General features: G+C 49.4%; 6 protein-coding genes across 7 annotated transcripts in view; 3 read left to right on the top strand and 3 right to left on the bottom strand.

Annotated features, from left to right (window-relative positions):
- Nucleotides 1–24,350: 24,350 nt before the first annotated feature.
- On the bottom strand, nt 24,351–26,740 carry LOC128275545 (inositol oxygenase). Its single transcript, XM_053014087.1, has 5 exons — nt 26,526–26,740; nt 26,166–26,337; nt 25,213–25,558; nt 24,919–25,149; nt 24,351–24,856 (listed from the first exon to the last, which is right to left on the bottom strand). The coding sequence occupies exons 1-5, from the start codon at nt 26,544–26,546 to the stop codon at nt 24,748–24,750; spliced, it is 879 nt and encodes a 292-aa protein (XP_052870047.1). The 5' UTR covers nt 26,547–26,740; the 3' UTR covers nt 24,351–24,747.
- Nucleotides 26,741–28,040: 1,300 nt separating this feature from the next.
- On the bottom strand, nt 28,041–32,503 carry LOC128275450 (protein suppressor of white apricot). Of its 2 annotated transcripts, none has more exons than XM_053013947.1 (3): nt 32,045–32,503; nt 30,755–30,927; nt 28,041–30,677 (listed from the first exon to the last, which is right to left on the bottom strand). In XM_053013947.1, the coding sequence occupies exons 1-3, from the start codon at nt 32,416–32,418 to the stop codon at nt 28,204–28,206; spliced, it is 3,021 nt and encodes a 1,006-aa protein (XP_052869907.1). In that variant the 5' UTR covers nt 32,419–32,503; the 3' UTR covers nt 28,041–28,203. The 2 variants fall into 2 exon arrangements, with proteins under 2 accessions (XP_052869907.1, XP_052869908.1); XM_053013948.1 differs by lacking the exon at nt 32,045–32,503 and adding an exon at nt 31,493–31,892.
- A 2,118-nt stretch (nt 32,504–34,621) lies between these two features.
- LOC128271901 (uncharacterized protein CG7065-like) lies at nt 34,622–39,033 on the top strand. Its single transcript, XM_053009582.1, has 2 exons — nt 34,622–34,678; nt 35,171–39,033. The coding sequence occupies exons 1-2, from the start codon at nt 34,622–34,624 to the stop codon at nt 38,933–38,935; spliced, it is 3,822 nt and encodes a 1,273-aa protein (XP_052865542.1). The 3' UTR covers nt 38,936–39,033.
- A 395-nt stretch (nt 39,034–39,428) lies between these two features.
- LOC128269807 (U3 small nucleolar RNA-associated protein 14 homolog A) lies at nt 39,429–41,925 on the top strand. Its single transcript, XM_053007211.1, has one exon. The coding sequence runs from the start codon at nt 39,429–39,431 to the stop codon at nt 41,883–41,885; it is 2,457 nt and encodes an 818-aa protein (XP_052863171.1). The 3' UTR covers nt 41,886–41,925.
- A 20,281-nt stretch (nt 41,926–62,206) lies between these two features.
- On the top strand, nt 62,207–68,458 carry LOC128269806 (neuropeptide CCHamide-2 receptor-like). Its single transcript, XM_053007210.1, has 5 exons — nt 62,207–62,655; nt 64,822–65,041; nt 65,121–65,287; nt 65,372–65,686; nt 68,230–68,458. The coding sequence occupies exons 1-5, from the start codon at nt 62,207–62,209 to the stop codon at nt 68,456–68,458; spliced, it is 1,380 nt and encodes a 459-aa protein (XP_052863170.1).
- A 1,682-nt stretch (nt 68,459–70,140) lies between these two features.
- LOC128269805 (uncharacterized) overlaps nt 70,141–70,285 on the bottom strand; it is a 579-nt gene continuing 434 nt past the window's right edge. The window contains exon 1 of the mRNA XM_053007208.1: nt 70,141–70,285. This exon is cut by the window's right edge and continues 434 nt beyond it. Coding sequence (XP_052863168.1) covers nt 70,141–70,285 — 145 coding nt within the window.

Here is a 70,285-nt window from a genome sequence, read left to right as displayed (position 1 = left end):
GTTTATCACACGCGTGCGAGAACGAAAGCAAGATTGATGTCCCCCGGACGTCCCACGCTGTCGGCGGCAAGCAGGAAATTTAAATTAAAACCCACCGCATTTTTCCTCCGAACGTCCTTCGGAATCTTCAGCTTCAGCTCCGGGGACCGTGAGTGCGGCGGCCGTGATTTAGTGCGGAACCCGTCTCCCGCGGCCACCGCTTCTCGTCTGGCGGGGCCGTCGCTTCAAGGAACACCTGCAACTGGTCCCTGTCTTTTACGGAATGCCGCCACGGCACGCTGCACTCCTACGCATCCGGTTAAAAATTTGAATAATTCAACTCCATCCTAGAGCCGTGGCGGCGGCGGCGACGGCCACGGTGCCCGGGCTGGCTGATTCTGATTTTATTCACCACCACGACCACCACTCTGGCAGGCTGCAGCGCCGAGGGCGCATAATAGACACTCGCGGGAGAGGAATACCAATTCGGAGCCGGTTCCCGCGGGCGGCAGGCGTCGTTCGACGGCGAAACCCACCGAGAATTGTCACGAGAGCAACCTGAACCGCTGTTGAAATTTAGCCCCCGGGCGGCACACCGAAACCCGGCTGGCTGGGCAACCGAGGCATTAGTTGCGATGCCCGGAGGCCCACAAGGCCTTGGTGGCGCGCCGACCGCCAAGGTCCCTATGGCGTCGTTGGTGCAATTGGTGATCAAATTCTCAATCCCGAACTGTACTGCATTCCCGCGTCAGATCGGATACCGATGGGGGTGTTTTGGGTTTTATGAGCGTTTTATTTTTCGGTTCCGAGAGGCTTTAAATTCTATATACAGAGTGCGGCCGCACAGCTGAGGCGACTTTCAATTATTCGGTATCCTTGAAAACATGCATTACACACTACGTTGGCACCACCTTTCGAACGAGCGACATGCACATTGCAACGAACTGATCAGAGTGGTTAACAAAAAATGAAATTGAGCCAAATCAGGTTAGACTCCACCGATCCGACGGTGGCGCTCTTGACCGTGCCCGTTCTGTTATCCTCCTGCGCCGTGCCGTGCCGTGCCGTGCCGAGCATTAGAGCTTAGCGAGCGATCCGGAATCACACATCGTATCGTTCAATTAAACCCAAGGTCCATCGTAAACATTCTGCGAAACACGCTCCCGGCCGAGCTGCTTAGGTTTAGTAATGGTAACCGTTCCCTTTGGGTACTTAGAGAGTGTCTTAAGACATGCGCCAGCCAGCCAGCCATGGTGGCTTTAACGGTCCACCGGACGGGAAATGGCGTCCAGCGGCGCACATAATATGTTTCAACTTGCGCAACGAAATCAATTAAACCGATCGACATACAGGACATAGCCAACAAGCCAAACATTACGCGCCACGTCTAGGTCAAAAAAGGTGCACGATGAAACGCCAGAAACGCTGCGTGACGGTAAAAGATGGCATTAAAACGGTAGTCCGGTTGGTTAAAGACAAACGTCGGTCAGCATCTTAGCCTCGATCGAAAGTCCCAACCGATCGGCGACTTGACGTCAGTGGGTTCGTGGTTCGCGTTTTTCGGGCGTACGGAAAACAAGATCGATCGCTCCCGAGCGATCGGTAGCGAATGAAATGCGAGCCGCTTCACGCTTATCACCGAAAATCAGACCCGTGCATCCGGCGGAACCCGGCGTTGGCATCGGGCTCAAAACAAGATCCCCGACCGGGGCACGGGACGAATTGATCACCTCACCGGCACCGTCACAAGGAAGCATCCAAAAGTAGGGTTACTGATTTTCATTCACCCTACAGCAGGTTTTCGATATTTTTCACATCGCTCACGGTTGGCCTTGGGGTGATTTTCTCATTCACAACGCTTATGCTGTGTCTTCTGCTCGTGATCGTGTCGTTTTTTTCCAAAACTTGGACGATGTAAATCCGCTTGCTATATGGGTTGTTTTAATGGAATCAATGGGTCTGGGAGCTACTTGAGCTATCGAACATTTAATTGTCAACTTTGCCTTTGGAAGGGTTTACTTGGCGGTGCACGTTCTCTCCACAATGGCTTCTATCGATCAATCACCCCAAAGGAACGGTTCCCCTACGAAGCGCAGTGGCCCAAGAAGCGGGGACTAGTGAGACGCGAGTTGTGATCACCCAATTTCAACGCATGGTTGAAGGCACACACAAACACACCCTTCGATTACCGTCTTGGGCGACGAGCGTAATCAATCAATCGGCAGGCACGAATCTGTTACCGATACCGTCGGCCAAATGGCAGCGTCATGCATGTTTTGTACCCATCATTTGCCTTGCAGTCGATTCCTATCGCGACGTAACAGTCCGACACCGTCCGCCCCAGTCCCAAATCGAAACCGAACGAAAGTATGTCCAATCGTCGTCGTCAGGGCAGCAATGCGTCATACATGCGCCCTTTGGGCTGTTTTGCAGACGCATCGATACGATACGAGGCGCGATCAGCTGCGGAGCCACCGGTGGGTAATGCCACTTTCGGTTACGATTATCGATTCGCCACTCGCACGGGGCCACGGGGCTATCGTCGGGGCTTTCCCGGAGCAGCGCACTCGGTTGGATCACCACCAGCGGTCCCCGGCGCGTCCGTCCGTTACTTAAGCCACCTTCGCCTACGGGCGCCCGTGCGTTCCACGGCGCTCCATTACGCCACTCTCGGCTGTGCTGCGACCGAGAGCAGCAGCTCAGGAATCCTATTTCCAGGGCTCGGGTGTAGCTTTACACCAATTGCGTGGCAGTACCGGGTGGGGTGGCAGGTGTGTGTGTGTGTGTGTAGGTTAATCCCCTGAGGGTTGTAAGTTCTCCATCGGGGTGGGTTCAACTGCAGGTTAGCGCCCTAAAATAACGAAACCCGATATTTAACATGTTTCATGCTGGCAAAAAATAGGAATCGGCATTCTAATATTTACGACCCTTTATGTATTTAGATTTGTCTATTTATTCATGTGTTTGTATTCTGGAACTTGCCACATGCCTACCACTAATCGATCGATATTTCAAACGCTAAACAACTGGGCTAGTCAGAAGCCGTCACACGACCAAACACTGACCGAATCGTGTATGAGACTTGGGAAAAGACCCCCCTGAGGCAGAGTTGACCTTAGTGGTGAACCGTTGTGGAGCCATTGGTTCGTCGGAAGCAGCACCAAAAAGGTAGGTCATGAAGGCGAACAAATTCCTGCAGGCCAGCTAATCCTTATCCTGTTGCTGCCGGGCTCTACAACGCTTTGGGTCTGACATTTTACATGGCACGGAATTTGAAGCATGCTGCCCCCATGATCTGGACCAGCTGGTCGCGCCGGGCGCAAAAACGGAGGTCCGAAGTCCGGACCTTCGCTCCGGGTTGCCCCCCCCTCTCAATTGGAACATAATCGGATCAGCGACTTCCTAAAAGCGGCTTAAATTGCGGCACTAATTGATTTATTTCGCACCGAAAGGACGACCTTCTTCACGACTTTCGTCGACGTGCTTCACCTGTAACCACGACGCTCACGTTGCTCGCGAATTCGAGCCCACGAAAGGTCGGAATCTGTGGTCTGGAATTCGATGCCGATGCCGGGAATCGGCGACCACCATCGGGCCGCGCGGAACCAGATAGCCCTCGAAGAGAGTGGTTGACCTACTTCGCGGCCTTGCGCCCACCCGCCCGGGCTGTTTCTGCACGTCGTCCCGTCCGCCGGTTTATGAAATGGGGGGGGAGAGCCTCGGAGCGATTTCGGAGCGTGCTGGAAAACGGTTTTGCACCGTCGTCGTCGTCGTCGTCGTGGAGGAATATGAGGGATCTGGGGCCAGCTGTTGGTACGACAGTGGGGCCTCGCACGAGATCGTCGACCGTCGAACGTTGAACCTGTTTAGCAGTCCCATCTAAGGGGCGCGATCCAAATCGGAGTTGCGCGCGGCTGGCTGGGCTGGCTGGGAGATAGCACTGCGCGCGTCCTCCATTTTCGAGAGCGAAAGGCGCACGGCGACGGTGCTGCTGCTGCTGGGATGGATGCTGCGTCAACTAAAATCAGTCGCCCGGTTGTTCCAGTCCGGAGAGAAATGGGGCCTCGGTAATGTGCATTTCCAACTCTTCTTTTCCACAGCACAGCAAGTAGACCACTTACCAGCACCCTCCTATCGGTGAGAGCGACGGCGTAATAATTCGTTTTTTTATGGGACAATTTGCATGCGGATGATGGCAATGGTAGGCCGCTAAGAGCCAGTAGTGCCTCGCCATGCGCCATGCGTTCGCAGTGCATGTTGATGTGGTTTTACTTTCATGCGGAGCAAACACTGCTACGAACTCGCTTGGGTTATGGGAAAAAATAAAACCCACAACCGAGAGCGCACGGGAATCGAGCTCGGGCACTCCGGTGGGAAGCAAAACAGTGGTCACCAGAGAAATATGAAACATTATGTCACGCAACGGACAAAATGCAATGAACGATAAAAAACAGAACAAAATACAATCACCATAATTTAAAGAATCATACAACGAAGGCATCGAATCGAATATTGATCGATGAAATCATGCTTGCCTCAAACGGCATTCAAACGACGTTGACCCCGGAAGGCCCATTACCGACGGATGTTTGCAAATTACCCAACGACTTCCCGAAACCGCCGACGCCGACCACCATCAAACGAGCGCACCGAAAATCAATTAAGAAGCATCCGTTCCTGACCGCCTCACATCCTTTCGTGACCGGGTGGCGGACGGGCGGAATAAATTATGCACCGCACAGTGTCCATTCAGTGGCGTGGCGTGTGTACCGGCGTCATCACACGTGCCGTGCCGCGCAATCGTTAACGAGCAATAGATTCATATCTCCGGCCGGCCGCAGGACGGAATGCCGCCCGGGGAAACCTACAAAAAACAAAGCGCTGCTGCAACGCCGACCAAGGTGGATCGATCGACAGTCAATTGGATGGCAACCTGTTGGTGGTGCCAATGGCCACCACCGAACGGCGGGTGGATTTCCTTTCCGAGAGCACCACACACCACCTTCCGCGACCCGTGACGTGCAACAAACGGAGAAAATAGTGATGAGAACCCGCACTTCAAGCCACACCCGCGAGGGAAGGTTCATCGCCTGGCCAGCCGTTGAAGTCTTTCGTCGCTCGACCATCGTCGTGTGTGTTTGATTCGAACGCTAACCACGTCTCGCGCGCCACGATCGCACCAAAGAAGCGTTAAATTGCTGTCCGAAGCGAACAATGGGCCGGAGGAGGAAAGTGCCGCGGCCGCAGAGAGAACAAGAATTTACCATCAGCCCAGGGGCGGCCCACGGCGCCACCGGTTTTCCCGCCGCACGTTTCCGATCGATTGCGGATCGTATCACGGCACCGGATCGGGCGGCACCGCGGCGCGTCATCGTGAAGGCTCTCTCCGTGAACCGGCCCCGGCCTCGAGGCGGAGGGACTCACCGCAGAACCAGAACCAAGAACGGTCAGCCCAACCAACCCTCAACACATCAGCTGACACATCGCGCGTGGGGTGCTCACCGACAAAAAAGAGAGACCGCAATAGAAAGTAAACTAATAGAAAAAGGATAAAAAGGGGAGAGAGAAAGAGAGCGTAAAAGAGGGTAAACATTGAAGAAACAAAATATGTCTTCAACAAGTCCAAGTCCGGACCGGGCGGGCGCCCGGGACAAAACAATGCCAAACCCCCCCAGGAAAGGCTTGGAGAAGGCGCGGTGCGGTGGCAGATGGAGGGGCCTCCATGGCGGAGGAATGCTACCCACCCGGCGGCCAGCCAGCAGCCGGCAGGTCCGCGTCCGGGCGACTGGAAATGCGCTGGAACCACGACGAAGTCATTAACCTTCACGCGGTCCTCGGCAGCAGCAGCAACGGCGTACATTCACTTAGGAGCGAGCGCTGGCCGCGTTCTGACTGCGAAAGGAACGGAAGGAGGGCCAAACAACAAAAGGCCCCCCCCACAGGAACACACACAAACACTCATCGCGGTTTTGTGGCTGTTGGTGAGTCTCTGCTGAACGATTTTGGCCAATTGACCGCAACCAGAACGGCCACGACACGTGGATCAGCCTGCCTGAGTGAATAACCTGAGTCCGCCAGGGGTCTCTCTGAAATGACGTAAGATCACGGAGCGAGCAGCCTTGGCGAAAAATATTAAGCCGTCTCGTATATTTATAATCAACCAAATGTTGCGGAGGTTCCAAAGGGTTGCTCGTAACTCTCCGGCTAATGTCGCTGGGGCTGGCCGGGCGCACCTGTTACATAAATAACGGTTTGTTTATGTGTGAACCGATTGATTGGAAAATCGGCTCTTCACGCACGACACACGGCCAAAGCGAACGCGGGCCGTCGTTGTTGTTGGCGCCTATTCTCCCAGCAATCTTTACGACCCGGCAAAGAACGGCCCACCGTTCCGTTGGCCGATATGTGGCCAGTTCGCAAATCGGTTGCAAATCGCCCGATGGTACACAGCAACTTGATCGGAGCGACCGATAGTGAAGGCCTTGCTCTTCATCGATGTCCGACCCGACCCGCGACCGGACAAGAATTGCTCGCCAAACAGGTCCAGTGGGCCGGCGGCTAGCGAACAGGTTTTTCGCTTCTCGCCATCGCGATACGGCAGAACATCACGCATCGCCCATTGAGACAAAACTTTCATGTACCATTCGCGCCACATGAAGGCAAATTGAAGTTCTTTGCTAGACTATTTGAGGGTAAATTGGGATATAATTTGAGGTTTCTGCACGAACGCTAGAAGCCAACGTGCACGCGTGTGACATTCACAAGACGGCACACACCACCTCGTGCGGACGACTCGGTCTCTCGGCTTGAGTGGTCGTCCTTGTCGCAAGGACGTTAAATTGCGTAGCAAGAAACCCCCATCGCCCGTGGAACGAACGCGCACGGAATGGCGTAAAAAATCGCGAACGGAAAGAATCTTCGGCGAGGCTCGCGGGAAGAATTAATGCAGCGGCCCGCTCGTGGCACCGGATTAAGTGGGATAAAGTGGAAAGAGAGATTGGTGGAGAGAAAAAAAAATAACGAAGACGACGACAACCGGATTGACATCGGGGGGAGAAGATAAAACCGAGTGGACACCGCGCGCGACAAAACGAGCGTGACGAGAGCGCGCGGTAATTTGTTAAGAGTCTCCGCAAGAGATCCACACCTTTGCCAGTCGGCGACTTCTTGCACCGGGGAAACCGGGTCGGCGGCAGCAGGTCCCAATTTATGGTGTCCCCATTTGGAATGATTTCTACCGACTCGCCGACAGCCTCCGTCAGCCACAAGTATTAGTTTTCGTTGGCCGATTAGCGGGTTGCCGAAGAACTCTTGCACACCTGCGTTGCTTGCGTGGCCGTTAATGAGGCACCCCAAATTTGAAATTCCACTCACCAAAAACCACGAACCTCACTCGCGACTGGGATGGGGTGTGTCACGCGAGAAACCAGAACGGACCTAATAAAATTCGAAATCAATCCCCGGATCCCCGGGCCGGGAGCGGACCGATCAACAACGAGTTCCACCGGGCCAACGCACAGGGATTCATTAGTTACCACGTATTTTGTCCCCAACCCGCCATTCCGCCATCCTTGGAAGCGTCAATTTATTCATCAACCCAATCAATACGAGCGCGGGCTAATAAAATTGCCCACTCCGGGGGACTTCAGCTCGATGGCAATTGAGAAATGGCCAGCGTTTAAAATTCGAACAGAAACAAAACTGAATTTCAAACACCCGAACAAAAAAAACCGGGAATTTTATGCACCACGATCAGCGGCGAAATCCCGAGTCCCGAAGTGTTCCCGAAAAACCTGTTGGGAAACTCGACTCTCGCGGACATGGGGATCCAGCTTTTCCTCCTCCAGCGTCTGGTCCCCGTTTGCAGATCTCCCTCGCGCTCTCTCGGTCGTGATCGGTGCACGTGTATGCTTTTCGGTCACTGCATCCCGGAGGACACACATTCAGATGGTGCTGGACGTGGACTTGGAACCTGAAACGCAATTCCGAATTTTATTAATTGTCCCACGAGAAATTCAAGGCCAGTCAGGAGTGCCAATTTCTAATTTGTGGTCCCCGATCGAAACACGATCAGCACCACAGTCCAAAGCGCGACTCCCAGACCTGACTCCCAGTTACAGACCGACCTCCTGAGCGCTGGCTTTCGTCCGTTAGCCTCCGATCGGATGTGTACGAATCGAACTATTGGCTATTACTCCTCAGTCACTTCTCGGCAGCGAATTTTAACTCTTCTTTGGTCAAACAGCACGTGTCGGGCTCCACCGAGAGTGGCCCAGTCTTCCCGTCAATGGCGCCCTCAATTCCCAGTTTGTTCGCCGTTTCGACGATGCTCGAGAGCCCGCGGCAACCTGTGTCAACAACTCGGCGACGGCGATGGTGTAAATCTGCCCGTGTATGCGGGTTCACCGCTCAAACTACAAGCCCCTTCGCCGCCACCCGGTGTGACACGAGCGGGAGGACCAGAGTCAAGTGTTCCACTTGGCAACTGCGGGCGCTATAGACACAGCTGTCCCGCTTCTCGCGACAAAACACCCGCCCTGTGTCGGGATGGCAAAAATGAAAGTTCTCAGTTTGTGTGACGTTCGGGAGGCGCCGTGTCGTGCGTGGGACAACCGAACGATTCCTTAACACAGGAAGTGCACCTTCTTTTGGACAAACCGAGTTCCTAGGCGGGCGACTCCCAACTCTCAGATCCATCGTAATCTCCGTCAACGAAATGCCCACCACACATGTCGCGCGCGTGCTTTGAAATGCATTTTAGCTTGAGCTTCGCTGTGGGTTAATTGCAGCCCTATGCAAATTGCCCCGGTCGCGCTCTGCACTGCATCACCTGACCTTGGCCAGTGCAGTGGCGTGGCCGACACGGAGCGTGTTCCTCGAAGCGAAGGTAAACTCAGTTGGCACACACAACAAGGGCCGCGGCGCTGTTGCGAAACGGACGGTTGCAGGTGGCAACCCTGGTGGCTGCCGGAATTGGCACTGGCCAGCACTTATCTGGCTGGAAGCATTTGGCCGAAGTGGGCTGTTCTTTTTTTGCCGAGGCTGGCTGGACAAGAATTCAGCATCAAACCTCCTACTGCTACTGTTGCTGAGAGGTTGTACACTTGCCATACGAGACACATAACCGGAATTGTTCCGCGATGGCGGACGGATGGTCTCGAAATGGACGGCGCCTTTAAACACAGCAGGAAATGGGAAACGATCCAACGATGCCGGAATCGTTCCACTGTGCCATTAGTTAAGTTTCGACACGCGAAGGATTCTCGCGAGTCGTTTCTCAGTCCAATTAAAGATGAAGAACTGATTAAAATCAGTCGGTTAACGCTCTCAAATAAATCCTTCACCGCACCTCAAATAAAAAGAATGCATTTTCTGACACAACCAGACATCTACCAAAAGGAGGAACCCGCCTCGCTGTCACGCTTTCGGGGGTTTGTGTTTACGTTTCACTCCCCAACAGCGCGCCAAACATCAGATTTAAGGCACATAGCATCACCGCAAATTAAAACTAACCTCCCGCAGTGAGGAAGCCAAGAGCCCCCGAGGAGATGCTCGATTCCTGGTGGACTTCAGCCAAAATCGCCGTAGTTCCGGAGCGGGGTGTGGCGATGGGTCCTTCATTTTGCGTCGCATGCCATGTAAAAACCCAAGACCCCAAGAAGCCAAAGACGACGATACGCTTGGTCACGACGAACGCCACGCCAGTCGCGCGAGTTCTTGCCCGTCGGCAAGGTGGTGCCAACCCCCGCCAGGGGGCTTTCTCCACGAAAACTTGAGTGCGCGTGCGCGAACGCGCCAATCCGTGCCAAGAGGTCACCGAGTGGTCAACCGTACGTAACCGTTCTCTGGACCCTCTCTCTCTCTCTTTCTCTCTGTGGCAGCGCTAAAAGAAGCGAAAGAATGAATTACGAGCCACCGGACGATTGCTGAAGCGTCAAATTAGCACGGGAACGAAATCTAACGGGATAACAACGACGGAGGAATATACTGGCCTCCGTCAGCCAGTCCAAGTGATTCACGTGGCCACGGCAGAACCGCAACCCGACGGCTGTCAAGTGGAAAAAATCGCGATAAACGATGATCTACACTCACCCGGAGCGCGTTCCGCGTCAAAAGCAGCGCCACGCGTTAATGCAATTAAAAACTTCCAAAATTAGCTCAAAATTAGCCCGAAACGAAGCCTCCCGCTGGCTGGGCACTAAACTGAAGTATTGACATTAAGCTGGCGTTCGTAGCAATATTTATGGCACGGGGCCTTTCTTTGCCACAACACCGAGCTTTAGCTGTTTGGCTTCACTTTATAGTTTAAAACATTTGATGCGACGGTACCATAACCATTGACGACCAGCACTGCCGCCGCCGCCGCCGTATCGTAAAGTTCAACAATCACGCCAAAAGCGCTGTTTGCGTTGCCCGCACGGCCAGCGACGGCCGATGGCCAGCATTACAAACTCTTTGAGCCCAAAGCCCAAAAACATTCAATGACACCAAAGTACGAAAACACCGTAAAAAATAACGTTCACCCAAAACGCAATACGAAGACGACGTGGTGGTGAAGGAGCAAAAACATTAACAAATTTTACTTGCGCCACCGCGGCCCGCAATTGTCTAAAAAACGGCGCTACACCTTCAGACGTTTACTGTTAGAAGAGAGGGCCAACAAAAAAAAGCCCAACCGACACCAACCGAAGCGCGCAAAGGAAGCACCAGATACATTTGTAATGCCTCTCGGTGTGGCCCCTCGAGATGATGCGACCCCGCGAATTCCGCCGTGGCCGGAAGAGAGGCTGATTTAAAATTCAAAATCTCCGTCGAACAGGGGGTTCAAGCTGTGACCGGGTTTGGCCTGCACGCCACTGCACCAAAACTGAACCTGGAGTCCACGTTTCGTGCTTCGATTGGCAAACTCTGGCCAGCAGGGAGCAAAGGGTTCATCACTGCCAAGTGCCCGGGCACAGGTGGCCGTTTAATAAGTTTCAAAACTGACTCCGTAACTCAACACCTCGAGTCGGGTCGGGTCGGGACGGCACGGCCGGATGTCGGCACTCGGCAGAACAATGGATCAATAAAAACTCAACCCCGGAGTCGCTTTTCGTCATGCAGCGATCGCACGGAAGACACTCCGCGAGGTTAATGGTGATGGCCAGAAGTTCGGTACGCGAGTAGCGATCCCTGGCCACCAAGCGTCCAGGTTGAGAATGATGGGTTGCCCAGTGGCGAACGACTTTGCCACCGTTCCGTCGTCGCCACAGATCACCAGTTCACCTGGGCCTGAGGATGAATGTAGAGCTACCTTCGCACCGCCTGCGACTCATTAGGACACGGCCACACCGCATTATGCAATCGGTTGCCACCATCTTCAGCCAAGTGCCATCACCACGCAACGCTGGGCGCACCGCACCACCCACCCAGGGGCCGCCGTGAGTCATAAAGTTTTGATTTTAATTTCACGCCTCGCCACCGGAGGACACACCGGGGGCCCCCGGGGCCGGACATACTTGCCATTCCGGACCGGTTCGCGGTGACCTCCGCGCGTTGGGTCGCACACGCATCGTCTGCTCGCTCTTTCTCTCTCTCTCTCTCTGTCTCTCGCGCGCAGAAATTAAGATTCAAGTCACTGGCACACGGCCACGGCTCTTGACCGTGTTGGTAATCACCTCTCACAGGCCAACTCCTTCACTCCGCACGTCAGTGATAAACCCTCTTTACGCTTCGCCGAGCACCATCTGATAGCGCGATTTGGGGAGCGTTTATCTCAGGACACACCCGTCAAGGCAATCGGTCCACCGTGGGGTCAAGTTGAGCTTGAATGTGTGTGTGTGTGTCCTTTCAAGGCCGTGGTGAAAACGTTACAAGACCCTCACGGGCCGGCGATGCAAGGTCTGCTCTGCCGCGCGCCAAGGGCCCGGCCTGTCGACCGTCGACTTAAGCCAAGTGCTTCGCAGTAGCAAAAAAAAACCAAACCGCATCGGTCCGAATATCAATCAAGGAAGTCACCGGGGGGAGGTTATTGTTGCGCGTGGTTGATTGATGACAGCCCCGGTGACCAGTTCATTGGACCCGCGGAAAGTGAGCGATCGCGTTGTCTAGGAATTTCCAATGCCCCATTTGGGGCAGGCGTTGGTTTTTTCTTTCCTCTGTTGCCACGTGAACTAGCGGCTAATGGTCGTGGTCGCAAATTATCAAAATGTGTCACCAACTTCACCGGCCTCAGAACAACAACATGAAGCCATTGCACAAAACGTACGCGGGTTCTCTTTGGCCGCGCGGCCGCGTGAAAAAAAAGCATTAAACACAAAACAGTAATCAAATGCTGGCTGACGCATGGTAAATAGGAAGGCCAGTTGTACACACTGAACGCGGAAGCGCCCGTTCTATGCTGGTCCGAGTCTAAGCGGCGAAAAGCCACAAGAAATTATTCTATTTGGCAAGGATTAACCTGCGCGCCATGCAAATGAACACGCCGGGGTTTTTGTGGCTCATCCTCCATTTAATTGGCTCCGTCGTCTGTAACTTCAATCAAACGCGCTACCTATTGCGTCATCTCCGGTGAGAATTTCGGTGAGGGGACTGACTGGGCGTTTCTGGATTTTCTGGCCCTTTTTTGCTTTCTCCCATCCGCCAACACAACCGCCAATGACCTTCAGAAAGACTTAGACGCCCTTCCGAAAGCGTGAATCCCAGGTTTCTTTCCAGTCCACAGTCTACAAGTTTCCTTCTTTTCGGCAAGGATGATCTGGTGATGGGTCACTATAATGAATAGAAAAAAAACAATGGTGAACCAGACAAACCGGTTGTTAATCTGACTCTTGTTTTTGGCTGGTTTGACTTTTTATGTTTTCGCGAATCACGAAAAAAGCTTCTTCGGCATTTTTGCCCATCAATTTAGTGACGAGTATCCTTCGAGTTATCACCATAAGTTGTTCCACCAACGACAACGGCAACGATCACTTGGCCACCGCCTGGCGCGTGAGCAATAAAACTTCCTAAAATAACATCGACCACACAGAAAAGATTGTTTGGTTATTTATTCACACATTATGTGTTTAAAATTCAAATTCGCGCCATTCGAGGAGGTCGCGAGTGCAAACGCGAGTTGGGAGCGCAGTTGAAATTAATATTCGCGATCCGAAGTATGTTTTTGCCATTTTTATCCGACCCCGATCGACCTCGACTCCGTTGTTGATGATCGAATCTGATGCCCAGATATGGGCGTAACAGTGTCCGGCCGAGCCCGGCAAACAAACCAACATTCGGGGCCCCGAAAGCATCGGATCGTCGATCGCTGCTGTTGCTTTCATATTTCGTATTCACAGTCTTGCTGCGGCCGCCCCGAAACCACCGGACTCATATCACCGGACGGGGAAACATATCCTGTTTCCAGCCGGTGCAGCATGCCACATAAAATGGGCCGTTCGAATAGGAAAAGATCCCCGACGACACATGGCCACGACTCGGGGAGCGCGTCAATTGTCCAATCGAACACAATCGGCTCGGCGGCGGACTCCCGGCGAAGGGAATGTTTCGAGCACCATCGGCCGGGGCTGACCGGTTCAGTTGTCATAACGGGGATTTCTTTCGCGATATTAATTTTTACCCATGTTTGGCCGGTTTCAACATGAGTCTTTCGGGGCGAATCAAACCAAAAAAAAAAAACAACAACCCAAACAACGGGTCTGGAGTCTCCACTCACTCTCTCAAGGACTCGCCGGTCAGGCGAGAGGCGTTCGAAAGTTTTCGGCACAGGCTGTGTGCGGCGAGGCTTAATGATCGGCGAAATGCTTCGCTAAATGAAGAATGTTTAACTTATGCTTGTTTTCGGGCTCCGGGCCTCTCCGGCCGCTCGGGTTCCTTCTCTCTCGCCCGTTGCGCAGGTGGAATCCAGCTTTCGTGCGGCGAAAAAGAATTTGCCACCTTTCTTGCGCCTGTTTTGTTGATCCTCGAACACGCTACAAGCGCAAATGATACCGAGGGAGGTGAACATGAAAATTGTAGCGCTGGTCCAAAAGACAACAGAGCAATCCGTATCAAAGCTGCGATTTGCGACTGCGACTTTCGGGGGGTCCGTGAAGAGTTAAGTAACTTGTGCTAAAAATAGTCATTTTGAGACACCGCTGGAACCTGTTCGATTCAGTAAGGTCGCTATGTAACGCATGTAAAGCTCCGCTGTTTAACCAGTTTCCGTGCGAGAGGCTCAAAAATTGTAGCATAACAAAGTCCAGCATCATCGTCACCCCACAACAAAGTCACCGTGCCGCGTGTGTTGCCGGCGGTGAAGAGAATATTAATGATTGTGGCGGCTTCCAGAAATCTGCTCCATCGCTGGAATGGCGGAAAAAATGTTTATTCATGCAAATTAATTTGATACGATTCGCAAACCATTTTCGGCCAACTAGACTATAATGTGATGTGTTACTTTTTCAACCATCCTATCCCAGTCGGCCACCGTGGCGCAAAATTATGCAACGATCCTCTGCCAAAACGCTAACCCATAAACGGATTGGGCGAAAAAAAGCACAACGGGAACGAGCATAACAAGACATAAATTCAAACCTTTCCCACCAAAGCTGGGCCCCGGCGACTGGAGTAGCAGATTCGTCACCGCATTTTATGATCGCGCGGTGAAATTGATAATCAAATTAGGCACCATCGTCCCGGGGATGCCAACCAAACGAATGCCGTTCCCTTTTCGGGCCCGGGCTCTGCGTTGAGGAATCCACCGTCTCCACCCCGGTGGAAGATGATGCCAAACGATTACTGTTACTGATGGCTCTCTTCATGGGGGCTCCACGGCGAGCAGTTCACCTCGACGCAACCCAAGCCACCCCGGGGTGGGGAACAGTTAAATATGAAAGAAAACAATACTCCCAACAATGGGGCGGCTACTACGCGGCGTTTCGCGTCTTTTACCGCGGCCATGCACCATGAAATTCAGTTACGGAAAATTCAACAACATTCGCCGTGAGGACCCTCCTCGCCGTGAAGACCTCATCAAGCAATGGCTCATCCGGGCGGCCACTTACTATATTAGTCAGCCACCCGACCCGGTACAAACTCGCCGTGGCCGGCTGGTCCAAGGGCAGCATCGTGCCAGCAGAGACACCGACCGCCGACAGAAGTAAAACAAATCTAAAGGCCAAACCACCGACCCGGTGGGGTGGGTACGAGGCCCGAAATCAAGCTTAAGGTTGTTGCCTTGTACCGAAAACAGCAGCAGTAGTTGGTGCGTGCTTGAGCCGTCCAAGTCCAGCCGAGGATTAAAAAAAAGAAACCATAAAAATGGAAGAACGGCGGAGAACAAGCAGCTGATTGTGAAATCAACAACAGCATACACGAATTAAATTGTAATTTTATCACGCTTTATAGTTTTGAATATTTTACACCTTTACAATAAACCGTAACTTATTCCTGGTTGTGAGAAAAGAATGATTTTTATAAAATCATCAACATTAAAATACTAAACTTGCAAACATTTTATAGAAAAAGAAATCATTGCTCAATTAAACAGAACATCCATCACAAGGAATGGACTGCGCATCAGCAAATTGTGTTCGTCTTTTTCGGTAGCCATGTGAAATCTGCAGCTGAGGTTTGGCCAACTTCGGACCCTTTCTTCGCATCATTCGACCTTCTGAAGGTTCCCTTTGAAAGCGCTACCGGCGGTGGGTCGTCGTCTTACGTTCCGTCCGAAAGGGAGCCACCGTTCAAGGTCAAGTGACGATAAAAATTTGCATAAACCCCTCCGAGAGCTCGTGCAAAGGGACCGTTCGCATACTCTCCTTAGCGAGGCGTTCAAAAAATGCTGCGACCAAGAGGGCATGTGTCGCAACAGGCGAACATAGTAATTCCTGACGCGAACCCTGTGATTAACGTACCTGCGATCTTCGTTTGCTCGAGAGACGAAGAAAATTGAGCGATTTTTGTGAAGCGCATGAAGTGCTCAAACGGTGCCGCGTTTTTAATTTGACAAACGCTCTCAAACGTGCGGTACAAAAACCATTTTTTGTGTGTAACGAAAACTGGGGACAATCAGTCATTTCTAGTAGCTTCTTTAGGAGGGATCGAGCAATCGATCGAACTACTACGAACTACAAATTACCGATCATCAGATGTAACCGAGGGATCGTGAGACGAGCTGCACGAGTTGCCGGCCGAGTAGCGGACGCAATCTGCTTCTGGCGCTAAGCGAGCGATGACGTGATTTATGCAACTGCAACTTTGCATCCGGCTACAGGCGAGCTTTGAGAACGGAACTGCTGACTGCACTCCACGGACGACGGGGTCAACAGCAGCATCTACGCGTGCCCCCCCGGGGGAGCGGGTTGCGATTGCGTCAGTTGCGGATTCAGCGGATTTGGCAACACGTTTCTTAACCGATGCCCTGCAGGGCTGTCGGGGTGGTTTTTTGCCTCCTCGGTTCCTTCCAACCATACACATGACGCAAACGTCAACGAAGCAATGCACTAATGACGGAAAATCATTCGCCGACTGCTGACGACGACGATTCTACTCAATGCCACGGTGGTGGGCCTCTGGGGCCACCATCGGGCACACAATCGGGCACATAAATTAGTCTTAATGAAGCCGGAGTTGTGAAGCGGCATTTACGGTCCACTGTTGATCGGACCGGATGGCAAAAAAGTGTTCTAGTTTTTTGCCTCAACTTTGCGGCCCTTTTTTGGGGGCAAGACTTTAAACCCAAAAAAAACCGGAACGAAGTATGTTTTTTTATCACCGTATGGAGTACATTTTATTTATTGCTCTTTTAGTAAGGAGCAACCATACGATGTCTGGGTCAACGTATTGATGTCGGTCGATTGAATGGTGACGAGGACGCTGACTTCATCCTGTTCTGCTGTTTGTTTGATAAGCAAAAGACTGTGTTTCCTTGCGACGGTTTGGTGTTGTGCGATGCAATATGAGTTCATCGATTAAACCGGTAGCAGCGAAAGATTGAATCATTCAGATGCGCCCCGAGGGAAGGCTGATGTCATTGCATCGTCATGTGCGTTTATGGTTTTAACTCGTTGAGCACATAAACGGACTTTCTACTAAAATGACTGTAAAACGAACTTTTTACGTCGCGTTTAATTGATGCGGACCCCGCAAAGGCCTTTGGCCAGCATGCCATGCCAGTGTATGAATCATCACCTCGAGCAGCACCGAGTGTTGTCGGGAAGGCGTCAAACGGAAACATAGAACCAACGGTGGATTGCCGTACAAGGGAAGCCATTGTGCGGAAATGCGACCGTTGCGCTGTCGCCAGGAAGGAAATCGTTCTGATGGTCCTACCGCCTATCATTAGCCGACAAACAGGGCGTAAGCAATGAGTGTGTTCACGCACTTGCTCTGAGCAGAACGAGGAGAAACGATACATGAAGTGACCGAGTAATTTTTTTATCTGCTAAGAAGCTCCATCATTAGAGGTGGCTGAATTAAGCGCAAGGCATTCATACCTTCCAAAGGCACAACCTTGCCTAATTACAGTGGTGCTTGTTTCATGCACATATCATAAAAACCCTCAAATGCAAGCACCGCACTGACAGGCCCTGTTGGAAGACTTTAGGCAGAAGAGTTGCAGAATAATGATGTCCTCTCCCCGGCATGCGAATAATTGTGCGCCATTGTGCGCCGTTAGCTAACGGGTTCTCGGTTACGTGACAACGATGGCACGTTGCACACCGTACGCATCGGATAATTTCTGTAGGCATGCAATCATCAAACCGCCTTGAGAAGCGCCTTCGCAGAGATTCATTGACAAAAGAAAGCCCCCAGATAGTGACAAAGATCAGCTGTTTAACACTTACGGTGCCTTCTGCTTCTTGCCGGCGTCGGGAGAAACTCGGTGCTTTCGGGGTGCTGGGAAATCGGTGGCCCGGCAGAGGTGTGTTTTTCGCTTTATCAGGGCTTAATGTCGAAATGTTCGCCACCGCTTAATTGTGCTCCGTAAACCCAAATTCACGATCACACGGGGCGAGCAGCAGCCCGCCATACGCAGCACAAGTGCAAACAACACTTTCTCTCATACGGCGGTGCCCCGATCGACCGACGGCGGGGCTTGTTACTTTCTTCAACCTTTGGGTTGCGCGCGCGGCTCGCCTTACTTGGCCGCAACATTCGCACTCATGCCGTTGCACTCACGATGATGCACCAGATTTAGCAAAGATTGCGCACCACGGCCTTGTAACAAGAAATGGGATCATTCACTCACTTGCCGCAAACCATTCATCACAAAAATACAATTTAAAAAACCATTCACAAACAACACCCAAAGATCACTGTTGGTGCCGAATCCGTTCCCGGTTCGCGATAGTGAAGTGCGTTCAGTTGGAACTTCGGATGCTGAAAGTGGTACGAAAGATGATTGCGATTATTTGACTGACTGACCGACGAGATGAATTATTCTTGGGTTCTCTCTTTTCCTATGTGTGTTGTGCCTACGATCAGCTGACCGGTGCGAGGAAACGATCGTTGTTGCTCCGAAACGATTCAATATTAATGCCCGATCGTTAAAAAATCAAAACACTTCAAGTAATTCTGTTACTGTAAAAACTAAACATGTATTAACATGATAACTTCCAAAAAATGGAATGGCGGTGCCAGAATCTGGAGCATCGGTTGGTTGTCAAAAGTTTGTTTGTATTGCACGAGGTCAAATGACATCACGGTTCATCGATTCGGTCGGTCAATCCGTTCTTTCTCGCTCGTCGTTTCTCTCGAAGATCATTGCGTCGCACACCGGATCCGGATTCAACGGAACCAAATCGGGCTACCGTTACCAGCCAAACGCTATGCTTGCTGGGGCAACGCACAATCAGACCGCGCCTACAGACAACGGTCACCGGTCAATTGATGCAAAAGTGTCGTCTACCTTTACGGTTGCGTTGCACTTCACTCGATACGGCATAGAACACCCGGGAGCGCAAAGAATTCAACCGGAACGCCGCGAAATACGATAACGAAAGTCGCGAATCAGACACATAAAAATAAACAAACGGGGAACCGAACGCACAAAAGAAACGCGTCCAACACACAACCACTTTCGAAGCGGTACCAATTTCCTAAGGATCCTAAGGATTTTTTCCAATACGAACACTCGGTTTCGAGCGAAAACGTGATAGGTGATCGCGACTTAGCGATCGTGCGTTTTGAGTTTTGAACTGTTTTAACTTTTAACCCTTCGCACGCACTCTGATCTATCTCTGTTTACACTGCGTTCAACCGGAAAACGCGCGCACGCAAAAAACGCGTCCGATTGTAGCAAACATTGGAAATTTTTTAATTTTTGTCCGGCTGTTTTGAGAATCCAACCGATTTTCGATCCTAACTTTGACACTTCGAACCTGACTCCCGAATGAAATTACTCTATTTTCTTGCGTTCCCGAACTTTTCGAGAATTTCCTTCCTAACTTCCCGAACGTCACTCGCAACGGCGCTGCACTATGGGAAATTTGAATTCAACAGTCGGACATATTTTTTTCTACGAAGAATCTACGGATCTTTTTTCAACTTTTTTGTCTTCTTTGCATGTGTTTTGATTAAATTCAACATTTTTTGTGTAATACACGCGTTCGAGTAGCTTTGTTTTCGTTATTTTAAGATTAAAAGCTATCGCAATTATTGCTAAAAGAAAACCGTTGGAACTGGACTTGATCATTCAAACGCAATCGGCTTGCGCGGCTCGATGAAACGTTTCATCGAAAATCTACCCTTGCGGTAGAAGAACGATTTAAACTTAAACTGATTTTTTACGCACCAAACAGCTTTATTCTTAATGGTAAAGAGAACAACAACCATATTTATCCATTGTTTATATGTTTATAGTTTTTTCGTTCTGTTGAAAATTGCGTTCCTGCAATGTAGTAGTTCCGGCAGCACTGCCAGTCGGCAGTACAGCCAGTCGGCAGCACTGCCAGTCGGCAGCACTGCCTCTCTCTTTCATAGTCACATAAGTCAGTCGCGCTAGAACTCTAGACAAATATAGTCCTATTAATCACCGACCACGCGAAACCTGCTGTCTGCAATTATTCAACAGGTTATGGGCCCAGACCCACGTGGAGAGAAAAGTGTGAAAAGCGTAGTATCAGTATCAGTACCAAAAGTAAAAGTGTTAAGTGAGTTGTTATAAACCCAGAATGGGAAGCGACATAACATTCGCCAAGTTGAATGGCCGGGGTAATTTCCCAGAATGGGAAAAGAATATGCTGGCGTTTTTGCGGACGCGCGATCTATATCTGTGCGTGCAACCAGCCCCCGCTACAGAAACAGACGCTGGCAAGCTCTCGCGAGCTGTCGGGTGGCTGTTCCTGGCTTGCGAAAGTCACATTACGCATCACTTTGGTAAAGACGATACGGCACTGCAGATCTGGCAAGGATTGCGAAAAGTCTTCGCAGAATCAGGCCAGAGCTTGCATCTGCAAGCAGTGATGACGCTTTCGCACACTTATCGCGAGGAATGTGAATCGAACGAGGAGTATATCGGCAAAATGTTGGAAGCGTGGAGACGCTGTACTGAGGTCGGTATACATTTCGAGGACAATATTGTGGCACTATTCATCATCGGTAATCTGGGAACTCAGTATGAGGCATTCCGTCAAAGTTTGATTGGAAGCGGCCAGAAGATTACAGTTGAAAGAGTCAACGCAGGACTCCTTGAGATGACAACGCCGGTTAAAAAGGAAAGTAACGCGGCATTCTCAAGTTTGCACAGTATGAAGGGACATAGAAAACCCAGTGTGGCTAACAATCAGAAGAAAGATCTTAGCCGGGTAAAATGCTTCATGTGCGGCCAGAATGGTCATTATAGAAACCAGTGCACCAATTCCAGCGAACAGAGAGACAAAGCCCTGCCAATATTCCCGGAAGCCAAAACAGCGATAGCGTTCAAGGCTGCAGTTGGGGATAGCAAGACAATAGAATGGCACCTGGATAGCGGCGCGTCGCGGCACATGACTTCCGAGCTGGAAATTCTGAGAAACGTTCAGCGCACCGACGGATTGACAGTCACAATTGCCGATAACCGAATTATAAACGCCAAATGCATGGGTACAGCCAATTTAAGTTTCGCAGGAAGACAACTTACGCTGAAAAATGTGTTGTATGTTCCGGATCTTAACTTTTCGCTCATTTCGCTCGACCAGGTATCTCGCTCAGGCTATAGAGTGGTGATAGAAAATGGCATTTGCCGATTTCTCGGAAAGCAAAATGAAGCAATCATCGATGCGACATCAACAGGAGGCATTTTTTAAAATTGTAACGGGCTACGAGAAATGTTTGTTTGCCAGAGACTCAGAGTTAATGGAGCGGCATAGACAATTGAGACCCAATAAGGCCGAGAGTGACGAATTAAAAACATGTGGCAACACATTGTTCGCGTTAACGGCAGCAACGGGCAGAAACGATTATTTGGGGAAGCAGAGTAAAGTCGACCACGACCAGAACTATCGGGAAAGGCTGAAGCATGTACATTCCTGCCAGAGCATTCTCGAGTACGAGAAAGGAGCAAATAGTGACAGGGCGAAGCAGGGAGGCTCATTGAGATCGATGGATAGTCCCTCGAAGGAAGATATGAGCGAGGTCATCGAGTCAGCGAGGTCGAGGAAGAGGTCATTCATCGATCATCGATCGGACGATCTGAAAGGTGTCAACCAGAAACCCTTTGTACAGATTGGTACAAGCGACGACCTTACGAAGAAGGATCGAAGGGAGGATGAATCTTCATCATCGTCACGCAGGCGCAGAGAACGGAAGCGGCGCGATCGTAAGAAGCTTCGAGCATCGATAGCGCAGTTAGCGATGGTAGACGCCATACAGGCGCGCGTGGAGCTGCAGGACAAGGACAAGGTCACGAAGTCGCAGCAGGAAACGGAAATCATCACACAGCAGGTGGACGATGCCGAACAGAAAGCTTCGGCGGCCATCAAGAGAACCAGCAATCTAGAGAGTCAACAGACCGAACTGCAGCAGTTGCTGAAGAAGGAAACGCGTCAGAAGTTGGCCCTTAGCTCAAAGCTGTGCCAGATCGAGTCCCAGAAGGAGGCGCTCATGGAGCAGCCTGAGAAGGACGAGGAGGCCAAGAAGAGCTACGAGAAGAAGCTGACCGAGCTGAATGTCAAGATTCAGGACATGCAGAAACGCTCCGAGGAAGAGTCACACGTGGCTAAGGAGCTGGTAGAGTCGAAGAGAAAGATGATCGAGGACATCGAGACGATGAAGCGTCAGATCCAGGAGCTTCAGGTTGCTAACGATCGGCTGATCAAGGGCAAGAAGAAAATCCAGTCGGAGCTGGAGGACGCGAACATCGAGCTGGAAATCCAGCGCACTAAGGTGTTGGAGCTGGAGAAGAAGCAGAAAAACTTCGACAATGTGTTGGCCGAGCAGAAGGTCATCAGCGAGCAGCACGACCAGCAGCGGGACGCAGCCGAGCGGGAGGCACGCGAAACGGAATCGATAGTGTGGAAGGCACGCAGCGAATCGAGCAACGGCACCGTGCAGAAAACGCTGGACGATCAGACCGATCGGGAAAAACAGTTCGAGAAAACGGCACGTCAGTTATTGCAGTTGCAGAAATTGTGCCGTACTCTGCTGACGGAGCGGACCACCTATCTGGCGGCACTGAAGGAAGCGAACGTTGTCCTACCGTCAGCGGCAGCCAAGGATTTGGGTACGGCTCGTACCTGTGTGGGATTGACGATTGAATATGGAGAGGACACCATAAGCATAAATCAAAGTATGTATGCTAAGGAGATATTAAAACGGTTCGGTATGGAGAACTGCAAGTCCGTATCATCTCCATGTGATGTTTCGCAAAAACTTACGACTGAATCAGACAACGAGGTAATCGATGTGCCTTATCGTGAAGCTGTAGGAGCATTGCTGTTTTTGGTGCAGGGCACGAGGCCCGATTTAGCCTACGCAGTTAGCAACGTCAGCCGTTTCAACGATAAGTATCACAATAACCATTGGATTGCAGTTAAACGAATTTTGCGTTATTTGAAGGGTACAACCGATTATCGAATCGAATACAATCGCGGATCCGGACAGCCCATGTATGGATATGTTGACGCAGACTGGGCAGGAGAACGAGATGAGTGTCGTTCATACTCCGGGTACGTGTTCAAGTTGGCTGGAGGAGCGATCTCCTGGTCGTGCAAAAGGCAGACATCAGTTGCTGTTTCGAGTACGGAGGCAGAATACATCGCTATGTCTCACGCTGCGAAGGAGGCAATTTGGTTGGTCCGTTTCATCAGGCAGTTCGGTGAACAGAGCAGCATCAATTTGCGATGCGACAATCAGAGTGCCATAGTAATGTCCGGCAGAGATGCGTACAGTTCCCGTACGAAGCATATCGACGTCAGTATTCACTTCATACGTGAACATGTATTGAGTGGACTCATCACTCTTGATTACGTGCCGTCTGCTGAAAACATCGCTGATTGTCTGACCAAGGGAGTTTGTGGAAATAAGATTAAACTTAGTTGCAAGGGTTTCGGTATAGCCTAAGCGCTCCCTAACGGTTTACTACATTGTTGGCCCGAGTTGGGGTGTTGAAAATTGCGTTCCTGCAATGTAGTAGTTCCGGCAGCACTGCCAGTCGGCAGTACAGCCAGTCGGCAGCACTGCCAGTCGGCAGCACTGCCTCTCTCTTTCATAGTCACATAAGTCAGTCGCGCTAGAACTCTAGACAAATATAGTCCTACTAGCAGGCCCGGCGAACTCTGTTTCGCCCCAGAGGCAATGGGCCCCCGGTGATAGGAGCAGTCGGTAACGCTCGTCCCTGTATCGCAGCTGGCCATGGGTTCGATTCCCGATTCCGGCGTTCCAGGGGGGTTGGCGCGGGACTAACAACCCGGCCCGTAAAAACGAACGTTTAGAAAGAGTATCAGAGATTAACATTGTCGCTGGTTAATGCAGGCTAAAACCGTTCAGCGGTCGTTGTCCAATAAGAAGAGAAGCACTTCATTTCGTCAGCTGATCTTGGAATTACTGGCAGTGTTTGGCGGAAATTTCAGGACAGTAAAATCATTGCCCCTCCAAAACATCTCGCAACATGCGCCAAACATCTCGATTATATGCGTCATTCATTTCACGTTTTGGCGCTGGCATTCCTAATTGTTAGCTGGTATCTCCTTATTCACCTGAAGATCAGGATTGCTGGAATTGACACGAATCTTCACATTTTTTCCCAAACAAAACACGGTACGGTACAATTTCACTATTTTTAAGTAAATACTTACTGGGGAATGCTTCCCTACGATTAAAAGGGGGAAAGGGGGGGTGGGGGAACGCTGCATTAGTGAGAAAGAGAAGCCAACAATTGTTTTCTGTAGCTCGCTCTGTCTGTCCCGTTGCAGTATATGAAAAAAAACACATTGTGCGTATTGTGGCTTCATTGTGACGCGATCGGATTATAAAAAGTATCCTATCTGGGGCCCATGGATCTAAGCTACCTCCACACCAATTTTCAGCCAAATCGGTTCAGCCGTTCTTGAGTTATAAGTAAACAGCCAATAACGCGGTACTCTTTTATATATATAGATAGAAGATTAATCACCGACCACGCGAAACCTGCTGTCTGCAATTATTCAACACGTTCATTTTTCATTTGCTTCCTACATTACATCCTATATTTATTTCCTTTGCTTTTTATAGATATGCTCATTTATGTTTCAAATTGTACCTTTTACAAAATTGCACACTAACTATTAAAATTCTCTTCGTTAATAACATTTTTTAAGCGATGATGATCTACTGTGTTTTGGAGATTTTTCAAAACTCGAGCTCTCCTGGACAATATTTATCGATCAGACTCTGATAATATGGCCATAGGGCGTCAATGTCCGGAAGTTTGGTGGATTTGGTGTACAGATCGTAGCGACTGCGAAGAGAAAGGAAAATTTAAATTAGAAATCCTTTGGATCTAGCTCCGTAGTTGCTTACTTGAACATCAGCACCCATTGCTTGGTCTCCTCGTCTTTCTCCTTCGTTAGATGTTGGTAGTCACCACCGGAGTGCCAAGGATAGAAAGAGTGATAACGGATCATATGGAGCGCCTGTTCCGGCAACGTGCACTTGTTGTGCTTCAAAAGCCGGTACAGGAATTCATCGTGTCCCCACGACATGGTTAGATTTTCTAATCCACACTTGCGTTCGTACATCCCGTTCTTGGTGCTGCAATGAGGGAATGGGTAAGTTTTGAAAAGACCCTGAAAAACCACCATCGACTTAACATACTTGTACTTAGGGTTCAAGCCATCAACATTGTCGGTGAAGCTATCCTCCCGGTAAACGATGCTCTGGCCCCACTCGCACCCGACCGGAAACGTATCGCCCACAACAGCCCACTGGGGTTCCCCATAGAAGGCCATCACCTTGCCAAGGTCGTGTATCAATCCGGTCAAGTGTAGCCAGTCCAGCTCCGGAAACTCTTCCCGCGCCCGTTCGGCCGTTTGAAACGCGTGGACAATGTTGGGAAGATCCAGGTCCGGATCCGACTCATCGACTAGGTCGTTAAGCTTTTCCAGCGCCTGGCGAACGGTTGCTTTGAAGTGATCAAAGTGGAGCCATTCCTCGTGACGACCTACGACAAACATAATGTGATGAAACCATATTTTTTAACCGTCATCTCAGCTTATTGGACAGCCAGCGGCGGCATCCAACCTTCGTTGCGAAAATGACGTACTATTCGATGCACATGGTCGCAACTGGCGGCCAGTCTATTTGTTTGGCACGGTTCCTACTTGCTCCATTATCGCAAACTATCAAAACAAACCTTCCTTATCTCATAATCGGCGTCGGGGACTCGTAATAGCCTTCCGCGATATGATACAAAACAGCAAACAAGAGCGGGACCTTTCTATTGGTTCCACACTGGTACAAGGTTGTTTGCGAAACGGATGAATGGAAAGCTTTTTGCGTTGCAGTTTTTTTGGGCCACATAACAAGCGTCTTATCACTATGGACGCACTTATCAATCTACGATATCACTAGACACAATTGAAATTGCGCCTGATATAGTCATAACAATAGAGCTGCTAGCTATAATCCAAAATTATCTTTGGTTTTTTATGACCTTCGTTGGCACTTCCCAAGATTTTGGGTTGCGTTACGACCTAAATCACCGCCCAATCACCGTAGGAAAACAATGGATTCTCTCAAATGACCCTGTTTGACCTAGTTGTAGTTACCTTTAACAAAATCGACCGTTTGGTGCGTGTGCATTAGTTTGTACGTTCGACGGACGCGTTCCTTGAGAGGATCATTTTCATCGACCGTATAGTCCCGAAACTTGGACACGTCCTTATCGGAGAACTTTGGCTCGGGACGCAGCAACTCCGAAACGTCCAACACATTCGGATGCTATGAGGGAGAAGAACGAAATGGTGTAGAACCAATGTAACCAAATAAATAATGTAACCTCCTAAACACATTAAGCGCAATGGCTTAACATCACTTCACAATTACAACCATTAAATTCTACTAAACATTTTACCCTGCTGATTTGACTTAGTATTATACTAGAATATAGTACACTTTATTAACCATACCTGCTCAACAATTATTTTCATGGTAACTTAAAACAAAATAACCGTAACACTAACAACGAACTACTGTGCAAAAATTTCTCACTACTCTACCGATCACCGGTAAATCACTGTATGTTCTCGTAGCGGATTCTGATAACGGTACAACGATCACCGAGAATGTGCGCCGCGCAAGTGCTGGTTCCAATCTCGCGCGCAAAGACGGACTAAAGATCCTGACAGAACGAAACAGCCATTTTTATATGTGGCCAGCCACGCGCCCTCTCTTGGCCGAGAGATAGTCCGCGCGCACCTCGTCGGTGTCCATCGGCGAAAAAACCCAACCCACGGATGAGATTAGTGGTGGTGGTTGGTAAAAGAAAAAACGCCACCTGAACATGGCGGTCCGGGGATGGCGATTCGTGGTGATAACGGTAATCGTGTATACGGATTGAAATTGTTTGATAGGTGAGCCTTGTTTTACTATTTGTTACTCTACATAAAGCTAATCGATGAGATAGTAGGGAAGTAAGCCAATAAATACTGCAATTAAAGATTGGATCCGTTAACATTGTGACCCTCAATTGTCAACAAACGAAAGTATGGGAAAAATTAAAAACATTTGATTTCAACCAGAACAAAAAATTTGAATTGACTAGCTGGAGTCAATATGAAAATACAGTCGAGATATGTTTTGGTGCAGCGAACACGAAACTGCACTGCCGCACGTGAACACCTCGACTAGACAAAATTGAGCGTGATTTAAATTTATTCCTGGAACTGGAGCAATCCAGATTGGATTTATGAGCCTAGGGGCAGTTTTATCGCACTATAGATAGATTACGTTTGACCCGCCTATCGTCGACGACCAAGAACAAACGAAGTACATCTCGTCTCGGTGGTGTTATCAGTAATGAGTTCTAATTTTCGGTCAACATCATTTTATGCTCCATGCACGGGTGTGCTCCACTGTCTGTGAGTGATGTAAGCACGGGACGGAAGCGTAAGAAGAATGCACAGTTGCTGTTTCCGATAACTTGTCTCGTGACCCGCAAACACATGTGATCACGATGGACCACCAATCCAGCGGGATGATGCGCTTGGGAACCCAAAAATCGCCTCCTTATCGTCTCGTGATGATTGTTTGTTTAAATATTTACACACAAAAAAAAGAAATATTTCACAACCGGTCAACTATACAAAGGGACAACTAACTTTGCCTCGTAATCATCGCCGGCAAAGGAGTTCAACCGGAATGCATATGGTGATTGCGCTATCAACATCCTGGAGTGAGGTGGCACTTTTGTGTCTACGAAAAGAGCAAAAGGTGACCATAAAAATCGCAAAGCTTATAATTATAATGATCCATTAGAATGGCAATAATCAAACAATTAGTAACGCCGAGGTTCGTTCCACTGTCTACTGTAATCTCAATACCAGCGTCAGCCAGCGGCACGTCAGTTTGTTGTTAAGCCCCAAGATGACAAAAACTGATTTCTCAATTAAAAAAAAAACTTAGACGAACATACTGTTATGAAGGTTCATTAAAATACATTTTATTAAACAGTTCAATTTTCTCATCAATTCCAATGTTGCAGGCAGAGCACCGATGTGCATCGATTGTACTCTCGGTCCGTTATCCACCATCGGAATCGCTGATCCTTGCTCGTCGATATGATTCGTGGCGATGTGGCGTGACCGTTCAGCAATCCCAGTATCTCGTTCTGGACGGAGGAGGATACCGATCATCATGGCCCTTTTTGTCTCGCTCCTTTTTCTCATGTTGTCGCCTGCGGTATCGGCCATCCGAATCGCTATCACTCCTTCCGTGCGAAACCCGACTGTTCGATCGGTCTTTCGTTTGTCTGTGTTTTTTTACGCGACTCGATCGCTCGTCCTTTGTGCGTCGATTTTCCGATCGTTTACCTTTCGAACGGGATCGCGATTGGGAGTGTGCGCTAGACGCAGATGGACTCGAATTGCCTCTCTGCATACGCGATCGTTTCACGCAAGTATTACGACTGCTGTTCCGGCTGCGTGACCGCTTCCGGCTACGACTGCGACTTTGTCGTTTGTTGCTGGGAGACTTACTCGGACTTCGTCGGCTTCGACTTCGACCACGCTTGCTGCGTGATCGTTCACGAGATCGTGAACGAGAGAGTGACTTTTTCTTTGATTTCTTTTTCGATTTCCCCCGATTTCCCCCGTCCCGCGATCGATGCCGGCTTTTGGACTTTTTCTTCTTCGATCGCCGGCTTCCGTTACTATCGTGATTGCACGATCCTTCCACTTTGGCCCCGTGGCTTCCTCGCGAACACGAGCGCATCAACCGTGAACGAGATCGTCGGGGAGCGAGTCGCGTTTCGCTTACTAACACCACATCATCATCGTCATCGTCGATCACCGTCATGATGGTGTTGAATCTCTGGTCCTTCGGCGATTCGCTCGTTGAGTGTACCGAATGAATCGATCCTTCATCCACGTCATTGATACCGTCACCATCGGGCGTAGGTGATTTCGTATCTGGGGTGTGCTCTGCCTCTACTACGGTGGCAGAGACCGGCGTCTTCTGATCCGCGTGCTTGATAAGATTCACAAACATGCTAGCGCGTTTCTTGCGTTCCGCTTGTTTTTCCTTAGAGACCATCGGTTCCTGTTCCGTGGCATGATTTTCTACTGCCCCGATGGGATCGGTTTGGATGGAAGCCTTCGTTTCATGCACGTCCTGTGTGCATGCGTCCCCTTGGGTGTCATCGACAACTTCATTGTTTGAGTTAACAATTGTGGTAGATGTTGGTGAGGCTCCCTCGCACAGTGGATTATTCGTAAGCTCATCTTCTGCTTGAGCAATGTTTAGGCCGTCGCTAACGTGTTCCTGTGATTCGGTTTCTTTCACAGCTTCCTCTTCGTCGTCATCACTCGCCAGCACCTTGCTTCCGGCGTCATCTTTTGCTTTGCGAGGAAGCGAAAAGCTAACCGGAGCTCCCAGCTTTTGATGTTGAATCTTACTCACCGGAGCAGCAACCGTCTTGGGAGCTGCCGTATGGACTGTTTTGATCCCCAAACTTGGCGTCGTTTCCACTACGGTTCCATTTTCGGTTTCCATCCTGACAACCGTCGCTTTAGGCGGTGAACTGGTCGGCAGCGTCGACGCAGATTCACCATCATTCGCGTTCATCCGTTGCCGCACGCAGTACGCATAGTACGGGTAAAACTCATGCGCTTGGTTAAGAAACACGAAACGAGGATCGTTCTTTGCCCGTAGTGCTTCCTCGAAGCTGTAACCATTTTTCGCTACATATATGGCCGTCCGATCGATTACGTGCTGAACGGCTAACGCGGGAACTGCTGCAGTGAAAGGAAGCAATGGCTCGGTTTCATTTTTTTCCCCAGTTTCGAAGGACTTTCGCTTTGACGCATCGCAAGTTTCTTCATCGCTGCTTCCGGAATCGTACTGCACCAAGCCGGCCAGCCCGGTAGACACTGATTTCACCTCCACACATGTGGCCGGCTCCGAGCTAACTACACACCTCTCACTCTCATTCGAAAGCAATGTGGCCGACTGAGTAGCCTCGGGTGCGGGTCCTTCGATCGTTTCAGGGCTATCCGACACTGTCGGTATCGGTGCGCCCGTGATTTTACTGATCAGCTGTGTGTACGCACAGTCGACCGAAGGTTTGTACTTAATTGTCGGGACAACGATCACAGGTCTAACACCAGTCACGTCACCATCTCGGTCGAGGTCACCGCCCTCCGGTGCTACTTCTGCATTCTGTCTTTCCGTCTCATCCTGCTGCTCGACAATGCACGGATATTGATTGGTTCGGAATGCCAACAAAACATGCCGATAGTAGCGAAACAGATGGCTACTTTGGTTGAGAAAATTAAACTGAGGATTGTTGGACTGTTTTGTTTTGAGCAGAATCTCCATTTGGACGTCCTGCGATGCGATGAACTTGGCCGTTTTCTCGATAATCGCGTGCTCTTTCATCGATTCCGGAAGAGGAATGTCGGATGGTACTTCGAAGTTGGCTGGCAGTACGTATGGATCGTCTTCCTGATCGTCGCTGGCCGAACGTTCCGCGACCGTCGCCACGGTAGCAGCTTCCGCCGGTGGTGCATCGTAGTTGAAGGCTATCTGGTTACCGAGTCTCGTCTCCCGTTTCAAAGTTTCTTCTGGCGAAAGAAAGGAAACAGTATTCGTTAGGTTATTGTACGACATTTTCGTTCAATGTACACATCTATGTCCTTACCCTGATACATCTCCTCCTCGACTTCATTTTTGTAGAGACTGTAGTAGCGTTCGTTTTCACACAGGCGTTCCGCTTTCTGCTCCGCCGGCGAAAGACCTTCCAATCGATCCTGGTAGCCTCCGGACGGTGGTTCATACGGAGTGAGATCGTGTAACGCACCGCGGGCATCATATCTGATCAATCCGTATTCGACGCAGGTGAAAAGGGTACAAAGAAAGAGAGAAAAAAGGGAAAGCAAAACGGATCGCAGATTAATATCGCTCCATTCCCGATCGACTCCTTCAGAGGAGTACAATTCAGTATGTTGGTGTGATTATTGGATGTCTCGCTGTTTTTTTCTGGATTTTATTTGTATTTGCTTGTTGTCTCATTAAATTTGTTGCGTTTTCAACTATGCAAATCACATTAGACAAAAGGCTTCGAACTTTTCTAAGATTTTAAATGTTTGACTAGGGCAAGAGGGCATTCGTTGATCATCATTCAATGATGTCTCACTATTTAATTTAATCATTGTTCATTCAAGAATGTAGACTCTGTCTCGAATTTGCAATCGTCGGAACGGCGGGTGCGAGGCGGAAGACAGAAATCTTTAGTTTTTTTTTCATCGACTATGTTTCTTTTTGTTCGTTTTGTCCTCACACATCACAAGCAGAAGAATAGAGAAATAGAGAAAAAAATGTTGAGAATTAAAATAAACATTTATAGAAGTATATCAATTACCACATGTGTTATACATACCACTGCCGCCGAACGACTCTGTTGGGTTGAATTTGATTTGTTTATAGAGACCTAAAAGTGAGAGTAACATACTTTCTTTTCGGAGCAATTACACTGGTACGCGACCAGCGCAACTCGATCCGGAACGTTGAAGTGACAAACGAGAGTCTCTGGTGCACGACGCGAAAACATTAGACTTGGCAAACTAGTACTGCGTTCCTCTCTAGGCTCGATCTTGTGCACTGCAGTACTACTTAATGACCAACTGCAGTTCGGGTGTTTAACCCGATCACAGTTCCATTGGAACCAATTCCAATTGTTCCAACCTCCTTTTTTACAGTACAACGAGCCATTATCTGGTTGGTCATTCACCGCACGAGGTACTGCTCGCCAGGATCGATCGTTTAGGAGGTCAAAGCTAAATTCCGTACATTCCATCAGGTTACTGCGCCGTGTAGCTGCCGCCGCCGCTGCTGTCGCTGTTGCTTAGATTTGATCGGTACAAATGTTTTCTGATACTTCGAGTTTAGCAGAAAGAAAATGGTAAAGAGTGTAGAGAAAGGAGCTATTAACCTGTCTATCTTCAACTGATTGTCGCCCATCCATGGGATCAGATGTCGGCCCTGATCGATGTACCGTGCCCTTTCGTTGTCACGGAAGATCTTGCACGAGTAGCCAAACACAAGCAGATCGCCAAATTTCTCTTGAGCACCATGCTGATGGAAGTGTCCCGTTTTACGCAGAATGCCCGACTCTCCGTTAGCTGCGCCGAACGAGTGTGCTCCGCCAATCGCTCCTGTTGCGGCACCGACGGGACTGCCTCTTCCCCCTAAACTGCCGACCAAACCGGACCCGTTGCCAATGCCGTTGCTGGGTGCACTATCATCCGCGCTACTACCTCCCATGCCACTTCTCGCACCGCTGTTCAAGTGCCACCGTTCCGTCATTGTTTTTCAACGCAAATTCCCTCCACTGAACGGAACCCTTCTACGGCGACGAACTGCTCCACGGCACGTACACTGTTCTCTTCCCACACGGATCACAGCATTTCCTTGCAACAACCGGATGAAGGCGACAATCGGAACGTTCTCAAATCGTTCCAATACTTTTTAATTAATCAAACGCAGCGAATCGTGCAACATTTTGCAAGGTTAAACCCACGCAGATTAGGCCAAGCTTCGTAGGAAAATTTTTGACAGATCGGAGGCTGTTTTTTTGTTGTGCGAGTGCGAGTTATTCACCACCGATCGGTGGTGTCAAAAAAACTCACCTCTTGAAAACAAGCGAACCGGTTCGGCTGTGAGGGTGTGCGTGCGACTGTCAAAAAGGTATTTTTCAGTTTTCAGTGAAGTGTTTGGGTAATCGTGCACAGCAAGATTTTAACGCAAAAATACTGCAAAATAATCTTCAGCAAAGGTAAGCATTGCTGAATAACTTACATGAACCACTAAGGTGTGTGTTTTGTGTTGGCTTTTCGGTTGACTCGCTGCTAAACAACAGCGAAAACCGAATCTTTCCAACGCTCAAGTGACCTCTGCTGATCTGCTGACAGTATGGCGGCGGCATCTTGACGGCAATTACAATTGCACAGACGCGAGCCTCCGGACCAACCTTCGGGACCCGTGAAGGCATCGCTAACGGGATGAAAATAGAAAGCTATCTGAAATGTGTACTAAACCATTGTTGTAGAGGTCCTCTACTACCGGTTAAGGGAAGCTGTACCGAATCGTGGAAAAAATCGGTCTGCAATCGATAATATCTTTGAAAAGGACAACATGAAGCCCTAGTGGATAGTCTCACTTGGGCTTTGCTATGGCAAAAGCCTTGGTTCTTGGAGCGTTAAGCGAAGGGGCAAAACATTGAACACAAATCCAGGTGCCTGCTTAGCTACCATTGTTTGCCATTTTGGCATGGCACGCTACGCTATGTGGGTATAATCAGGTGCAATAGTGGCTGTCTTCAAGGTCATCTGAGTATTTTGAAGAAGCTATGGAAATATGTTGTTCAAGAGTGAAAAAGCTTGGCCAGTTTGAGGAGGTCGCTGGTTAATGAATTTGAATGAATTTACTCAAGTGCTAATCTTGATTAAGCGCTTGTGTTCTTCTTTGTAAGCATTTCTCAAACGGTATGCTACAATTCTCTAAGAAGAACAAACATTGAAATACATTTTTCAAATGCCGGATACTTGTTTTATGTATTACGGTACAAAACTATTTGGCAAATCATGCAAATTGTGGTGCAGTGATATAAGTATTGTATGTTTGTTTACGCTTCGCAACGACTAAGGTAAGTACCCCACAACCCCTGTCAATGTATGCGGCAATGCAATGTTTGTAAGATGTAGTTCCTGCAACACGAGAAGCCGGATTTAAAAGGGTTTTCACTTCCAGACTAGACGTTTAGTTATGTTGGCCTACTTAAGCGAACTGACAAACATCAAGTTTGCGGTTCAGTGTTTTAAAGTTGGTGTGTAAAACAGTTGAAGTAATAAGTCTCGATCTAGTTCTCCGTGGATGGTGTACGTCGTTTTGTATGAATGATGTTGAAGGCGATCGAAAGCATACCGGGTTGATCGCGCGCGGCAGCTTCTTGATCGCCGAAAAGTATCGCTTCCATTAACTGTGTACTATCTTCTCTTACCTGTTCCTTTCAGATTTTGTCACGTTGTACGCGCTCGTGTTAAGACCACGGGCACGAAATCGCGAAAAAAATCTTTTACTATTTCACTTAGAGATCTACTCCATTTTCTTCTGTCACAGCTACTGGGGGTGTATATTTTGCGCAATCCGATCATTTCGATGGCTCATTCTTTGAACAAAAGAACGAAAACACGGTTTAAGGGCTTGTAAAATACACTACTACTTTTAGACGGTACAGTGTGTGTGAAGAGTGTTGGTGAACAAATATAATACCGCCTGTCGATTAACCAATCCGAACAGTCTAAACTACCGGTTATCATTACTATTTTTATCCTGCCCGCTATCGGTTTATCAGTGATCTGTGGTGAATAATTCAGTGGGGTGAATAGAATTAAGAGCAACACCGGGAAAAGCGACAGCTAAGAAAACTGTGCAGCTCGGAAACCGGAAAACAGGAGAGAGTGGGTTTTCCTCATTACTCCACCCGCCTGGTGCGCTACCGAGTGTAAAAATGGAGGACGAAATGCAGGATATGAAAAAGCAGGGCGAAAGTATTGCCCGTACGAAGGTAGGTACACTTTTGTTTTATATGAATTCCAAGTGAACATTTTTTATTTGAAATAAAGTTTTACAGCATAGATCAAAGGTTAGATACATGGAAATAGCCGTCTATTTGGTTACCAACATAATAGGATACCTACCAAGCGCCACAAAAGGCAATCGAGCCCTAACGGGTGAAGATCGCCAACCTCTGTACCTGTACCTCTGATCTCGCGTGAAATGTCCCTCGAATATCCTTCACCGTACGCTGTGCGAAATTGTGACGTGTTGTTGTGTTGTTGAAAAGAGTGTAGTGAACCAGTTCACCGACAAGTTGCAAGGACTTTGTGGCACGCAATCAAAAGTGTTCAAAATGTTTAATTCTAGACAGACCTTTTCTAGACGCTCGCCGTTGACCGCTCGAAAACAGAACTACCGGACGGCGAAGGGGTAGTTTTTGCATGTTAATCTAATTCTCTCTTTTTGTTTGTTTTTGTACGTTTGTTTCGGAAAATTGCAGACCGAAATCGATATCGAAAATCATGTGCTCCAAGCCACGGTCAAACTGTCGGATGACTCCGAAGGAAGGGTGTTTAGCCGCTCGCCCCGTAACAAGGACTTCCTGTTCTCGTACAGCTGTCACATCTGCGGTGTCCCTTGTCTGGTTGGTGAACGGATGCTGCAGATTCACATGGCCGGACGCCGTCATCAAGCCCGGCTAAATGTGAACGTGTTTGACGCCGAACAGTATCGGGCTTCGTTGGTGACAAAACCCAAACGTAAGACAAGTGAAAACTATCCACAAGAACCACTCCTGGTAACCTGGGCTTCTTATGGTATTTCAGCATCATCGGGAGCAGATGGTACGTCGACCGCGGACTCCACGGACGGTGCCCTAGCCGAAGGAGAGAACAAACCCGCGGCGCAGCTTCAAGGCGTGCTGGATGGCTACAGAGCGGGGCCGCTCGTGGGTTTAGAGTACATCATTGAGTTAAAGGGCAAAGGGCTTACCTACCAGTGTGCCCTGTGCGATGTTCGCGGTAATACTGAGAGTGGTATTACGACCCATATGATTCTGCCCGAGCATCGCATAAAGTTTCTCGAGAAGCACTACCCAACGGTGATGAAGCATCTCGCACCGTACCGCAACAAGGCCGGCGCCGATGCGAAGGAAAGTGTGTTTTGTCGGGTAGTGCAAACGGTTTGCGAAGCGATCGAGGATCATCACGGACGAATGACACCGCAGGCGTACGAGTGTGACGATTTCGTCCGCAACAGGACAAAGTACATCCAGGCGGTGAAGTTTGGCCAGCACTTCGACGAGCATACTGGGCCGAAGTTTGTCGAGCTGATCGATAAGAAGGTACTGCAAGATTTGAAGTCGGCCGCCCAGGAGAACCCATCAGCTTCGGTCGATGGTGAAAGGGGAGGCGGCGGTAGTGGTGGCGGTGTCGGTCACCGAAGGTATCGCAACCGGAACGAGCGGGGTAGTCTCGATTCAATTTCTAGCTTAAGTAGCGCCAATTCGGTGATGAGTATTTCATCGAGTGGCGACCAAAACAATGATCGCGAGCGGTTGCGCAAGCGAAGCCCCTTGAATCGTGCTCGACAACCGGGTGGGGTCGCGAAATTGCCCCCCAGGAAGATAGTTCCATCACCAGCGGAACTGTCGCGACAAGCGGAACAGTTGGCGCACGAGCGCTACAAGTGGGAAAAGTATCGCTGCACTGTTGACCTGGCCGTGGCCCAGTTGACGAAACAAATGAAGGAGTACGAGAAAAACCCGGAAAAACATCCAAAGTACTCGGAGGAGTGGAAAATGTTTTGGAACCGCCGGTACAAGGAGCTGCAGGCGGAAAAGAAGGACCCCCAGAAGCACAACTTCAAACCGGAGTGGATCGAGTACTGGACGAAGCGCATGAAGGATCTCCACGACGAGGAGGTGCAGCGCAAAAAGCTCGAAGTGCGCACAAAGTTAAACTTATCGGCGGAGGAGGAAGATCGAACGAATGAACTGCGGGAACAGTACACTCTACATGTGCCGCCATCGAGTGGGACGACGGCAGCGAAGGCCTCCCGTTCGAACGATTCCAAAGGCAGCTACCGTGTCAGTAATTCGGGTGAAGATGAAGCGGACTACAAAGGTGGACAGCCCCGCCAGCCGGCGGTTCGTAGCCGAAAGCGTGCCGTTGCCGGTTCCGGATCACACTTTGCCGAATGGGAAGCGCCATCATACAAGCGTGCTACATCGCATTCGCGCCGCTCCCGCAGTCCGATCAGCGACGATGAGGTCTCGTGGATGTCCCGTGGAACGTCGCAGGTGGGAAGCAAGCGTTCGGAGCCGGCAACAGTGCCGGACCATGTGGATTATGACGAGTGGGCTAAGAACTATTACGGTCCTAACAATAAGGTGTTCGTACGCACGGACTTTGATGCGAGAAATGCGGAATCGATCAATTTCATTGCTGTTTTTCGTCTGCTGACCGCGTTAGAAGACTACCTTGGCAGCCTGGGACCGAAGGTGATCGATCTACTGTCGAAGGGATTGGCGCTCGAAAAGGTTAAGGCGAACTCGGCCGACGATTTGCTGATGAACGAAGACAACAGTATGTTCCTGGAAACGGTGAAGGAGAAGCTTAAGGGTCACATGATGGCCGGTACGATCGATCCCCTCAAGGTGTCAGCGATCAAGAAGGCAATCCAGAACATCGCTAGCCTGCTGCATGAGGCTTCCAAGCGCGAGCCAGTGGCACCAAAACCGGTGGAGGAAGAAGTGTCGCGTGATTCACAGGCCGCTAGTGAGAGTGGTGCGGCATCCATCGCTGCCTCTTCCGACCGTGGGCGTAGCGGACTCGATAAGGCGGCCATTGCCGGGCAACTGGCGAAGGCGTTGGTGGCTCAGGGTAAGATAGATTTTTCCACCGAAGAGCTGGAGCAGCTTATCAACGTTTACATTGCGATGGTGGAAATATCACGTGAAAGAAAAACCATCATCACCACCAAGACCTATCTGACCGCACTATCCGCAGGGGGCGGCGGTAGTGGTGTAAGAGTTGCTAGTGATGCTGCTGACGACGGTGGTATGATGCACAGAGAACAACCGGCTGCGATGTTAAGCCTAGGGCCGATGTTTGATCGTACGCGAATCGATCCATCGGCGATGAACGTTAGTCGAAGGGTGCCGGAAGTTGCCAAAAAAGTGACACCTGCACCGATCACCAACATCAGATCATCGACGATGTTGGAGAACATATCCGATTCCGATTTGCAAACACTGCTTAAAAATTTCAAAGACCTTGTGGGTGAAGAACAGATGCATCTGATATCGTATTTGCGGAAGCTGGAGCGTTCGGAACCAGAGCGTGTAGAGCGTTTGCGCCACTACGTCGACTTCGACTCGTGGGACAGTTCTGCTGTGGCCGGCCGGACGTCGGATGACGAACGGAACAGCTATCAGGATCCAGATGATGATCTCGATTTCGATTCCTACCGACAGACCGCACCGAGTCGGCAGTCTCCGTTAAAGCACCGAAATGTGACACAAAATGTTCCATCGAGTGGCACTCTAACCCAAACGAACCTGCAATTAGAGAAACAGACCAAACAGGCCAAGCAGTTCATGGATGATTCCGAGGACGATGAGGATTACAGTTATGATGATATTTTACGTGCGGCCTCGAAGAACGTGTCGTCACTACCAGCCAGGGATGTGAGTGAGGCACATGACACCAGTTCCAACCACTCACAGCGTCTGAATGCACCGGACGGGGCTGCCAGTGGTTCAAATGCACCGGTTTCTTCGCTCGCCGATACCAACAACTTGGTTGCGAATCTGATGGAATCACTACAGAAATCTTTCACAGATGCTTCCAACAAAGGGACTGCTGGCTCTGCTGGAAAAAGCGATTACTCGAACCCCATAACGACCATCGGGTCGCTGGGTGGAAATGGAACACAGGATACGGACGGTGGAATGCCAGCGGCAAAAGGAACGAACATTCAAGCGATCAACTCTTTCGGTACAAACGGGAAGGGACCGAACGCTTCTGCGATGGGACCGTTCTATCCACAACAAGCCAACATGCAGGCGATGATGCAACAGCAGCAAATGGCTGGTGCCTTTGGTCAGCAGATGCCCCAGGGACCGATGCAACCTTTCGGACAGCAGTTTATGTACCAAGGGCAACAGCCGTTTGTTGGAAACATCAACGGTAGCCAGCAGCAGATGCAAGCGCAGCAACAGGCGGCCCAATTCGGTTACGGAAATTATGGCAGTTATTATTGAGCAGAAAGAAAACCCTGAACTCCCCACTTTCGTGTGCGTTCACTGCTTTTTTGCACTTCAACAACACGAAGCCATTTTTAACAAGAAAGTACGAGAATAAAGCTACTGAATATATGAGAAAACTCAAAATATCAATCAGATATTTCAATTCATGTTTGGGTTCAGTTTTCGAAAATTACCTTTGTTGTTTTTGGCCGGCGAAACAAGAAAAAGATGATTATTTTCAATACAAACTTTCATCAATGTATTTTGGTATTTAATTTTGGGCACAACGAAATTTCCCACAATGCCTCATGAACCGGTTCGGTGATTCTTTTCACCACTTGGGCAATGTTTTCTGTTTTGAACCGGTAAGTGTCAAAACCTGCGAAAATGTAAACAAAGTGGTGTATTCTTGTTGATTTTGCCATGCGGTTGGGTGTTTGCCTTTTGTGTCCGTGCTTTGCGTGAATTTAGATTCTTGCTAACCATTTAACGAAAAGGCGTTATCAAAATGCCAGCAACAACGGAAGTGAACCGCGCCGTAACCGAGGACGTTGGCGAAGATGGCGATTTTAATTCAACGGCTCATGCCCACCTCATCGATAACATCAACAGCATCACCGGCTCGCATTTCATACGCGGTGTTACACGCACCGAACCGAGCCTCATCCGTTCGGAGTTTAATTTGGCCAAAACCAAGGAAGGCAAGGTGCGCTTGGCCGATTTAAAGAAGTTAATCTCCAAGAAAAACAAGCAACCGGATGTGTTGAAGCAGCTGAATAAGCTAAAAAGCGGAAAGACATTGAGTAAGCCGCTTGAAAAACCGGTCGCCGATAAGCTCGAACGGAAAGCTGGATTCTTCCGGGTGAAGCAGGAGCTGGCGGAATGGGAGCCGGTCGTGACGGTGACGGACATTGCACCGCAGACCGTTTTCCCGCTCCAGTATGGCAGCCTCAGCGTGCACAACGAGCCACCGAAGAAGGTGTCCGAGTATCGGGTGAAAACGAAGTTGATGGAAGCGATGGAAGAGCTGGATCGCAAGTACGCCGGCACCGAGGCGGATGATGGCGATTCGGACGCCGAAGAAGGTCCCAATTATCAGTTGACGCTAGAGGAGATGCGGCAGAAGCAGCGTGAACGGGCGCAGCAGAAGCTCCGCGAATCGTACCGTATCGCTAAGGGGCGGCGCATGAATAAGATCAAGAGCAAAAAGTACCATCGGCTGCTGAAGAGAGACAAGCTCCGCATGGAGATGAAAAAATTTGAAGAACTTCGCGAGAAAGATCCGGAGGAAGCGCTTCGGCAGCTTGATCGGATCGAGAAGCAGCGGTTTCAGGAACGGGCCACCTTGCGCCACAAAAACACTGGCACGTGGGCGAAGAACTTGCAAGTGCGTGCCAAATACAACATGGACGTGCGGCAAGAGTTGGCCGATCAGCTGGCAATTGGCCGTGAGCTGACGGCCAAACGGATGCAGCAGGACGAAAGCAGCTCGGAGTCGGACGTGGAGCTGGAAATGGTCGAAAGGGAGAGAAACTCAGGTAGCGCTAACCCGTGGACGACGCAAGTGAGAGGCGAACATGAAAAGGCGGCAAGTCAGCAGACGCTCACCAGTGGCTACCGCAAGTACTGGGAGGAACGCAACCGTGTTAAAGCCATCAGGACCAGCATGGCAGCGGACGAAGAAGAGGAACGATCTTCACAGCAAAAAGAAGTCGATGGAGACAGTGGAGAGGACGACGCTGAAATCAAACAGTTTAAGAAGAAGCTCGTAAAAAGCCGTGGAAAGGAGAAGAAGTCAGCGACCGGAGGAGGATGGAAAGTATCGTCAACTAAGGACGAAGACTCCGACGAGAACGAGTCCGAAGATCATGATCCGGACGATCCGAAAGTTGTGTCTAAAACGAAAAAGAAATCGAACAAAGTTGTCGCCAACGTGGAGACTCTTTTCGATGAAGCGGAGCAGCTGATACAAGATGCACTCGAAGGCAAGCTGCAGCGTATCAAGGGCGTAGACTCCTCGCAGCAAACAAAAGGTACTTCGAAGAAAAAGAAAGTCAAAAAAGGCCCGAAGCGGGGCAAGATGAGCGATGACACTGGGTTGAGTTTTAAGAAAAAACCACGCTTGGCCGATGCAGACATTGAACTGCACGAGACGGCCGATATGGCAGCAAAGGAATCAACAACCGCAGCGCCCACTAACGTCACCGGAGGGCAAACGGTTTTGGGGGCACCCACAGCATCCGCCGACATTAACCTGAAGCAAGTGGTTCAGATGAAACCGAAGCATCTGCTAACGGCCCTTCCGGACGCGGTAGCTACCGGTGAACTGTCCGACGGTGACGATGATCCCGATGACGAGGCGGTCGGTCATCAGCGCCTAACGATTGCCGAAGCGTTCGAAGACGACGACATTGTGGCGGACTTCGTGAAGGAGAAGCAGGACGAGCGAGACAAAAATGTTCCCCAGGAAGTGAACCTATCGATGCCGGGTTGGGGTGAATGGGCCGGACCGGGTGTCAAACCGAGCCGGAAACCACGGAAGGTGCGCAAAATTTTTAAACCCCCGACCGAGTTGCCGCGTCGTGACGACAACAAGGATCAGGTCATCATCAACGAGGACGCGCTCGTGAACGACAAGCTGAAGAAGCATCTGATCAACGATCTTCCGTTCCCGTACGTGACGGTGAAGGATTTCGAGGCGTCACTGAGGGCCCCCATCGGTCGCACGTTCATTCCGGAGTCGGCGCACGTGGCCATGATCGAACCGCGTGTTGTCACACGGCAGGGTGCGATCATTGAGCCAATGAAAAAGGACCTACTTCTGAGCGACCCGAAAAGGTTGATGCGTGTCCGGGGAAAGCAAGCCAATGGGGCTACCGACCAGTACGGTGAGTTTATTAAAACGTTCAATGAAGAGGAAGACCGCCGAAAGGTTCAACGATGGGCCGAGAAACGTAGAAAATGATCAATCCGTTGTGGAAACGTTGTAAAATAAGCAAATAAAAGCGTATAGCGATTTCTTCGTCGTAGTGTACTCAGAAACAATAGACTTTTGAGGGTGAAGATGCTATTTCGTTGGTCAGGAGGTCCTGATAACATGATGTACAGTTTCTTGTGCTTGTTTAATCAATCAATATTGCCATACCATGTTATCGATATCAATCCGAAAAACGTATATGTGTTAAGTTGCTTGGAATTATACAGGTAAGACTTAGAGAAGTTCACGGTAAGCTATCAAAAGCGCGTTCTTTTGAACCTGGAAATCAACCATAGAATCGATAAGCTTTAAAATAAATATTGAAATATTCATGACCCTGCCTTGCTTCCTCGAATACAAACATACATAATGGCATAGCAATCTGTTATTTCCTGTACCACTTCAATGATGGATGCTGGAGCAACCGAAAAAACAAATGATTATATTTTTCTCGATAACCCACGCGCCGTTATAAAATAAAACACAAACAGATTATTCCTTCACACGGCACTAATTTTATTTCTCCACCTAAACCTAGCAAACATGAATGAAATGGCACATAAACAAAACACTTAAACTATTTGCATGCTGCATCCTTCCGCGGGCAAACAATGGCGCATGTCGGTGATCCGGAACCCGATCCGCCATCGGGACGTTATTGCATTCGTCATCCGTTTTCGTGGGTGCTTTCCGGAACCGTCGGGAGCTCACTGCCACCGTATGCGGTCGCCGGTGGGAACTCGTCCGCTGGCATCGGCCGGTCCGGCACGGGCGTAATATCCTGCGAATCAGCTGCCAGCGGTGGAAGAGAACACAAAAAAACGCATTAATATGATTAAAACAGTGGTCACGGAGTAGTGCGCCAGAGTGTGTGTGTTTGTGTGTGAAAGATTAAAAGCAAATGAAGCACTCGACGAAAGCCGGCGAAATGAAGCAGCCGTGCCAGTTTTAGACAATCCCGCGTTTATAATCTTTATTTTAATCGTCCCAGAAACCGTCGCGGTGTCCGTCCGTTTTTTGTTTGAAGGATACAGTGCTTGGGGGCGTGTTTTGAAGGATCCAATCCTTTTCTTTTCCCGTCCTTTTTGAGGATAGGACCTTTTTTAGTGAGTTGCCCTTAGTCGTCTCCGACGGTTAATCACTTTCAAAAACATTGACACAGCATCAGTTAAGCCCGTCGAGAGACAACCTTCGGATGGCAGAAAGAAGTTCCGTGACGATGGTAACCGGTTTAATTCTTTCAATTACCCGTCACAAGATGGTTTTCGGTTTCCACTTTTTGTGAAGGTAACGCAGAACTTTTGGTAGCTTTTGCAGATGTTTTCAGGAGATTGGTAATCAGCATCATTGGCACCGCGGTGTGTGATGTGCGCGTGACATGAAATCCTAATCTCGTCCGGTTGGCACAGATTTGTTGTGGAAAATTTCCTTTATCTGCATTGGGGTATCCTTGACGTGTAAACCGGGTTGATTGCGTCAAAGATAGTCCGACAATGTGCCGATAATCAACCGGTGGAACACTAGCCGATATGTTTCTTGGTAAAAAATGGAAAGAATGCCCCCGATAAGGCTTCGCTGGTAGCCTTGGCTGATAGCGTGTGTGATGCAATGATCATTATTGAACCCCACGGAATCACTCCCCTTCTAAACCCCATTTTTGACTCTTTTCAATGGTGAGGACGTAAAAATGATAGGTAAGTGGGCCAACCGTAGTTATTATGCTGAAGCTCTCAATCACCTCCAGCTGATAGCGGAAATCGTTCGGTTTCTCGTTTTCGTTTAAATAAACTAAGTGCCTATTCATCGTAATGGCGAATCTACTGAAGCAGCCACGGAAGCAGCCACTGAGCCACGGAATTGATTACCATGGTGCTGAATGTAAAACACCAATAAAATGGTGTAACTCGGCAGTTGCTTTTGAAAATCGAACTCAACGCTGGCGTGATTAATCATTATCATACCTTTCGTTTCTGCACGATAAATGAATGCGATTAATCACCCCGGACACCCGGATGGCCGCAGCAAAATCTGGTCCATAAACCGTGCGATGTACGATGCACCAGGAATTATATTTTAATGCACCGCGCGTAACGTGCCGGCACCCGACTGCCGCCACCGGATGGGGCTATGGGCCAATCATTATTTATCGCAATCGAGACAGGGGCTTCGGTTTACATGCTCGAAAGCTGCGCCTATCAATGCCGGCCCTGAAATTGATGCTGAATTTTCATCTCCGCCCCATGAAGCCAGCGATGTAAAAGTAAAGTCACAACGGAGCCGTGACGACGAGGATTAATTTTATTTCGGGCCCAAGCATGACTCACACCGGCACGAAACATTGTTTGTTGGCTAATTGGTCGCTTTTTTTAACTGCTTTCGCTCACTTGAAAACGGTTTCGCACACGGACCTGGTTGGCCTTTACAATTCTGTTAATACCCTTCGACTTACTCTCGTTTTACACATCAACACACAACACACTGACCACTCTATCGCGCCGTGACTCATGAGTTTCCGATTTTCGAATCAACTCTGTACTTACAGGAACTACAGCAGCACCCCATTATGTAATCGGAGGCTAGCAACCGGGTTCGAATCCACCGCTCCTGATCCGTATCCTGGTCCTCTAGGAGTTGCCAAACGTCCGCGGTAAGGTGCTCCCTCTGATCACTCTCGTCTAAACCCGTTACTTTCAGTTGACCGGTGATGACATTGCCGACCTGACTGCCGCGTCCGGAGTGTCACGATGCGCACGGTGACAAACTGTCCGCCAAACTGGTACAAAATGAGGTACTAAGCAGTCCGCAAGATGAATGAGAGTCCGCTAGTGGGGCCGATCCATAGTGCCGGTTAGATCTTATCGAGCGTCCGGACCCGCCCGAAACGCGGGGCGCGATAAGATAGGGCCAGACTAGGGATTTTGTGATTCATTGGCCTTTATCGAAGTGATTTCTTCACCAACCCAGCAACGCGTCAAGCTGATAGCATGCAGCAGGAAGCCCTCGAAACAAAACATCAAGAAGTCATGTACCGGAGACATAGACGGGAAGCTATTGAGGACGGCGAATTTGCGGTCTTCGGCTTACTGAACTCGTCAGCACGGCGGCCCGGTTTCCTGGAAACTCGGTCCATCTCGGTCAAGGCCTTGTTCTGCTTTTGCCGTAGCTTGGAAGTAGTGGATACCATTTTTAACATTTTGGCCGCTCTGTGAACCTTTGCCTTAGGAAACGCTCTGGGACATCGGCCCTCTCGGTTAGGGGCGCACAATAAGGATCCATTTTTAGGCGGCGCACAAAGGCGGCCGCAGTTCCGAGTATTGGCGGGTTTTCGGGTGGCAAATTTCGGTTCGAAAACCAATGCTTTGCGTGGGTCGTTTCGGGAATCCACCCGAAACTCCAGTCATTCGCCAATGAAGTCGAAAAGGAATTTCATTCAAAACGTCAGCTCAAGCGTAAGTTGCGTAGTTCCAACAAACGCAATTCTTGTACGTTTGTTTGTGTAATGTTGCCTTTTTCTTTTTTGATGAAAATATTGCGAACCAGAGGCAAGGAATTAAAAGGAATTTAATTAACTCTCCTATCCATATTTAAAAGGGGTTAACTTGGCAGAACTTGCGAAATGGACAATACAATATAAATGAGGGCCCTACGGTTGCACTTGGCTTCGCAAATAACCGATGCCGTAGTGTCTTGAGTTTTTTGTGCTCTTCAGCTCTATCAAGTACTGCCGAGAGACGACAGTAGCTTCAGTTTGTTGCTAGGAGTGGTTCGAAATTTTGGACACGCTGTTTGCTTCTCGTTTGCTGCGCCTCGGCGCGGATGAGACGTGCTGCCCTTAAATTCTTGCGTACGAGCGGCCAATGCAGCATCGTGTTTTGTGCGGTATTTGCATACCACTAAGAGAACAACACTCGAGAAGCCCTTTCGGATGGCTGCACGAAGCCAATGTGTAACCACACGCTTGCTAAGGACTGCTCCCTTGCTCCTGGAGTTCTGTCCTACAGGGAGCTTTCGACGTGTGCCATTGGAAGAAATGTTCGATGCACTTTGCCCTGTACATTAATGACCATGTAGTGCCGGTGGTTGCTCATCCGATTGTCGCCACGTCGGAATGTTTGGAGTTGCTCGTTGACAACAGGCTTTCATAACTTGAGTGCACTGTACACAATTAATGTTCCACCTTTTACGAACCACAAACCTGAGGCCAGCGGGATGATCGGGTTCCACCTTTGGTCGACGTCGAAACACCGTCTTGTGCCACATCGTTTTCGTTCGAACGATGTAAAGTAGTGGGGCTTAAAGGCACCAAAAATGACACCGTTAATGGGTATTCTTTCTCGTTCGCTTCACGTTTCTCGTTCGACTAGTTACAATCGTGTAGCTGGCCGGAGGTTGATGGCATCAACAAGTGCGATGGGTGAGGTAATTTATTTGTGTGATCTCCTCTGTGCACGTGCCAATGTTCTGGCTGCGCCGGGTGCTACCGTCGGATGTGGAGAGCCTTGGCGCAAATATTACAGCACCCTTGCCGCTATCATCAATTCTGATTAACGACAGTTATCCTGCTCGACGCGGCGGCCAGGCTCTCGCGGGGACAGTAATGCTGCGCGCCACCGTTTTATAGGCAGAGCTATCAAACATTATTTTCCAGATCATATCGATGATGAATATCCCTTTCAATGGCAAGTAAAGAGTTTCGGGTAGTGTCGAGGACATCTTATAATATTTCACAGTTCAGGGCGTTAATTTATTTTAGATATACTATTTTATAGCAGTGGCCAGCAGAAAGTGCTTAACTTCGAGGTTGTTGGGGTAAAATTGCTGTTGGCTGGCAATGTATATGAAGGCAAATGCAAGACAAGTAACGGAAATGCATTCCAAAGATTGAGCTGCTTTGCCAAGTGCTGCACCTCATGGTGGAAGAAAAAAGCAGAAAAAAGACATTATCACAAACATTTCCAAACTGTCAGTTGCAGACGACGCCCGCGGCCACCGGTTGCGGCCGGCCGACCACCGCACGCGGCTGACAACCGTCCCGTTCGGTGGCGGTTTGTGCCGTTGGCACTGGGAGTAATCTGATAAACGATTGCTTTTGGCATCAAATTAGCGTCATCTCGGCGCGGATCCGAATCCGAAGCGTAGCACCATCTAAGATACGAGTTTAAAGAGGACGCAGGCAATCGCAGACACCGGGCCGCGCCAAGGCACAATCAAATAAGCAATAAGCGCGTGAAGTTAAATGAGGGGAGCAAGTTTTGGCGGCCGGAAACAACACAACTTTTTCTCCCGCTCCAAAATCTTGACTTTTTGATTTGTTTTGCTTGAACACCGGCAAAGCCCAACGAAAGACTTTGTGTAAAATAGTACGACACCATGAGCATGCCGGGCAGAAGAACTGCTGAACGAGGGTTTGAAGAACGGCCACCGTTTTGCTGTCGGTAAGAAGCTCCAATTCCGAACGATTCCGTTCGTGTGACCGCTCGTGCCCGATGGAGGCGCCTGGTACGAAGACGAACGCTGCCGAATGGCAGCCGAAGCCGGAGTGTGGCGCCTCCATTCGTACAGTGTTTGTCCAAATTAACCGATATGTTTACTTCCAAATCTAATAAATCCATTTTCAAAACCAACAGCTGTGTCGTTGTTTTACAATAATGTTTTTTGTTATTGCCGAAAAAGAATGTTGTTTGATCAACGATAGCAACAGTAAGTATGTGAGAAAGTGCGGAAAATAATCTGTAGGTTTTGCTTATATCAGATCAATCGTTTCCACTCACCTTACTTGTGCTCCATTTCTTTTCGGTGGCAGAATGGTAGGTTTTTCTTTGGCATTTTTCTGTACTTTCGACCAACACTGTGCTTGTTTACACGCTACCGCCGGCCTGTCGCTCTCCGGCCGGCCACTCACGAGTGTTACAGACACGTTCCAAACACTATTCCAGCTTCATTGCAGCTCTCGTGCAGCTGCCCTTCTCTTTCCGTTGCTACCTCCGGGCGGACCACCCGGACACTACGTCAGCTGGCCGCGGCGAAATGCGTGGAAATGGCGCTAGAAAACCTAACCTCGCTCTGGTCTAGACGGTTCCGGCCATCGCCAGTTGCTGTTGGTCCTTCGTTCGGTGCGGTTCGGTGTTGCGCTTTGGGGTTTGGTTGGCGCGTTTTTCGTGATATTTCGAGCAGTTTCGAGCAGCCGCCTGGTTGGTTGAAGTAGGCGCCGTTACGTGTATCTGAGTTTAAAAACATTTCATTCGGCTAAATCAAAGTGTAATGCAGAATTAATATCGATAAAGAAAATAAAAATGATGCCGTATGATGGAGGATATGCACGTTATTAGCGGTACTACATTGTTGTGCATTTAAAAAAAAGCAAAAACAGCTGTGCGCAGACAGCAAACTTTACTGAATTATTAATTCGAAAAACCAACGGTGAAGGCACACCGTAACGAAGCGTAAAGCGGCTGGTGTTTCCGGAAAATTTCATTAAAGTTTGCGTGGGAATTTTTCCATCCCACAGGTTTTCCATAAGCCACCGATGCGGACGTCAGTGCCGGATTGTCTAGCAGGATTATCTCACGGTGGTGGTGGGTTTGCGGTGAAACGGGAATGGAACGCTAACAGTGATAACAAAGAACAATCAGTGTTGTGCATGTACCGTCGTGCTGGGTGGCGTGTATATGGCTGTGGCCCCAAACTAGCCAGTGATGCCGATGAACACGAAGCCTACCACTGAATGCACTAAAGATACCACGAACCTTCGCGAGCCATCATTAGTTTGGTACGGCGAAAATTTCATTTTGGCTTGAAAATTCGGTATCGCAGAAGCAGCCTAAGTACCGAGCATAATTATTTGATGGCCCTCTTTTGGCCGACTACAGATCCGGGAAATTGTATCCGACCAAAGGTGATATCGTTTCCACCATACCAACCATTCTCTGCATCTTTTCCGGGAAACCGAAGGGCAAGTGGTAGCGCCTCCAGCGCCGACTGACTGTGACGCAAAAGTGTTCGGTCAACCAACGTGAGTGCAACGGTGATGGTCTGCTTGGGACGCGTCGATGGGTTCCAAAAATAAGCCGTCGAGCAAGCATCATAATTTACACACCCATCATTACGGCGGATCATCATCATTGTTGGGCGCCACACCACGTGATAATCAACGGTGGACGTGACTGTGCTTGTGGCCGCCACCGAATCATCCATTTTAAGGCGATTCGTTGAAGCAACAAAAAATGATAATACGTTCCGCAAAGTAAAAAGTAATCATACAAATTAAAGAACCACGGTCCACGGCGTCCCAAAGGCGGCCCGTTAAATGGGGTTATCCACTTATCGGGGAGGAGCGAGGAATTAAAAAGCATAAAGTGATTAACGTGAGCAAACATATCTTTCCACCACTCGTTGACCAGTGAGTGGTTGGTCAGAAACCAGATGTGAAAATCCGAACACATTTCCACACGTTCGACACGATGCTGCTGTGGGCGCGTGGAAAGTGGTGAGCTTGTGGTTTTTGCGGATAAATCGTGCACGGGTGCGAAGTGCAACACCGTTCCGGGCCTTCCTACCACGGATGCACACCGTTCCGGTGGTGGGAGGCAGCGGAAAAGTGGGCCTACGCTATCGGACAGTTTAACGACGACAGGCAGTTGCCGAACGAGCGGAACCATCCGAGCGCTCCGAGGCATCATTCATCGGGCCGCCCGATCGATCGGCCGGACCGAGAGGTAATGATTGATGGCGTGGCGTGAATTTCAGCATCTCGGAATAAATAATCATAAAGCCCTGACCGATCGGTGGTCAGATGCCTGCCAGCCGAAAGGACCGCCCTTCGGTGTAACGCGGTGTGTGATGGATACGTTTACTAATGCCACGTGTTTCCGCCGTTGAAAATCCGCGGAACAATGGATTTTATATTCATTTTATTATATGCACATCCGATGATTTCATTTGGCCATCACGGAGTCCATTTTCGTTCCAATAAAAGTGGCTAAAAATACTCCCGCGAGCACCCGGTTAAATCTGATAAATCCAAAAACCATTTACGGTTTCACAAGGAAAATAATTAAATCATTCTTCAACCCTCTATTTCCGCATGCTACTCACTAAGAATTTCGCGCGAATTGTGTGAATTCATCCACCGTCAGCTTACTTGTTGCTCAACCTAACGAAACTTCATGTTTGAAATTAAAAATAGTTTCCATTTGGTAAAATCAATAATGAAGTTCTCTACATGCCGCGAGTTAAAGCATTATGCAATTCTTCACGTGGCACTGTGCACAGCGCGGCTCCATCGGTTTCAGCTCGAAAGGACTACATCGCTGTTAATTCGCCGGAGCCTTTATCGCCATGTTTTGCCGACCGAGCGCTGCAGAAGCAATCTGCCTGACATCGATCGGTTTCGTTGGCAAAGGATTTTCTCGTCTCGTGCGTTCGCCGGTTAGCCATTCTGTAGGTCTCCATTCCCAACAGACCACCCCAAACGCCTTCCCCCCAAACAGAGAAGATCTTTAGACGGTTTGGCGAACGGCTCTCCTTCAGAGTTACTTTTCCAGCAAGCAAACCACAGGCCAACTCGCGGTCAGAAGGTCGCCGCGTTAATTAGAGTAACTTCTCGGTTTTGATTTATTGCCACTCATTAGGCTGCCACTGTCCAGAGGGGGCCAGAACCACAACAAAGATCAGCGTGCGTGCCGCGCAGCAATTCGGTTCGGGAATTTCTCAATGGCGGACACAACGGATAAACAAAGTACATGTGTTTGGTAATATTGGCACATTCCGCACTACTAGAACCAACTATTTTCAGCCACATGGCACGCGTACGACCCGTGGGGGATTTTCCCTCGCGCGAGCAGCGAGGGAACATCAATGTGTTGCGTGTGAAATGTTTTGACCGTTCTCTTCCGGCACCGCGGAACCTCGCTACTATGTTGCCCCGATTGCAATCGGAGCTCTAATTCGTCTTCAGAGATCTGCCGCCCATCAGATAAGATCCTCCATTGGTTACAAGTCACGGCTGAGGCATCTTGCATGAGTACGGAGAAAGTAAGACACAGCCTTCGAGCAGCAGCTGAGTAATTTCCGATTTAAGCACATTGCGTGGTTCGCGGAACATGATGACGGAGAGCAGTAAGGTTCGTTCGGTTAGCCCCTTTGAAGCGTGATTAAAAATGCAAAGCCGCGTGCAAGATGGTGGTTAGTAACGTCACTCGGTTCTCCGGTTTCACACGCCGGCCTCGCGAAGAAAGGACCATAGTTAATTCACATTAACCTGTCCCGTGTGTGTGTCCTGACGGTTGGGTCGATTTTCATAACGCGCGTCAAAGAGCATCGCGCTCGGGCGCTTGAGTAGCGGCTCAAGTTTTCACCAGTGAGCCTGATGAATTATTAATGTATCCGCTTACGGGCGTGCTCGTTTGTCGCTATTTCCGGCCCGGAAGATGGTAAACAGTGTCTCGCCGCAGGATGTCGCCACTGAAGGATATCGAACATGTTCGGCCGAGCTCGGCGTGTCGTCTTACAACTTTGCGCACCACAAAGATAGCGACCAGAGTGCACCGGGTAATTTTGTACGCACGATGGCATGATAGCATCCTTTCGGCTCTGTTGGGCTGGAGCCGAACAATGTAATTTGTGTGACTTCATGTTCACATGCGTTGTGGGACTCCAATAGTCACCAAAACAAGCCCAAAAGATTGGCAGCAGTCAAAAGGGATTTAACAAAGCAATAGAGGCAGAAGTTTTGAGAGACTCGCCTACAGCAATTGTTCATTTTGATACCTCGTATTCAACGTTAAGTAATTGGAGTTTTGTTCTAACGAACCAGCCCTTGAAGTCTAGTTCCTGCTCCCTAGTGTGCCGACATTAATTTCCGTAACATTTTTTACGGCCCATTATGAAAGCAAAAGCTTTAACAATGCTGTCGATAACAGTGGGCTCGATAGGCTCATGCATCATTTTCGTTGATGATGATGTATCGTTAACTCCCCGGCACTGGCACGTGGGCTACGTTTTATTGTAGATACATTGTAATTATACATCCAGTTTACGAGTACGCTTTTTATGTGTGGAGATTGCATACTAACAATTGAGTGAACATCGTCGATCAGCCCTGTGTAATCTGCATTTATGACTTGGTAGCATAAAATGATATCATCATGTAATCGATTTTTTAGGCTGATTATGATCCGGGGCTAAGCTACTCCCAGCCTGTCTTAACCCTGCCCTGGCTGCAATGAGAGCCTTCTAGGAAATGAGGTTTGGCATCAACTTGAAAAGGTTGTTATACGCATCAAAATGCTGATCAAAGGCACGTTAAAGATCAAACAACGATCTTCCTGTACCGAGGAACCGATGCGCAACTCTTCAAAGCACTTCCTTTTGGGAGCGAATTGATTAATTTCCGCCGGCGCTATATTTCTTGTGCGTCACATTCACTGTTGTCCGTGACACATGCTTCCCATTATGTAGGGCTATGAGGGCCCTTGAGCGGACCACAACCACAAATAATGGCAGGCGATCCGATAACGAGGGGCAAAAAATAAACGGCTGAAATCGCAGAAGGCAGAAGGATAAATAATTATTACACCCGATCCGGAACCATTCGAGCGCGGCATTGGAACGACGAGCAATTTATCAACCGGCACGGCATAAGAGGCGACGGCAAAATGTATGCTACCGGACAATTCGGTCAATGTGGGCGAATGGGTTTTATTACCTTTGAAGCATAAGCACTTGAGTCCGGAAGAAGTACTGCTAGAGAGAAAGAGAGAGAAAGAGAGCGCGAGGAGAAAGCACAAATATTCTGCTGCTGAATGGCTCCATCCCTGTTATCCGAAGGATCCGAAGGCTTCACGTTCCGTTCCGGAAAACAAAAAAAAGCGAACCAAATCGTAATCCAATTTATAAAAGAGCAACTCACCAGCCAATCGGTCGCCAATTGGCGAATGTCAATAAAAATCCGGTTCCGATCTCTCCGGTCCGAGCTCTCGGGTTCTCGGTATTCAAACTGAAACTGATGCCACATTCGATGCCGGGATTGCGAAAGAAATGGAGTGCGAAACTCAAGCAAATCCCTGGGCATCCCAGGGGTTCCCTAGTCCGGTGGCCAAGTTTTTGGCAATCGAAACCGATACTTCACTTTCCGGAGCGAAATAATGAACCAAAGTTACTCGGGACACCTCTCACAAGCCATCCACCGGTCCGGCGGGGTCCGGTTCGGTTCAACAGGATCTACTGGACCGGAGGGTTAATCCTGGTGGCTGGGACAACACTGGGCCTCCTGGGAAAATACACGAAGGAAAACGCAAATTGACATACCCAACGCCGAGGATAATGTTACAAAATCCAAAAACCGTTTTCAACCATTTTGACTTACCGTCCACGGGGCCGGAGTAGGCGCCGGCGCCCTCGAGGATTTGGTGTCGTCCGCACCGTTCTATGACGAGCTTGATGGGAAATACTTTTCGCAAATTCTTGAAACGCGAAGACGAACTTTGAACGAATTTTCACCAGAACATAGGCCGGTGTGTTGACGCACCGACACTCGATTCGGTTGAAATGTAAAATTAAATATTTCTCTCAACAGACCGGTTTCGTTGGGCGTTCGGTGCCCACGAATTTCGAGCACGCGAAGTTGATTTTTCGCAGGAAACGGGCGGACCTTGTCCTGGCAATGTTGCGAGGCAACGGCCACAGCTTTTGAAATCGAATTAAATCGTAGCCTGTCGGTGTTTTGAAGTAATATCGAGAACCAGCTTCGGTGCAAACAGTGCTTCATTAGATATTCAGCCCGCCTTAAGGTGGGCGATGATTGTAACACGATGCCGATCGGGAGCCGCTTCCAGGCTGGTCCGTCAACCGTCGACTAATTACCAAACCCACTGCCAAGCGGCTGCTCTGCATAATCGCTGGTGATTTCTTCCGGTGCGCGACGTTCCAGCGTTCAGGCACGTTTCACGTTTTTCTGCCGGCACTATTCGTGGCCGGCGATTTTTGTTAATGATAAATATTCCGTGCCGCGCGCTCAAGTCTCGGTGCAGTGCAGCATAATGATGTTGTTTCGCGCCAACCGGATTCCTACCTGACCGAGAAGATTGGTGTACAAATTGTTGAAATATTTCGCGCAAAATTCTTGGCTTCATCCTGGCCACAGGCTTTGGTGTGGTGTCTACTGCCAGGTGGATCGGATACACCTACATCCAATGGAAAGAAAGCTGAGCATGGAATTTAATTACTTTACAGTTCATGGAAAAGATTATTATTTCTTTCAAACTGTAAAGGTTAGATCGAGCGGTTAGAGCGTAGTATTGGGAAAGAACCACGGCAGTGTGAAGGATCTGTTTCAGAGTTCCCCGCGGCTTCAGCAACCGGGACCGAAAGTATTAATTATTGCTTCGCCCAGCATTTCCACCTGTCAGTCGATAGCGAAATGAAAGGATCGGAAAAGATTAGAACCCGTGCCATGGTAAAAAGGAAGCCTGTGGTCCGGTCCGGAGGTTTAATGAACTTAAGTCCCCGTAAACGTTGTTACCGTCGGTTCCGGAATGGTTTGAGGATTTTTTGGTTTGTCTGCGAAGCCCGAAGCCCGTCTGAGCCGGGAGCCAAGGGAAACCGAAAGCTTGTTCAAGCTTCTAGATAGGTAAATAAATTAATTGTCTTAGAGACTCTTGTGGACCACAACGGTTCAACCGTGCCAGGCGACAAATATTCATTCCGAGATGCGCAACAGGTAGCTCCAACTGAACTAACAAACAGTAAATTGACCAACCTAAGCCACAAATGTACAAGAGTTGGCATGTAATATATAAGAGTTGGCGAGAGGCATATAACACGGTTGATTGGGTTCATTAGTTGCAACACGGCACACACAAATGAGAAGCAACGAATGTCCTTTACACACACACACACAAAAAGCCAAAAGTTGGCGCAAAAGTCTTTGGGGAGAAATAATGGCGATTGGCCATCTCACAGATAAGCCCCCTTTCTCTTGGTGTCAATTTAGTCGAACATTAAGAGCGGTCCACCGGAATCATTCTTCGGTATCATAGGTTAACGAACGCTTAAATGTGTGTCGGTGCCGCAAGATGGTCCGACGGTCTCCTTAGGGCAAAAACAGGGCGCCATAAGACTTCTTGTTCACTTTCTTCTTCCCTAAGTCCCAGTGCCTGAAAGGATATCGGACGCACGACAAATGTTGCGCCCTTTTTATGCTCTTTATACTTTCTTGCCCATTTTATGCCCAACATATGGTGCTGTCGCAATTAGAAATCTGGTGCCGAATCCAATTGTTGGGGGCGTGAGTGGGGCTCGTAAGAGATGCCTTAAGTTCCGCTTCAACGTTTCTTTGGATTCTCAACGTCAGCAAGATTCGGTGATAAATATTTTCCTTTGAAAGAAATGGCGAATGAAGAAGTGAATGAAGAAGTTTCCGATCTGTATTGAAGACACTAAGGTTTCACTTACGAATCAACGATCTTCAATTACCCATTGCTGGGAGACAGAACCGCCAGGATAAGACAAGATATATTGCGCTACAAGATGAATGTGCTGAATGAGCAGTATATCTTCGATAATACTCGATGTACAAAGTTCGGTGATGTTTTTCAACCCTTCAATCTTCCCCGTGCCGTTGAATCAAACTCTTTTAGCAAAAATAGGCAGCTCCGAAAGATGAAAAACATCAGAAATCTTCCGAAGTGTTTTTATTTATGGAACTTTGCCAAAGTTTACGGCTGCCGTAGTAAAGGATAAAAAAAAAGTTAAAGTTCCGCTTTGGCTCGTTTCAGCTTATGGGGTCGTTCGTTTACAGAATAAGCTTGGAACGTTCCGGAGAACTGCCCAACAGAGATTTCGATAGCTAAGGATGATTCTGTAATGATTTTAAATTAACATCCCGTTGCGGCCAAAAAGGTCGCATCGCAATGAACCAGAAAACGGATAACTCTTCCTTTCCGGTAAATCAACCGCAGTGGTCGCTGCTGTCCTGATTGACGCAATGGTGGCCTGTGAACCGTTGCGAATGATTTAGTGGGAAAGCTTTTGCAGCAATTCAAATGAAACGGATCGAACGGAATGTCACTTTATCTGTTCAACCGACACCTCCGTCTAAAGCCCTTCCGATAAACGGTTATAATTCTCGTGAGTTTCGTCGCGCTAAGTCGAAAACTTGAAACGTTGCAATTCACGGAGGATTTTAGAACATTTCTCAGAAAAACGTCGTCCCCCAAATTTTCTTCGTTTGTGACGGGGTGCCGAATCACGGCAAACTGCCTAGCAAAATGTGGAGCAGCCCTGATAAGGCTTCGTTCCGTGACAGAAGAGTTCAGGGCATAAATCAAAATGGGTCTCTGTTCGGCCTGATAATATGTCGAGCTGTTTGTCATCTTTTGCCACAAAGCGACGTCGAGCCGCGAAGCGCTTAACACTGAGGCGCCATCACTTCGAACACACCGAAAGACACCCAAAATTGGTCCAAGGCCAAGCAACTCAGCGGGCAATAAATTTTTGCGAATCATTGAATTTTTGAAGAACGCTTTTCGGTTTACAGTTTAAATCAATCACTACACTGTTGCTCGTTTTTGACGTCCAACAACAGCACCTTCAATTACATTAGGTTTGATTTTATTACCTTGCGCCGGGCTGGCTGGTTTCTGAGAGCCGAACTGTTTTGCTGGTCAAAGGTTCACTGTTAACGGTTCGATAACATACTCCATACGGAAGGAAATGGTGCGCATCGTAGCCGAAGGAAACGAAAATGTGATCACACATCAGTCGTGTCGCCTTTGCTCTCGTTGTGACTTCGAGCGAAACAAGTTTGTTGAGAAATTGATACGATTCCCGGAAGAGGATATTTTTTTGGCCAGGACTCTCACGGGGCTGTGGGCGGCAGCAAACTGACAATACCTTTGCTCAATAACAGGATCTTTTCTACACAAAAGCTCTACAAATGGACACCGAATGACGAAATGGTTAGCAAGAAAGCGCTCCAAATTTCGTTATGAGTATTGGAAATGAAAATCGCTTTTATTGGTAGCATTGATGATGGAATCAAGCAAGTTCCGTCTTCCTGCCACGGACACTCAAATCAACATTCAGCCGGAAATTTCAAGTCGCATCCAAAGTGCCTTAGCCTGTGTAGTGTCGAAAGCATAAACTTTCCTTCGGCCGCAAACCCGACGTCGATCAAATAACGCAGAATTGCACTTTAATCAAAACCACGTCCGGGAAAAACCATCAGCGGACGCCTTTCCCTGGGGCAGAGTTTTGCTTCCGTGGTGTCCCGTGGGTTTTCTTCCGGGTGCTTCTCTTTCGGTCCACTTCCGGACGCGGGTGGCGGTTTTGCATCGTTTTTCGGGTGTGGTTCTGGTTCCATCTCTCGTTTTGTCTTTTTGCCTAGTGCCACCGACTTCCAAATCGCCAGTAGCATCATTATTGATAGCGTACACAAATATCGGAGGACAAAATCGTGAACTGACGAACTTGTCGTAGTCAGACTTTTCCATCACCAACTTTTTGCAAATAATGAACTTTTGCGGCATGGCTTTTTTGTATGGTTACGGTATTCCTATTTATTCCGGGGGCGGGTTCTGTGATTCTGATTTCACGGAAAAAAGACAGTACTGTACCAATGATTGGCGAGTGGCGATGATAGTACTTTCTAAACGTTGGTTGGCAAATGGATCGTTGGTACAGATCCACATCCTAATAGTTCCGAAAGGAGGGCAGACGACAAACCGGATCTAAATTTTTATTTGAAAGATTGTCTTGACTTGAATGCTTGTTGACCTGTTCCACATCAAATAAAACCTACATTATTAGGACCGTTATTTTATTTTGTTATTAACAAATATCATATAAAATTTGTATATATTTTTTTATTATTTAACTATTTAATTATTTGTCATAGTTGAATATTTTTATTTTATTAATTTCAGTCAACTATTTAAACTAATTGAATATGTTCTAAGTTTTCTTTGTTTTGATGGCTTTAAAATACTAAATACGAGCTCATTTGAGGGACTAATAAATGGCCTTTGCTTGGACCCCAGACCCCAAACATTACAACTTTAACATCTTGAGACCATTTCACCCGGTTATGGATCATGTGGCGAATGGTTCAGTTACCGGACGCCGGCACCGGATTTGATACACTGTTCCGGTCACTTTCTACCCACCGAAAAGATTTGTACGATGGACCAGATCAAACTGTGGTTGAAGTGGTTTCCACTTTCGTCCACCGTCCGTGCTCGTTGTGGTCGGGCCCGAAATGTTGATTTGTCTTTGCCGACCACGGACAGAGTCGAAGGTCAGACCACGGTTGGTGGTGGATGCTGTGGTTGGTAATCAAATACGAGCAACCAACAGGCCTATTTGCTCAGTCCATGCTCGGCATCTCGTCGATACAACAGACGCCACGGCTCCTGGCCGCTAACGCCATCCCCCAGTATCGCTCGAATTCGATTCCGATGGATCATGCCGATTCTCTTTCCCTTCGGCGGTCGGTGGAGATGGAGTGGAAAAAGTGAAACCCTGGCCCTGGTAGATTGGTGTGTATGTGATTGGTATCTTGCATGACGACACCGAGAAATGAGCTGGTGGGAAATGGACGATACCAGCGGCATAAATCAACCGATACATGGGGCATCGACCACGCCACAACATGCATTACATGGCCGACTAGTCTCCCCGTCCGAGGCAAACGGAAAGACGTACCGGAAAGCAGAAGCAAGGCGAAAGGATCGATGTGGTTCTGCTGGGTGCCTCTCGATACAGATGGTCGGTTCCGGATCAGACATTCGACAGCTTTCGGGCGGACGGCGACGGTATCTGCCGAATCCCTACGTGTCACGCATCGTTTGCACAACGTTCCCGGGATCGGCTGTCCGGTGCAGTTGATTGTGGATATTGTCAGCGAATCAAAATGGTATCCATTTCACAATCGTTTGGGTTTAAGGGTTGATTGAAAACGGGTCGCAGAAAATGTATACTTCACCAAGGGAAAGATGGTACCTTTTATGGTATCAACCGGATCCGTTTTATGGACCCGGACGCAGCTGAACAAATTGCTAAATGACCCCCATCCATCGCACGCCCACCGATTTCCAGTTTTGGAATGAATTTAATTCGCCTCTGTGCACAAGATTATGGCAAATTCTTTGCCAACGGTAATTAGTCTGCCTTTTGCATGGAGGCGCATGGTGCGCCATGGAATCCGGCACCACACTGTGTGCGGACCATCTTGCGGAACCCGACCTAACCCGACACCGAAGGCCGCTTGCGGATCATAATGGACCCATATTTGCTCGAGCCCATCATCGGAGCCCATTATCTCGGCTGTCGGGTCTTGCGGAGAACCGGGTTTATCGTCCGGACTCAATTGATTGAATTTCGCCGAGAAATGATTGAGCAAATTGAGCGAAAGACCGACCGGAACCCAGTGCGTAATCTCGATGTACCGAAAGTCGATGTGGGTTGTTGGGCGCAGTGCGTCATCACTAAACGAAACGTAACATTCCGCTGTGCCCTCCGGTGCGAAGGTTCTCACGAACGATTGGCCAAACGAACTGCCTCATTTGCGTACGTTACTCCGGGCGCCCGCTGGCGTAAGCTGGCGATGATGTGACGTGAATCATGAAGTATTAGAACATTTCCAAAAAAGAACGAAGGAAAATCCCATATGCGACTGCAGAGACGAAAGAAAGCTTCAATCAAGCGTCAAGAAACACTTTTGCGAATGCCGGATGAATACGTTTAGTGGCCCCGCATTTTTCGCAGATAAGAAGCTTAGGCGAGGTTCTCCAGCATCCTCCAGCATCAGCCGGCAGTTGACTTCATCGGGCGGCCTATTTGATGAGTAATCGGAGACCCGGAGGAATGTTCCTCGGCCTGCTGGTGGTGGCTCTGTTTATCTTCGTCGGGAAGCCGTGTTTGCGGTACGGAAATGGGATCCTGTTTCCACGACGCAGACGACGACTACATTCTGGTCATGTGGCACACACTCCGGGCGTCCCGGAATCCTTAAGATCCTTTTCTTTTACTGCCCCTGCAGAGATGCGTGTCAACGTTTTGGGAGGTCAAATTGAAACTCACTTCACCCATGTCGGTGGCCCCATTGAGAGTGCTTTGCAAAAGAACGTTAATAATTCTCAGCTCACCACGGGTTTTTACGGCGTGTCGTTTTATGTTTTATGTTCCCTCGTAGCTTCTCCGCCCACCGAGTAGGATGTAAAGGACATCCGACAGCCGAGGCAAAGTGATCCAAGTTTGGGACCATTCGTCCGAACGCAAATCACTTAATCCGCCTTTGCTGGGCGAACTCACAATGGCGAACCCAAGATTGAGCTGTTTTTGGGTTTTTCAGCCCACAATCTCGGCATCCTCCGCGCGTTGGGAATTCTTAATTAGAAGCCAAACGAAGCGAAAATCCGAGCCGAACGGAGTGGTGGTTTTAGTTTTGATATTTCTAATTACTTTCCCAAGTCATTTGAATATCAACCATTTCGTGTTACGATTCTGTTTCCGGTGGCATAAATTAGTGTATAATTTATCGCACTCAATTGTTTCTCAATTACAAAACTCGTATCTATAAATCCCCCCAGATGTATCTTCCAGATCGCTCCGAGCAGAACGTTCCCGGAAACAGAACGTCCTCTAGCAACTCTGGCTACAGGGTTTTCTGGCCTCCGTGTTTATGGCAGGATAAATCATCGTTCCAATTTGGGAAAAATGGCACCCGCACCCGAATTACCCCGAGCGGCAAGCAAGGACTGCATGAAAGCAGCTGGAAAATGTTTTACCCACTTCCGACGGTAGAACACCGACAGGAAACAAAACAACATCCCATCCCTACGACCAGGCCGGGCTTACAAAAAGCAGAAGCGAACGGAGCGGATTACAGAATCTGGGGCGAATAGTCTGCTAGAGTACACGTCTTGTCGGGGCTCTAATGCACTTTGTGCACAGAAGCATGTGACTGCGAAAGTGTCTAGGAAGCAGTCGATAAGCAAATCTCGGTGAAACAAAGAGCGGACCACGCTACCGGGCGTTAAGAAGCTGCGTTAGCCGGAAGGCAGCCGACCGGCTGACAGTAATGCGATGGTAATCGGCTTTAGGCAGCCACGGCCACGCGATGCTGACACGCGATGATTGATAGCAACGGTGATAGTAAAAGTTTCCACGGCTTGCAGGGCGTTGTTCTATTACCATCATCATCCAGCAGACCGTCATCGGACCATGCAATGTCGGTTATATTGAAATGAAACGCACCGAACCAGACAGAAGCCGTTCGGAACCGTTTTTCTAGCACTCTGGCACATCAAAAGCTTAAACTTTGGACCGAATAAACCATTCAAATTTGCCGTACGATCGAGTTGCTAAAATATGCTCGCCACGACTGCGGCAACAACTCAATCAACTGAAAGTTTCTACGCTGAAACCGGGCGCCCAAGTGGATGTATTTATTAAATTCTCTGTACATCACGTCTCCTTTAAATTACCATATAAATAGCGGCCGGTTCAGCACTGCTCGGAGACACTCGAACATGGCCACCGGGGGTAAAGTATCGCTAAGGGCAAACAAACGGCACGTGCCTGGAATCGATGGACCGCAGTAGCCCAGCGTCCGGTTGATGCTGTTGGGCAATATAAAATCCACTCGAACGGGGGTTTAAGCAACTATCGCCGTACCGGCCACATATTTGCGAGCGTAACTAGAAGCCGTCCGCAGGGAAGGTTACATCGCTTCGTTTCGCTTCGCTTGGACTCCGGTTCTTAAAGCGGATTCGACGCCACTTTCTTCATCAGCCCAGCTCGCCGAAGGATGATGGTTTTTCCTGCCAACAAACTTCAACCATCTTTCCGCGTCGTTGTTTTCAAAGAAATCCAATCGAGCTTCGAAAGGAAATGCTGCTTCCCCTCGTCTTCATCCGTTCCCGAGTGGAACAATTTCCCACCGTTTGTTAGATTCTGAGCTCGAAAAAAACTTGCTCAAAAACCTCGATCCTTAACGATGCCCTCGGTGACCATCGACCGGAGTCGGTATTTAGCTGCCCGTGGGCAATCATGGGAATTCGTTACAAAACACGCGCATCTACACCGCGGTGACAATGTGTTGTCACCGTGGCTTCGCAGTTTCCGATACCGTTCTCAATTTCATTTCTTGTTGCTTGTGCTCCGTTTCGTTTTCTTTTTCCAGTGCCCCGTTGCCGTGTTTCCGGTTTTAATAGGAAAACGGAACCGAACACCGGACCGGAACATTGTTACAACCCCCATCGCCCCGTGGAGGAAAGCACCCAAGGGGTGCGCGCACCTGGGGCGGAAGGATGGCCGCCGCCCGGCGGTACTACTACGAGCTGAACGATAGCTACACGGTCGACCTGCGCCAAACGGAACCGGAAGAGTACGGACCGCCCCTGTCGACGCTGCTACAGGACACCACGGCGTACGGGTTCGTGCGGCCCGAACCGGACCAGACGGCGGTCGGTGAGAGCCGGATACAGAAGTCCATCCGGTTGCTCGCGGACTCGTTTACGCCATCGCCGTCGCCGGCGTGGCCATCGTCGGGGGACGATGGTGGACTGGGGCTGCCGGCCACTTCCGATGACCTGGTGGTGGTGGACGAGGTGAACGATTACGTGCCGTACGAGGAGCGCCCGGAAACGTACATCGTGCCCGTCGTCTTCGCGCTGATCTTCATCGTCGGCATCGTCGGCAACGGGACGCTGGTGGTGATCTTTCTACGCCACCGGGCGATGCGAAACATTCCCAACACGTGAGTGCTCGGGGCAACGGGGGCAAATCGGTGTCAAGTGGCTACGGAGACCCTTATTATTTTGTCCCCGTTCTTGAGCGGTATTTTTCCCCTTAGAAAGGATGCACTGTGAATGGGACAAACAGAAGCTGTGCCCCGATGTAATACCTGTTGGTGAACATCGGAAGATGGAAGTTCTGCTAAATCAATAAGTCTGATGTCCCCCCCTGTCACCGTGTGTCCCTGTTCTTTTGATGTTCCTATTGGTCCTGCGACGTGTTTCGTACTGCGTACCGGAAAGGCTTTTTTTCGATCACCATTTAAAGTTGTTCCATTTTTCGAGCAGTTTTTTTTCGAACTCGAGATTCGAGTTTGATTTTTTTTTTAAATCACATTAAACAATGTCCTCGACGTCACGGTTCGAAGAACATTGGGCCAGTGTCAAATGCTTCGTTTGCTTTCCATTCACTCCATCGAAAGAGGTTTTTAATCAAAATCAATCCTTCCAAACGCTTATTGAATGCAAATGCTCATACAACGCAAAACGAAAACAAAGCTCCGTGCAATGTTCGTGGTGCACAAACCATGGCAACATCCGGACCGTATCACCATCCTAGCCAACACTAACCTTGTTCCGGTGTTGCAATCAATATTCCCATGAGCAACCATACTTTTGCTCAGCCTGAACCGGCGCCCGAGTTATTGTGGTAAATTTAATTATCATCCGATACGTCACACATACGCCACACATACGCCCCAAGCACGTTTCAAAATTTTACAACAATCCTCATTCTGATGAACATTCTGACATGCTGACAACGAATAGCGATGCGATGATTTCATTAGCGGTCGCTCCACCTCAAAACTCCACCAGAATACGCTAATGCGTAATTGGGCTGCTTGAAACGTATTAATTTCGAGTTCGAAATGGATTTTGGCCCACAAATTTGCCCTACAAAATTTTCCACAGCAATCACGAGAAATTATTTTCCTCGAACCGGAATTGCACGCTGCTAACGATGACAGACAGCAGACACGGAGGTTTGATGGTGTAATCCGTTTCGCGTAGTCGCCCAGTGCCAGTCAGCAGCAGATTGAAAGCCAACCGGCAGCCGGCGGAACCATTTTCTCCGGTCGGCCATTCGTAAAGCTTGCGCTGCGGATAAACATTATGAGCCGGTATTAACTATTAAGCTTTGAACATTTGCGAAAAGCCATGCCCAGTCCTGTGGGCTGGTTAACGCAGTCCTGCCAACCCGTTTGAGGTAGGATTCCGAAGCGGATGCCTTTTTTATGTCATCATTACCGTGCGATCCCCATGATGGCACGTGTTGGTGGCTACATACATGAGGTGATTGATGATAGGATACCATTGTCCCAACATGCCTCAACATCATGCCCCACCGGCTTCAGGCGGCCCTTGGGTGTCGCTTCGTCTCGGCAGAGACACTGCTCGAAAGCCTTAACTGGTCTCCGGACCACACGACAGGACCGCCGGTCATCCGGTGGCTGTCTGGTGGGAAGAAAAATGTGACCGGAAAAATATATTGCCTCGACGAGACGAGTTTCGGTAGCATCCGGTCGGGCTAGTCCCGGGCGCGAAACACGAGCCGCACGATTTCCGCTCCACCGGAGGACACCATTTTGCGACGATGACGAAACTTAATCTTCCGAGGTCTAGTGGCCCGATGAGCGAAGAATATTCACACCGTGTCTGTCAAGCCGGGGCACTTGTCTTGGACATTCTACGGACACACGCACTCGGAAGGGTGGAACTGCACCGGGGACACTTACGCCGCTGCCCTGTTTGCAGCCATTATCCACTTCAGTGCCCTGAAGCTATCTTTGGGGTCATGTTTCGCGCGTTTGTGAATATTCGGATAAATTGCGGTTTTAATGTTGTCCCGTTTTTCATCCTTTCGGTTATTCTTGTTAATTTGTTTAGCTTCACCTTCTCAACTTTTACTTTACTTACTGTTTACTTTCATGTTCTCTTCATCCCTTCTTTTCTTTTTAGTTTTGGTTTACTTGCTTTATTTGTTTTATATTTCCAACCGTTTTTTCTTTTACTTTTGTCTTCGCCAATTGCCTAGCTCTTCATTATTATTTCGTCGTCTTGTTTTGTACAACCAATTCCACTTCAGAAAGTTCAGCTCGTTTTCCTCGTTTTTCCTCGCTCGCCTGCAGATACATATTCTCTCTGGCGCTGGCCGATCTGCTGGTGATCCTGATCTGTGTGCCGCTCGCCTCCATGATCTACACGCTCGAGTCGTGGCCCTGGGGTGGAACACTCTGCCGGCTGACGGAGTTTGCTGAGGAAATCTCGATCGGTGTGTCGGTGTTCACGTTGACGGCCCTGTCCGCCGACCGATACTGTGCCATCGTCAACCCACTGCGCAAGCTACAGGTAAGTCCGAACCCTGCGCGGGAGATTCACCGGCCCGATCTGATGCTAACCATGCTTCCCGGGGGCGGGGAATTTCTAGACGCGCCCTCTGACGGTGATTGTGGCATTTCTGATCTGGGTGCTGGCCATCATCTGTGCGATGCCATCCGCGTACATGTCGGACGTCGTCGTGATCGAGCTGTCGAACAAAACCATCGAGTACTGCTCGCCGTTCGGACCGCGGGCTAACGACTCCAACTACTCCAAGTAAGTCCCGGGCACGGGGAACCCTGACACCGGCCTCGGGGTCACTAATTTGTTTCAATTCGTCCCACCACCGCCGATTGCAAGGTACAAAACGGTCCTGAACTCGATCGTGTACTACTTCCTGCCACTGTCCATTATCGGCATCCTGTACGTGCTGATGGCCCACCGGCTGCACACGAGCGCGCGCGAGATGCCCGGCGAAAATGCCGGCCCCCAGAGCCGCTCGCAGGCGCGAGCCCGGCGCCACGTGGCCCGCATGGTCATCACCTTCGTGGCCGTCTTCATCGTGTGCTTCCTGCCGCACCACGTCGTCGAGCTGTGGTTTCACCTGAACCCGCGCGCCGAGGAGGATTACGATGACTTCTGGCACTTTTTCCGCATCACCGGCTTCTGTCTCAGGTAGGTTGGGCTCCACGCTTCGATTAATCCAATCATCGGACCGGCGGTGATAATGTGCGGTCAGCCGCCGACGATGTTGCTAAGCGCCCCAACCGAGGCGCCGTACGCTGTAATTGCTTTGCAGTGTTTGCCAACAGTTTCCATCCAGGACCGCTCATCGGTACGGTTATTGGACCGCTTCTGGTGAGGTGAGGATGAGCTTGACAGCTCGAATATTCGATCGAAAATGTGCAATTAATTAACATGCCCTCGCGGTGCGTTTTGCGAATCGGACTAAGGATCAGATCGCATCAAGCACGACACGTCAAGCTGCCAGACAGGCCGACAAGTCAAACATCCTGAACGGCTACTATGTTACGCGATTACGCGGAGCCAGAATTAAATTGGGCAATTTGAAACTGTTTGCCTTTTTGTGGACGTTGTTCCCAGCAAATAACAAAGAATCTATCCGCTGTCGGAGGTATAGCAAGGTACAAAGATAACATGTTCTTCAGAATTAACTAATTAAACTCTCCGCAATGCGCTCTGCCAGAGAACTGTAGAATATGGTACTCTATTCTATCATCCCCGAATTGGCCAATTGTTACGAGAGTTTTTCATTTACTTTTCTTCCTTACTTTGGCCGCCCGAAAATCTATTAAAGTGCACACTCCGTCTACGGAGAAAACGATTCATTAAGTCGGCTCATGGGCAGTCTATTGGCAAGGCGCAAACAGGCCCGATATTGGAAGTCGGCTGGAAAGCAAACCGCCAAGAGCTACAGATTGATATTGCCCTCCCGACAGAATAGTCCGGAGTCTTCGCGCCAAAACGCCGTAGGCCGTTTCGCAAGGCTTTCGAGGCGCCAGAGAACGTATCAATCACACAGGCCGTGTCATAGTAGAGCCTCTGTGGTCATTCCATCAAAACCCACTGAACGGCGAATCACAAAGGCGGCCTGTGTCATCCATTGTGGCGGCACCACATTTGCAATGAAAATTCCCGCTCGCCACACGGCGCTAGTTGTTGCCCCGCATGGTGGCCTCATAAGAACCCAACGCTGGGTGGCACATAAAATACATAACACATCAAAGTTGGTTCCATCACAGATCGTTGTCCTTCGGTGGGCCACGACGCCACGATGGAGACGGTTTTGGGCCCGTCACGTGCGTGCGAGAAGCCAATTTATTTCGCATAAAGATACGACACAATCGGTGCCGTCTGGTGCCTACATCGAACCCGATTGAGAGTACACCCTTCACAGCATGCATAAGTGAGTGTCCCATCGGTTGGGGCCAAAAAACTTCCACGCGGAGCAGGAAATTTGGAACGCTTTTCGGGCTCAGTGGGACAGGATCCTAGTGGATGGATCCTTGCTGTCGGGAGCCGTTGGTCGGGATCGTGGCCATCAGTTTGGGGCCTCATACATCTTTTCCCCCCGAAATGCACAACGGATCTCTGCGGATTATCTCGGCACTTCACATAGTCTTAGGATGAATCGCAGGGACCATCGGGCTCCCTGCACGAACCGATCCATCATGAAAGTTGCGACGCCCCGTTCGCCTGCGCGTAGAACAGGCACTGTACCAGTCTCGGATCCCGGATCCGGATGCACTGAGCCACCGGAGAAGTTTAATGAAGAGCTTTCCACTCCGACAGCCAGGAAGGGTGCTCAAGATTGATTGTGCAATCAGTACGGGCTGTGAACGAGCCTGACGCACACTCAAACTGCACCCGGACACGGTGTATCATTCTGGAGCCCTTCGTAAGCCGCACGTGGCCGCCCCTTGGGGTCGCATGTTTGGCCGGATTTTATAATTCGATTTCGTGCTCGAATAGTTTATCGGCTCCACCAGGGGATTTCGGAACGGGGAACTCCAATTTATTACTCCAAATTACTTGCATCAAATATCTATTCAAATGTGCACACACAGCCGTTTCGGTTGCCGAACATGCGAGGAATTTAATTACTACGTCAGTCGCATTCTGCACCACGCCGGAGTACACCGGAGGCTACCGAAATGGGAACGAAACTTTCGTTTATGACGTTGGCAAGCGTTCCCTACAGCGTCCTGGCACCGGGATGCGCAACTTTTGGTCCCGATCCCCGATAGTGAACATGAAGAAACAGATATACCAAGAAACTTCACAGTCTTTGTCGGTTGAAACACGCTCGTTTCGTGTTGGTGCTCGAGCTGATAAAGTTGGTTTCATATGGAACAGCCACGGCACACGTTACAATGAATAGTGAGTCTTGTCAGTCTTTTCGAACAACTTTTATATAGTCATGAACTTTATAGTTGCAAAAGACGGTGGAAAGAGCACGGAAACAGCTATGGTGAAATATTTCAAGCGAAATGTTCATCAAAAGATCAAAGAGTAAGATCAGCTCCATTCTTAGTCGAGAATTTGTTCGAAAACAAACCTACAACTCAGCCGTAGCCTAGAACATCATCAAAACTGTACGATAAGCCAATCGAATATGTAGCAAACTTAACTAAAATATCCTCCTTATCAAAGTCTCTGCCTCTGGTCCCCGCTAATGGTCCGTCGCTTCGTTACAGCTTTCTGAACTCCTGTATCAACCCGGTGGCCCTGTACTGCGTGTCCGGCGTGTTCCGGCAGCACTTCCACCGCTACCTGTGCTGCCGGCCGATGACGGTCCAGCGCCGGATCGGTCTGTCTTCGGCCGGAAACGCGTGCGAGACGAGCTTCGTGTCGACGATCCGGCGCTCGCACAACCACAGCATCCGAAAGTCGCTCTCGGTGCAGAGCGTCCAGGGGAAGAGGTGAAAGTTTGTGAGCTTGGTCGTGACCGGGCGCGGTCACGGGGACACCAAGTGCCACCGGCTGTGCGAGCGACTGCCACCGTCCGAAAATCGGCCACCGCCACCGAGGGCGTCCGTGCAGCTGAACGGTCGCTCTTCACCCCAGGAACCGTAACGCCCGCCGGAAGTGGCCCGCACACACCCATCCGGCCCCCGGCCATCGACGGCATCGAGGGCAGTCCTTCAGCTTCGATAACGTGCCCCGTGTTCTGCCGTTCTGCACAGTACGACTCCGCCGAACTCCGGTTATTGAGTTAGTTTGCAAAACCATTTAGCCAAACTAGTTCTCGCCACCCGAGGGGTGGGGGACATTCGCGCCCGAGTCTATTGCTTCCACTGGTTGCATGGGTCATTTGCATGATGTTCAGTTGCATTGTGATGAAGGGTAAGTGGCTTCGCTTTCGGCCAAAAGTTGAGCTATATATTGAGCTGTACCACGAATTGGCTTCCCGGAAACCATTTATTTGATGCGATTCCGTTTCTCGGTACTCAGTGCCGAGTGCCAATCATGCCCCGCTCGGCACAAGTGTTACGAAAGTTTCGTTTGTGTTATGTCAAACTTTGTTGAAACTCTTTAGTTTGGTCGACCGCTGGCCAGTGGCGCTGGTTGAAAAAAGTGGAGTGGAGTAAATGGTTTGAAGGTATCCAAAGTACTCGTTCTTTGAGCAACCAAAAATTCATTCTAGCGTACGCGTTCTAAATTTAAACGTGCATCATGGCGTCGCGTGGAGTATCCTACAACTGACTCCGTTTACGTTGATGAGCCCACTTTCCGGCCTGAGATTTGGCAAACGCTTTGAACATTCTCCACTCTTACGCGCCGAGGGCTGAAGGTCATCGTGGAGCGTACGGCAAATAGAAATTAATTATTACTTCTTCGGCCGCGAAAACAGTTCTCGGTAATGACGTTTTCGTTCTCAATGGGGAACGAAACACATCATGGCGGTGCCAGGAAACATGACCGAAGGGCCGGTGATAATGAGAAAAGACAAGCACACAAGACAGAAGCAAAACGTGGTACACGTGGAGCGCGGGCGAAAGTTATTCGAAGCGTAAGAGAGTAGGAAATCGCGGCAAGACATGATGCCCGCAAGACAATTGAGAATCAGCGGCGTAACTGTAAGGCATGTTTGCTAGTCAAATAATAAAGATTTATATTGTTCTTCGAAACTCGATCACCAATAAACGATGCTAGGGCATGATTGATGCTGCCCGAATATATTTATTTACCTGCTTTGTGTACCTTTGTTTCTATTGTGTCGATGACGATGACACGAAAAGAAGGTGATGATGGTATGGTGTTGCTTTACAAAGGCAGACGGTGCAGAAAAGTCACAGGTGGACACGTGACATGTGGTGTGCGTGTTGCCTGCTTGCAGGCGCAGATTTTTTATAAACAAAATACAGCAGCGACTGTCGAAGTTGGCGATACATTTTGGTTTATTTAGATTCGCTTTGAAGAAAGTTACGAAGCCCTACTTAGTACTTAGCTTAATGTGACTAGAGTTTTTTTCTCTTTGAAGAGTCGCACACTTACGCACACGTTTTTCGATTGTTGACCGGCCGCCCTGATGTGCCGACCACGGTGCACGGTTGACTAGACACCGTGACCACGGGGCAAATACTCCCGTGACCCCCCGGAGTGGCTCAGCAGGATAGTCCATCGTCGGGTACGGTCGGTTCCTCACGCCGCCGGTCGGGGCCGATGAGACGCTGGCGAAGGTTCGCCAGCAGTGGGCTGTCGGCCGCGATGCCTTCGCGTTGCAGGAACTGGATCGTCTCCCGAGCGCAG

This window comes from Anopheles cruzii, chromosome 3, assembly GCF_943734635.1.
Source record: "Anopheles cruzii chromosome 3, idAnoCruzAS_RS32_06, whole genome shotgun sequence".
NCBI classification, from domain to species: domain Eukaryota; kingdom Metazoa; phylum Arthropoda; class Insecta; order Diptera; family Culicidae; genus Anopheles; species Anopheles cruzii.
Note: the sequence above shows the minus strand (reverse complement) of the source record. Positions and strands in the feature narration are given on the sequence as shown.

Bases quoted from the DNA above. Each gene is read 5' to 3' on its own strand.
- LOC128275545 (XM_053014087.1), bottom strand. From the start codon at position 26,546: ATGAAAATAATTGTTGAGCAG. The intron at 26,338-26,525 runs GTATGGTTAATA...TCTCCCTCATAG, and splicing joins TGAAAATAATTGTTGAGCAG to CATCCGAATGTGTTGGACGT. The intron at 24,857-24,918 runs GTAAGCAACTAC...TTCTCTTCGCAG, and splicing joins CAATGGGTGCTGATGTTCAA to TCGCTACGATCTGTACACCA.
- LOC128275450 (XM_053013947.1), bottom strand. From the start codon at position 32,418: ATGACGGAACGGTGGCACTTGAACAGCGGTGCGAGAAGTGGCATGGGA. The intron at 30,928-32,044 runs GTTAATAGCTCC...CGGATTGATCAG, and splicing joins AATCAGTTGAAGATAGACAG to ATATGATGCCCGCGGTGCGT. The intron at 30,678-30,754 runs GTAAGGACATAG...TTCTTTCGCCAG, and splicing joins CGAGGAGGAGATGTATCAGG to AAGAAACTTTGAAACGGGAG.
- LOC128271901 (XM_053009582.1), top strand. From the start codon at position 34,622: ATGGAGGACGAAATGCAGGATATGAAAAAGCAGGGCGAAAGTATTGCC. The intron at 34,679-35,170 runs GTAGGTACACTT...GGAAAATTGCAG, and splicing joins AAAGTATTGCCCGTACGAAG to ACCGAAATCGATATCGAAAA.
- LOC128269807 (XM_053007211.1), top strand. From the start codon at position 39,429: ATGCCAGCAACAACGGAAGTGAACCGCGCCGTAACCGAGGACGTTGGC.
- LOC128269806 (XM_053007210.1), top strand. From the start codon at position 62,207: ATGGCCGCCGCCCGGCGGTACTACTACGAGCTGAACGATAGCTACACG. The intron at 62,656-64,821 runs GTGAGTGCTCGG...GCTCGCCTGCAG, and splicing joins ATGCGAAACATTCCCAACAC to ATACATATTCTCTCTGGCGC. The intron at 65,042-65,120 runs GTAAGTCCGAAC...GGGAATTTCTAG, and splicing joins ACCCACTGCGCAAGCTACAG to ACGCGCCCTCTGACGGTGAT.